The sequence below is a fragment of the Sapajus apella genome, unplaced genomic scaffold (genome assembly GCF_009761245.1).
Source record: "Sapajus apella isolate SASKATOON/1434 unplaced genomic scaffold, GSC_monkey_1.0 scaffold75, whole genome shotgun sequence".
Taxonomy (NCBI): domain Eukaryota; kingdom Metazoa; phylum Chordata; class Mammalia; order Primates; family Cebidae; genus Sapajus; species Sapajus apella.
This window is the reverse complement of record NW_022437015.1, coordinates 4,160,326-4,232,414: the sequence shown is the minus strand read 5'-3', so window position 1 is coordinate 4,232,414 and position 72,089 is coordinate 4,160,326. Positions and strand designations below refer to the sequence as shown.

The 72,089-nt window shown below is 42.0% G+C and overlaps 1 protein-coding gene and 1 pseudogene across 1 annotated transcript in view; both read right to left on the bottom strand.

The window, feature by feature from the left end:
- Positions 1-2,148, bottom strand: part of FGF16 (fibroblast growth factor 16) — a 10,192-nt gene extending 8,044 nt beyond the window's left edge. Inside the window, exon 1 of the mRNA XM_032251334.1 lies at positions 1,386-2,148. Within this exon, the coding sequence (XP_032107225.1) occupies positions 1,386-1,659 (274 nt within the window). The 5' untranslated portion in view covers positions 1,660-2,148. The remainder of the gene's footprint in view (positions 1-1,385) is intronic.
- Positions 2,149-39,575: 37,427 nt separating this feature from the next.
- LOC116532320 lies at positions 39,576-40,167 on the bottom strand (annotated as a pseudogene).
- Between the last annotated feature and the right edge of the window lie 31,922 nt (positions 40,168-72,089).

Genomic DNA, 72,089 nt, shown 5'->3' with positions numbered 1-72,089 from the left:
GCAAGTTTATACAGACACATGCGCCCCTCCATTACCCCTCCCAACCTATGCTACTCTAGCTCTGTTTGAGTGCATTTTTCCAAGATGCCATAGACCTCATTAGGGTTCCTGCCTGTTCCCAGCAGGGAAGACCAATTCTGCCCCTAAGCTGTTTGCTAGGCTTGGCCTTACCCAGCAACTGGCCCCTATGTCCCCCTTTTTGCTGTGCACTCCAGATGCAGCTCTAGCGAGGCATGGAGAATGGGAGGATGAAGAGGTTTGAGGGGGTAGCAGGGGTATGTTGGCAAGAAGGAGAGTGGGAGAACGAAGGGAAGGGTGTCATGTTTGAGTGTAGGCAGAATATCTTACTGGCTTGGGGGAAAAGGTGTCCTTCTTGGATTATAGGGTCCTTGGGAGGAAGCAGAGGACATTGGAAGATGGGGAGGGGCAAAGATAGCTGTCACAGAACTCTCATGATGACTCAGTAGAGAATTGGAAATTGAAAATAAAAATGGCAAATTATTGAGGAGTGAACACATCTACTTAGAAACCTAATGATCTTCGTCATAGATCAAGGCTTATATTAATTGTGTAATTAGTTTTATATGTGAGACAGACAGCTGTGTTGAACAGTCTGTATAGAGGCAGGCAGGCAGAGACAATCCTGGGTGGAGGTTGAACGTTTACTGTTTTGGGCCCAAAAGACAACTGTTTCTGGGACTGGGAGTGGGCCCAGGACGGTTTCCTCACTGAGGCAAGGAGTCCAGAGGTAGTTTCCGGCAAAAGCTACCCCAGGACTTGTGCCCTTACACGGTGGACACCACGAGGTTTTCCCAGATTCCCAATTCGTGCCAGGCTGCCTGGATTGGCTCCTACCCTGGACAGAGCGACCCCGAGGCAGGCAGATGCCACAGCTGGCCGGTACCCATGGGCCAAAAGCGATTTGAGTGCGGGCCGACCGTCTCATATACCCATGGCCCATGCAGGATCCGGTTCCAGGAAATCAGCTGCCACAGCCCTGCTGCCCTCGAGGCTCGGCCTGCGCAGCAGCCACGGTCCCGGCCTCCAAGGCGAGAGCTCCCACCCCTCTCTCAGCTCCACCTGCTTTCGTCCAAGGCTTAAAGTCCAACTCCCAAAACAAGCCCCTTGCTCCCCGGGGAGTGATGGTGGAGCAGCGAAACGAGAGGCCTCACCGCAAGGCGCCCCTGCCCCCTCCAGAGTGTCCGAGGGTGCAGGGCCCCCTGATGTCGAGCGGCCCACGCCCGCGCCGTCGTGTCTTGCCTCGACTGGCCCGGACAACACCAAGCCGGTGGGCGGTCCGCGGGCCCTACGCTGGAGCCCGGAGCTGTCGGCTCCCTAGCGCGCCGCCGTCCGCCCGCCTCCCGTCCCCCCGACCGCGTCCTCACCAAAGCGGCTGTGGTCGAGGCGGGTGCCGTGCACAGTGCCGTTGGGGAAGATCTCCAGGTGGAAGCCGGTGCGGCAGTAGAGCTGGCGGCGCCGCAGGATCCCCTTCAGGTGGGCGAAGTCTGTGGGTGAGCCACGCTGCAGCTTCCCCTCGATCTGGCCCAGGCGCTCATTCAGGAAACCTGGGGAGTCAGCTAAGGGCACGTTCCCCAGAGACGAGGAGAAGCCGTGTAGATCCCAGTCCAAGGAGGCCAAGACGCCCCCCACCTCTGCCATGGCTGGGCCGATTGCGGCGCGGGTTGTGCTGGGCGCTCGGGGTCCGAGCCGGGGCCACGGGGCGCGAACTGCCTCTCCCCGCGGCAGGCGCGGGCGGTTCAGCGGCGGTCCCTCGCTAGCTCGCTCTCTCCGCGCTCTGCTGAGCTGCAGTCGACGTCTGTTCGCGTCCAAGGAACTTCTCAGCGGCGGGGAGCGTCAGGCAGCGCGCTTCTGACCTTGCTCTCAGTCAAAGTGCCTTTTCCCCTCCGCATCCATCTCCTCCGGCCTCTCATCGCTGGCTTCCTCGAGCTATCAGATGCAAACGGCACTTTATATACATACCCACTCCCCTTACATTGACATATTGGATATTTAAATACAAGCCACACCTCATTGGCATCCCCTCGGAGATTGGTGTGTGGGTTTTTTTTTTCCCTTCTTGCATCCATTTGGCTCTTTTTGGGAGAGGGGGGTGGAGGGAGAGAGCGAGCGAGCTTCACTCCCTCTTTTATTATGAAAAAATGGCAGGAAAAAGCTACACATTGCAGTGAGGCATAACTGCTTTTGGCAGGTTCTTCTGAAACTGCTGATGAAATAACAGAGCCCAGTGCGTGGAGGCCGCTGGCGCGCACGGCCACTCAAGGCCTGTTCCGTGGGGGTCTGTCTGTCTGCTGCCCGGGGGCTGTCCCCACCTCCCACGCGTCCTCGGGTTGCTATGCCAGCCTTTGGAAAGTGCTGTGAGACCGGAGTTGGGGGGTTCACATGCTCCTGATCTCCTCTTGTTCCCCAGTTGGTCGGAGGCTGCGGAAGGGGCGTCTGACCCGGGACAGGGAATCTCTGGTTTCTTTGTTCCACGGCCCCCAAGTCCTAATTCCCACCTGTATAGGTTAGCGGGATACTGAGGAAATGCAAAACCCGGAAGCCAATGCAGTTGCAAAATTTGGGGTTGGGGGTGGTGGTCCTTGTAGACACCAAGACGAGGGTCTGAGAGGAGCGGGAAACCCCTCGGAGGAAAGACGACTTTTTTTGTTTTGTTTTGTTTTTAAAGAAAGAGACGTTACAGCTTAGGCTTAGGAAAAGGAGGAGGGAGTAAGAAATAGAAAGCGATCTTTTTGAAAAATGATCTCCGCTGGCTTTCTGGGCGCGCTTTTACAAGGCTCTCGAGAGCAAGCTCAATGAGAGGCCATTGGAAGCCTGGTGGGGGCTTCCCCCCTACCTCGTTTCTTGTTGGAAACAGGTGTTTCCTCGTTCTGTCCAGTGCCTTGCTCCGAGATATATTCTATCAGGAAGAGCGGCAGTTGGGACAGGAACCTGTGGCAACCAGGTCAACGCGCAGCGTCCAGAAGTCCTGGGGAGCAGGTGCCAGACCTGCCCTGCACCCCTGCACCTCTGCATGGAACCTGAATCCGGGGGCTCCTCTTAGGCCCTGACACTCGGCGTCCCGCTCACCTATTAAACGGAGTTGCTACTTGGTTTGCACCCGCAGCCGGCGATGGCCGCCTTTCCAGGCTCCCTCAGGAGAAGCTGAACCCGGGGGGCCCCACGCCACCCTGTCTCTTTGCAGCGCCTCCTGCTGGAGACCCCTAGTCTCGTGGTGACTTCGAACTCAGGGTCACCATGAGATGAGAAAACCCGATTCCGCTCAATTAGTGCAATTAAGGGCCCTGCTCCTGGGCTCCCATGTGCACCCGGAGCTCATTCCCTGGAACCATAGCAATTATTGGTTGGGAATATTTTGGCTTGGTACTGGTGTGCCTCTGCAGCTCAGACAGAACCTCTGAAGCCAAGCACAAAATATGGTACATAATAGGCACACTCAGAAATAATCTGAGGTGCGCCCAGTAGCAGGGAACATAAATGCAAGTCATCTTCCAATTGTAGGGGACATAGAAGTGCAACAAATGTCGTTCACATTGAAGTATTTATGGATGAAATCATACGCTGTCTGGCATTTGCTATTACATTATTCAAAGTAAGAAGGCAGAATGAGTGGAGGTATAGATGTGATTATTGTCCTTATGTCAATAACTGTTAAGCTGGGTGAGGGGTATATTGGTGTTTATATATATATGAAATTATATATTAAAATTTCCATAATTAAAAGCTTTATAAAATGAGACTGACATAAAACAACTATTAGGTTGGTGAAATACAAAGGAATCAGTCTTTCTTTCTTCCTTATTCCCTTCAAAGAGTTTGTGAATTGAATGGGAAGGTGGGGAAGGAAGGGCAGAGGTTGAGACAAGTATATAAATGACTGCAGTACAAGACAGTATCAGGTGCACAGTGCTGTGTGGATTCAGAAAGACTGACCTGGAGGTTTAGGGCCTGGTTCTGGACTAAGGTGTGCTTTGTAATGGATGGGCCTAGAAGGGAAGATGGGAAGGATTTTGCAAATACAGATGGAGCACTTGTGGGAAAGGGAAAGTAGAAACAAAGGAAGTGAAACAGTTTTAATTTAATCTCAAATGTGTTGTTTCCGTGGTGGACACAATGCTGGGCGCTTTCCAACAGTGCCCAATACCTCAAATAAGTATTCAGTGCCACATGAAAAGTGTAGATGATACTGCTTTCAGAAGAATGTTATATAAAGGATTCAGATATCTCCATGATGATATAGATTACACAATGATTATGGCAAACATCATTTCCTCAACAGTCACTTCAGGGTATTCCTGCATTCTCTGTCCCCCAACATTCCCAAAGTCATAGTTGGCAGATCTGGTGTCCTACTTGATAGAAAGTCAGAGATACAGGCATTCCATTGCCCTTCTGGGGCTCCTTTGAGATTAAGCTATCTGACGGTTCTGTTTTAAATAATGTTTCTATGTCAAGCATCTCCAGTTGACAGAGCACTTTGAAGAAAGTTATTTTATTTTCACAACCTCATGGAGTAGAAGGTGTCATCATGCCCATATTAGAAATGAGGAAATAGAGGGAGAGATTAAGTGACGAGTACAGAATCCTATAGCGAGTAAGTAGCAGAGTCATAAGTTGATCTCAGCTCCACTGGTGGCAAATTACTCTCAACTCATGGGATTTGGGATTATGCAAAGACTGGTGTGTTGAGGACGGTGAAATGTTAGAATACTGTAGTTCAGTTTACAGAAAATCCTCAGCAGGATGCGACCTCAGGCCAGAGTAGTACTGAATAGATGGGATGAGAGAAAAATGTACATTAAAGAAGACAGCTTCCTTCCCTGGATTCAGGGCATCATTTATAAAGCGAGGAGAAGTGCACCCCTTCCTTCCCAGTAATATTGTGAGATATTGGGCAGTGATGGAAAGTGGTAGCATTGTGTCCACCACATGGAAGACACTTAACACACTTGAAATTACTTCTTTGTTTCCCAGTACTTCACAGAGTTGATGTGAAAAGGACATGGAAAAACAAAACTGAAGGAAGAAAAAAAAAAAGAGTTCTGACTCAGGCTATAAGTAACCAAAGGCTGAGGTATAATCTGGCAGGCTCTGTTCCTTGAGAAAGGAGGTGATGGTAATAATGCTGGTGCTCACTAACCACCCCCCACCCCATGCCCACATATACTCCTGAGAGGCGGGAAAGGATGTCTAGAGCTGTTACTCTGCTCAGTTCTTCATTTTATTTTATTTTATTTTTTATTTTTTTATTTTTTAAATTTATTTTTAATTTATTTTAATACTTTTTCTTTATTTTATTTTTATTTTTATTTTTATTTTTTTTTTCCCATTTATTTATTTTATTGCATTTTAGGTTTTGGGGTACATGTGAAGAACATGCGAAACTGTTGCATAGGAACACACGTGGCAGTGTGATTTGCTGCCTTCCTCCCCATCACCTACATCTGGCATTTCTCCCTTTGCTATCTCTCCCCAGCTTCCCACCCCCCACTGTCCCTCCCCTATTTCCCCCCAACTGACCCCAGTGTGTAGTGCTCCCCTCCCTGTGTCCATGTGTTCTCATTGTTCAACACCCGCCTATGAGTGAGAACATGCGGTGTTTGATCTTCTGCTCTTCTGTCAGTTTGCTGAGAATGATGGTTTCCAGGTTCATCCATGTCCCTACAAAGGACCCAAACTCATCTTTTTTGATGGCTGCATAATATTCCATGGTGTATATGTGCCAAATTTTCCCTATCCAGTCTATCGGCGATGGGCATTTCTTTCTTTTTTATTTTTTTTTTTAATGACAGGGTTTCACTATGTTGGCCAGGCTGGTCTTGAACTCCTGACCTCAGGTGATCCTCCTGCCTCGGCCTCCCAAAGTGCTGAGATTACAGGTGTGTGCCACCACACCCAGCCTTCAGTTCTTCATTTTCTGGACAATTTACAAACTTCTTTTTCCTTCCTAAATGCTTTTCCCTGGGAAGGGGCGGGGGAGCTGTATAGCTAGGCAAATCCTGAAGGTGGCACAGCCAATGACATTAATTGCTCTTACTGAGTACTTACGTAGGTGTGTTAAGCACTGCCTTTGGCATGTTATGTGCATTGTCTTCTGTAAACCTTATCACAACTCTAAGAAATGCTAGTTAGTTTTCAATTTTATTTTTATTTATTTACTTTTTTAGAGACAGGATCTTACTCTGACAATCAGGCTAGAGTGCTGTTGCACAATCATGGCACCCTGTATAGCCTTGAACTCCTGGTCTCCAGCGATCCTCTCACCTCATCCTCCTGAGTAGCTAGGACTACAAACATGTACCAACACTTCCGGCTAATTAAGAAAAAATTTTTTTTTTTTTTTTTTTTTTTTGTAGAGATGAGGTCTCACTGTGTTGCCCAGGCTGGTCTCAAACTCCTGGCCTCAAACAATCCTCCTGCCTTGGCCTCCCAAAGTGCTGGGATTACAGATGTGAACTATGACACCTGGCCTATGAAATACTTGTTAGTTTTATTCCCATTTTACAGACGAGGAAGCTAAGGCCCAAAGAAAATCAATAACTAGTAGCAGAGGTAAGCCTTAAACCCAGCTAGTTTTTAACCCTTGGTCTTAAATTGCTGCTTAGCCAAAACACTAGATTGCCTCAATCAATTTACTTCAAAAAGAACTTGTATCGCTCCATTGTCCTTTGTTCCTGCCTCATCTATCCTTCTGCTTTCTTTGCTTTATGTGGACAGCAGTGTAGTGTAGTGGTTGAACACTCCATCTCTGGTGTCAGACTGCCTGGGTTCATAATCCCAGCTTTAAGCCATTCTAGGTGTTGGAGCCTGTTTTCTCTTCGGTATGATGCAGGTGATAATGGTAGTCATCAAATCATAAGGTTGCTGTGAGGTTTGAATAAAACACACAGAATGTACTTAAAGCTGTGCCTGGCACATATTAAGTTGTTATTGTTCTTAATATTATTTACATCCTGCCTGGCCCCAGCCATATTTCCTCCCAAGGTTTCCTCCAGCTATGCTCATTTTTTCCTAAGGAGGAGATGAAGTAGATAAGAACACTGGCTACTGGCCTGCTGAGTCAACCCAAAGCAATCAATTCCAATCCTATTAATCTTTCTGTGTGATATTGGGCCAGTCTTGTTCTCTCTGGGCTCTAGAAGGCATGACTCAGAAACAGGGTGACCACATTGTCAGCTGTGGGTGGGCAAGCAGGTAGTGAGGGCGTAAAGGCCCGGGAAAAACAGGAAATTACTCCTTTGTATAATTCCATTTATTGAGCTTCTTAAGGGCCAGGCCACATACTTTTCTAAGAGCTTTAAATTTAAATCACATCATACCACCACGAGAAAGATGCTATTATTATCCCAACTTTTAACAGACTGTGAAACTGAAAGCTAAAGAGGTTAAATAACTTGCTCAAGGTCATACAACTAGTATGTGATGGGGCTGAAATTCAGACCGGGTGTCTGGCTCCAGAGACCATGCTGTTGATCACTACACTTTTCTTTAGGAGTTGGGGCCTTATTCAAAAGAAAAAGTAGTATAACATGACCCAATCATCTTCTGGAAAAAAAAATTCATGTTAAAAGAGGAGTCTTTCCAGGGTCTACTTGAGGGTGGAGGGTGGGAGGAGGGTGAGGACTGAAAAACTACTCATGGGGTACTATGCTTATTACCTGGGTGATGAAATAATCTGTACCCCAAACCCCCATGACATGCAATTTGCCTGTGTAACAAACCTGCATGTGTACCCTCTGAAACTAAAATAAAAATTGGAAAGAAATAATAAAAAGGTTAAAAAAAAAGGGAGGCAGTCTTTTTCTTTTCTAATTTTTTCAACCTAGGTGATCTGTATCTAGAGTTTGAGAAGTCTGCAAAAAGTCAGACAACTTTCCCACTCCCAGTTCTAGGGCCCAGAGAGGAAAGGAAATCTCTCTGGCTGGGACAAGCCCCCCATCTTACCTGTCTGGTCAGTCTCCTGCAGTGACACTGAGCCACAAATCTCTTTTGTCTCTGATGTCATTCTCCTGTAAGCCTACCTGTAATGGGGGTGGGTAATGTGCCATGTATTCTGGCTGTAACTTGACATTAGTTGTCAGGTGATGATATCTTTGTGAAATGATCTGTTAGTTCTTTGAGAGGAATGGAATACTATGGAATGTGACTCTAACCCTGGCAACTGGGATCACTGCTCAACCTGATGTATGTGATATAATGTGGGTCTCAGTGGTATATATCTGGGGCTGGGTGTTGGGGGAGGAGAAGTGTGGGTAGAGACAGACTATGATAATTTTGGTTTTCCAAACACAAATGTGTAGTTATGTTTGTATTTGTGACAGTGTGCAGAAGAATTTCCATATGTCTGTGTAACAGTGAGAGTTATGGGTGGGTTTAAGGTGTGAATAAGTATATGTAAGTATGCAAATCTATAGGCAGCCTCTGCTAATTTGCCTGAAGAATATACGTGACAGTGAAGCTGGGTTCTTTTGAATTTAAAGTCACTTCCTGTTCTTACCTGAGGTGGTTATTTTATTCCCTTACCCTGAAGAAGACGGAGAAGCCAGGCAGGGACACCTCCAAAAAAACTGAGGCTCCAGATTCCTTGGAGCCTTGCTGAGGTGGTCTTACACAAACAAAGGGAAAAAGGAAGATCTTGAAATCAGCTCTTTGCTTTCTGGATATGGCCTCTGATTAGCGGGACCTCGTCCCCTTTTTGCCACTCTCACACTGAAATTATTGACCTTCATCCTGTTTCTGGGAGGGGTATGAATCTCATCAGTTACATGCATTTCATGCATCTTTATTCACTGTATTTGAAGCTGTAGAGAGGGAAGTGTCTGGCCTGCCCTCAGTGCTTCTGGTGCTACACGTTTCCCTAAGGATAGGTTGTATAGCCCTTGGCAAGGAAAAAAATCCTGAAAGGTACAAGATGTGGCTCAGAGTTAGCAAGGAAGTATAGTTAGTAGTCAGTAGTCACCTGAGCAAGTTGCTGGGAAGAAATGTACATTCTGACGGAGGTGGATTGTGGTCCTAGCTCTCGCTGAACTCAATGTATATGGCTTTGGCCAAATTATTTCTCACTTGTGGGCCTCAGTTTTCCTAATTGTGAAAAAAGGGGTTGGACTACATCGGTCTGTCTCAAACTTTTATTTATTTATTTTTCATTAAAATAACCTTAATGACAGAGGAAAGTGAAAATGAAATCCTGGTATGGGTAAGGGAGAGGGATGGATGGGGTGGCCCAAAGTAGCCTACTGCAAGTTCCAAGTGTCTTTGAGATCTTGTGTTTTACCCTAAAAATGAGAGCAGTGTTTGTGTTCTCCTCCATGATATAGCTGTATTTGTTTTAATATTGACATTTTAAAAATTTCTTATACTCAAGTAAAATTGACACTCCAGAAAAGCATGCCATGTTTATCCTGTGGCTTTGTGGACCCCTTTGGCACACTGCCATGGACCCCAAGGGGTATTCATGTACCCGTTTAAAAGTTTGGGAGTAGATGATTGAGATTCCTTTCCGCTCTAACACTCTCTGGTTCAATGACTTGGCAATACCTGTGGTGTCTTTGGTAGTTGCTCCCCAGGATGCTGATGTGTTTGTTTGTTTGTTTGTTTGTTTTCTGGCTGTGTTTGAACACTCCATTTTCTAACCATTTATATTAAAAGAATGGAAACCTCTGATTTTGTTTCTACAACAAGTATCTTCGGTATGTCTTTGCTGAGCCCTAACTTCAGGCTCAGATTTTGCTAAGTGTCCCTGAAAGAGATCAAGAAGGATGCCTATGGGATTAATTGTGGAGTCTAAACTAGTTTACATTAAACATTAGGAGTTAAGAGTTGACTGAATTAAGTGCAAAATTGTGTGGGATAGATTTTAACAGCAGCAGGTGGTTGAGAAGTAGGAGAATAATGTACTTCCCGGAGAAGGTAATACTAGATTGGAGTTTTGAAGAATAAGTATGGTTCAGATAAATGGAGTGAAGGGGGAGTGGCATTCCACCTGGTAGGAGCACATGAGTAAGGTCTGGAGGTTGTAAGGATTGTGACATGCTTAAAGCCTTGCTCAATGGCAAAAGGCATGGAGAGCTGAAATGGGGTCTTTTTCCCCTTGGGCATGAACTATTAGCTACTTCTCAGTCCACTGCCATTTTAAAAGAAATTGTATTATTATTTTTTATTTACTGTCTTTTTAAAAATTTCATTTAAATAGAAATGGGGTCTCACTATGTTGCCCAGGCTGGCCTCAAACTCCTGGGCTCAAGCAATCCTCCCACCTTAGCTTCCCAAAGTGGTGAGATTAAAGGTATGAATGAGCTACCATGCTTGGCCTCTTTTTTTAAAATTAGGAGGTTGTGACAGTGCTGAATCCCTCATTCCCTGAAACAAAACAAAATAACCCTTATAAAGGGATTTGGGGGCTGGGTGTGGTGGCTAACACTTGTAATCCCAGCATTTCGGGAGGCTGAGGCAGGAGGATCACTTGGGCTCAGGAGTATGAGACCAGTCTGAGCAACATAACAAGACTTAGTCTCTACAATTTTTTTTTTTAATTAGCTGGGTGTGATGGTGCATGCCTGTAGTCTCAGATACTTGAGAGGCTGAGGTGGGAGGATTGCTTGAGCCCACGAGGTCAAGGCTGCAGTAAGCCATGATCACACCACTGCACTCCAGTCTGGGTAACAGAGCGAGACTCTGTCTCTAAAAATAAATAAATAAAATGGGGTTGGGAGAAATAGTAGAGGAAAAAAAAAAATCTAAATGGCCTCATACACCATCATCCAATCTAATCTGTGATTACATGCAGATTTATTTTGTAAGCCGTTAAATTTTTGTGTTTTGGGTGCAGGTTATTTCCCCTAGTCTAATTTATTGGTAAAAGTGCATTTCAAAAAAATCTAATTTTGGCTGGGCACGGTGGCTCACACCTATAATCCCAGCACTTTGGGAGGCCAAAGCGGGCAGATCACTTGAGGTCAAGAGTTTAAGATCAGCCCAGCCAACATGGTGAAACCCCTCTCTACTAAAAATACAAAAATTAGCCGGGCATGGTGGCACGCACCTGTAGTCCCAGCTACTTGGGAGGCTGAGGCAGGAGAATTGCTTGAACCCGGGAGTAGGAGGTTGCAGTGAGCCAAGATTGTGCCCTGCATTCCAGGCTGGGCAACCAAGCAAGACTGTCTCCAAACAAAATGCAAAAAACAAAAAACTCTAATGTTGTCTCAGTTAAAATTGAAAAAAAAAAAAGGAATTTTCTCCATATTATTTAAATATAGGAACAGGGTTGGCTAAGGGTGCCATTGTGTCTCTTGGCAGCTGGGGATGGTCGTTCCAGAGCCTCCTTAGAGCAGAATCTACGGAGAAAGGCACACCTAAGGGGAACAGAGTCGGTGGCAAGAGAATGTTTAAGCAACAGGCCCAGGGAAGAGTAGTTTTTAGGCCCAACAGTCAGGACCAAGGAGGCCTGGCAGCAAGCAAGAGATAGGTGCCCCTACAGGGAGACAGAGCCATCATCCAGGGAGTTTGGCAGCAGGCTGGATACAAGCGTCTAGATAGGGATCTGTCATCAAGAAGGACCAGCTGCAAGTAGCAGGGGTACATTACCAATTTGTTAAAAATCCAGATAAAGTAAAAATATTAATATGACTAACAAAAATAAGGAAGAGACAGGAGAGAAAATAGGCAGAAGTGGATGAATGCTTATTTGTTCATCTTTCCTACCAGGGAGCTAACTGATAACATTTCAAATTTAAATATGTGAATTTAATGGAAGGAATCCAATTGCTAGAAAGGATCCAGGTTGGGTAGGGATTGAAAGGATTGGCCAGGAAGCCCCCTTCTCCCCACACACCCTTTCCCATGCTGGAATAATTTGGGTACCTAGGAACTACAGGGCCTCAGATACTGAGGGAATAAAACAGAAGCCTAGTCATAGGAATTGAGTACAAGGCAGGTACCTGTACGTAAGGGAAGGGACAAGAGCCCAGTTACTGGACTGCAATTTTGAGATCAGAGCAGAGCCAGAAGCCGCTTGCTTGAGCCTTTGCTGGTGAGGTATGGATAGAGATATATTTTTCATTGATTCAGGGCAGGATGAATCCCAGAATCTGGGTTTAGTAAAGATGGGGGAGCAAACCTTTAAGTGGGGGTTAGATGGACCTAGACAGGGCATGGAACTGGAAAATCATCACAGTGCTGAAACCACTTTTGCAAAAATTGTATTAGTGAGAAAATAATGGTAGAGGGGGGATCTGATCTAGTCAATGCCCCTCTTTCCTTTAACCTTCAAGTTGCCAAACTAACTTTGAGAGATATTTAGCTTCTAGTTTAAATTATAATAGCCCTCTCCCAAAACTCAACCATCTTTGTAAAACTAATCCAAGATCACCAGGCTAGGAGGAGAATAGAAGCCTGACTTCTGCTAAGGTGTAGATATAAACAATTGCCAGCCATTATTCTGAAGGTCACAAGATAAGTAACTTCCCCAATTACTCCTGCAAATGACATCACTATTATAGAACCTAATATTGGCATTTTGACATATCTCTTTAGGTTTTTTTGCATGTTTGACACCAGGCTTCATCTGGGTCCTCTGCCAGCTGTTCCCGTGGCCCCACCAATAATCTATTCAGCACATAGGAGGATCATTTTCCACACTCTCAGCTAAATCAGCAGCAAGCATCCATTGCTTAGCCACCCCCACCCTTTCCCCATAAGTACCTTTGAAAAATACCTTTAACCTGTGAGCTTTCAATGAGATTGATTTGAGTAATAATTCTGTCTCCCACAGGGTGTGGCTGGCCTCATGTCAATTAAACTCTTTTTCTATTGCAATGCTGTAGAATGCTTTTGTTTGTGCAGTGAGCAGAAAGAACCTGCTGGGTGGTTATAATCCACCCAGACAAGCTTGCATAGCCATACTACCACTCAAAATCTCTGCAGCAGAGTCCAGCAGTATATGCTTCCACAGTTCCCTCAGTTCCTTCTTCCTCCCCATCACCCCAGGAAGGAAGGACAAAACTGTGCTTTCCGGATGTTGGCATCACTGACTCTTGACTGTCTGGACCTCCCCAAGCCTAGGCCTTTCTTGATTAGCATCTCAGGCCCACAGTGGAGAATGAGGTCACCATGATGTGCGATGAAATGGCAGTATCATGACTTGGCTGGCCATAAAGTAACTACTTTTAAAGTTAAATTTTGTAGTCTTATAGTTTACCCAAGGGATTGTGGTAATTCAAAGCAATGACCATGAAGCTATTTGTAAAACCATGGCTTTCTCCTGAACCAAGTGTGAATTTAGGGGATGATTGAGGGAGCAGGGGAGGAACAGCTGAGAGCTAGAAGAGGTAAGCAAGACCCAGATGGCTGAGGGGTGGGAACAGCACTCATGGTTTCTCTTAATGTGATAGGGATCTCCTTTCCTGCGGATATAAAAAGCTTTGTCTTTTCAAGTATCTTACAGATTTCCAAAGCAGAGGGTGTCTAACCTACTGACCTCAACATGGAAAAAAAATAGAGGGAAAGAAAATCCAAGCAAGAGTGGCTCAGCCTTCTAAACCATAACTGAGGCCAGCTGGCTGTTTGATGGGGCAGGACGACTTGCCCTCCAGCAAGGGTTTGGGGCTTGGCCATCTAAGAGCCTGACAGTCTTGAAATTAGATGCACACCATAACTAGTGGATCTTAGGCTCTCTTTGAGTCCAAGAGTGAATTCATAGAAGGTATGAAATATCAGGTAAAGAGGTGATAAGTACTAGATGTGGAATCACACAGATCTGGGTTTCACTCCTGTTTATAATGACATAAATTGTCAATGTGACATCAGGCAAGTCATTTAATCCTCTCCAATTCTGTCTCTTTGGCTGTAAAACTTAAAAAAATAACGAAGCTACCTCTTATGTGACTGTGACACTAAAATATGATAATATGTGAAATACATGTTTCTCCCTTATCCCTGGTTTTATTTTCCATGGTTTTAGTTACTTGTGGTCAACCATGGTCCACAATGTTAAATGAAAAATTCCAGAAACAAATAATTCATAAGTTGGAAATAATTCATAAGTTGCATGCCTTTTGGGGGAGGGGGATGAAATCTCACGCTGTTCCACTGCATCCTGCCTGAGATGTGAATCTTCTCCTTGTCCAATGTATTCACCTTGTCTATGCACTTAGTAGCCATCTTGGTTATCAGATTGACGATTATAATATTGCAGTGCTCATGTTCAGGTCACTCTTTTTCATAAAATTTTCTATTTTAATTTTTGTGGGTACACAGTAGGTATATATATTTATGAGGTACATGAGATGTTTGGATACAGGCACGCAACGCAAAATTATCACATAATGGAAAATGGGGTATCCATCCCCACAAGCATTTAGCCTTTGTGTTACAAAACAATTTATACTTTTTAAGTGATTTAAAAATATACAGTTAAATTATTATCAACTATAGTCACCCTGTGGTGTTATTAAATGCTGTCTTATTCATTCTATTTTATTTTGTTCCCATTAAACATCACACCTTCCCACCCACAAGAAGTTACTCTTATTTTAATTAATAATGACTCCAAAGCACAAGAGTAGTGATGCTGGCAGTTCGGATATGTCAAAGAGAACCTGTAAACTGCTTCCTTTAAGTAAAAAGGTGAAAGCTCTCAACTTAATAAGGAAAGAAAAAAATCATATGCTAGGGTTGCTAAGATCTACAGTAAGAATGAATCTTCTATCCATGAAATTGTGAAGAATGAAAAAGAAATTTGTGCTAGTTTTGCTATCATGCCTCAAACTGCAAAAGTTACAGCTACAGTGTGTGATAAGTGCTTAGGAAGGAAAAAGCATTAAATTTGTGGAAGACATAGAAACGTGCTCCTATTGATAGCATTCAGGTCCAGTACTATCTGAGGTTTCAGGCATACCCTGGGGATTTTGGAACACATCCTCGCAGATAAGAGAGGTACTACTGTATATGATATGTAAGCTATATGGCCTACATATGTAGTCTGAAGGTTTCACAGTGAGTTAGTAACACACAGTGTTATATATGCCAGGGACCCTGTGGTTTGACATTATTGGGTCTTTTGATTCCTTTTCATTCCCATAGTTGCTCATAATAGCAAAGTTTTTGAGGAGTGGGAAGAGGTAGGTTAGAGATACTTTGCAACAGAGGAATGTTTTGTGAATGCTGCTCTGCTCCTTTGTCATGTAGGTAAACAAGGTATCTGGATGTCAGATGAGGAGATCTACAACTTGTGGTTCTTGATCTTCGTTGGGAAGGATTTTATTTCCCCTTCTATCTACCCATTATCTTTTCAAAGGATGAGAAGCAGCTTGGTATGGAGCAGAAAAAGTCAGAAAAATGGAGGCTATGGTCTATGTTCCTTAGAAGTCGTATGTTGAAACGTATTCACCAATGTGGTAGTATTGAGAGGTGAGATATTTAGGAGGTGATCAAGTCATGAAGGCAGAGCCCTCATGAATGAGACTAGTGACCTGATAAAAGAATTTGAAAGAAGCACCCTAGGACTCTCTTGCTCTTCACCATATGAGAGTGCAGCATTCAAGGCATCATCTTGGAAGCAGACGCTGGGCCCTCCTAGACACTGAACCTGGTGGTGCCTTGATCTTGGAATTCTCAGCTTCCACGACTGAGAAATAAGTTTTATAACTTATAAATTACATAGTTTGTGGTATTTTTTGATAGCAGCAGGAATGGACTAAGACATAGAGCTTGAACCCCAGCTGTGTCACTTATAGGCCATGGAACCCTAGATGAGTCAGGTAACTTCTCTGAGCTTTACTTTCCTCCAAGGGACTTTTTTCTTTAATAATTGAAAGAGATGTGTATAACATGCCTGGCTCTTAAATATACAGAGAGGATTTTTTCCTATCAATCGTTGTCCAGAGATTTTTTTTTTTTTTGAGACAGAGTCTCACCCTATCACCCAGGCTGGAGTGCAGTGGTGTGATTTTGGCTCACTGCAACCTCCGCCCCCCCCCACCCCCGGGTTCAAGTGATTCTCCTGCCTCAGCCTTCCGAGTAGCTAGGATTACAGGCACCTCTCACCACACCCGGCTAATTTTTGTATTTTTAGTAGAGACAGGGTTTTGCCATCTTGGCCAGGCTGGTCTTGAACTCCTGACCTTGTGACCCTCCGGCCTCAGCCTCCCAAAGTGCTAGGATTACAGGCGTGAGTCACTGCACCCAGCCCTTTATCCAGAGATTTTAGATTTTTAAAGATGTGTGGGTTAGCTAAGACAGTGAAAGGCTTATCAATACTCCATGATTTCAAGGATTTGAAATGTAAGTTTTTTCAAGATCCACCTTGAGAGATTATGCCATAGAAAAGTCCTTCCCAATGAAGACCAAGAACCACAAGTTGTAGATCTCGTTGTCTGACATCCAGATACTTTGTTTGCCTACATGACAAAGACTGCTGTTTGCTACTGAATTGAGTATTTTCCCTTCAGAATTTTTGTGGCTCTTGGGATTTTTCAGAGATTTATGAAGATTCTAACATTAGAGCTCCTTCTTTGCATTCTGAAGGTCCTGTGGTGAACTGACCTAAACTGATTTGGTTATATACAACTATTAAGTTTTATGGGTAGGCCTCTAATAACTGGAGGTAGTCACTAATAACTGGAGGAAAGCAAGAGAGTTAGCTACCTTCCCATAACCTTGATGCCAGTTTTGAATAAAAGCAAATGTCAGACCAAAATCTGCCATACATATAAACATTTATTAGCAAGAAGGCACAAAACAGTTTATTAAACCTGTTCTGAAAGCTCAATGATGTTTCAGATCTCTTTTTTTTTTTTTTTTCTTGCGTGAAAGGATCACCTGAAGGAAATGTGATAATATTACAGCCACAGATTCAGTTAACTACTTATTGAGGTCAAGGGACTGAAAATTATCTGGATACAGCAGTAGGACTCAGAACCTTTTAGGGAGTAGGTGGAGAGTACCATCCCTAAAGGTAGGAACTATTAGATTTTTATACCCTGTTCAAGCTGAAATATTCTAGTCTGTCTACATAGTTTGAATACCATTAACTTCACCAATAAGAACCCATTTTAACAACCACTGTGTAAATTAACAAGCCACAGTTCTCACCAATGAAAACTTATTTCTAACATTTATTATGCTAATTTTTATGGCCTCCGGCATTAATAGCAAATAGTCAGCTAGCCATCTCTGGAGAGTGACTTTGGAGTGAGAAGTCTTTTTTTTTTTTTTTTTTTTTTTTAAGAGATAGGGTCTTATTCTGTGCGTGCAGTGATGTGATCATAGTTCACTACAGACTTGAACTCATGGGCTCAACGGGTCCTCCTGCCTCATTCTATCTACTAGCTAGGACTACAGGTGCATGCCCCCACACCCGACTTAGAAGTCTTGATCAAGGTAACTGACTACTCATAGAGTGTACATTTAAACTAATCATGTGGAATGTTATGCTGTCTCTGCTTCAGTATTTTAAAGTAAATTATAGGCATCATAACAGGTACCTCATTCTGATGATTGGGAGATCAATAGAAACTGAAGAAGCAGAAAATCTTTAGGTTTTCAATATGAATGAGAAAAGAGAAATATGAAATCAGTACCACCAAGACTCCTAGAGTATAGCCTCCTCAAGATAACTCTACTCTAAAAATCAAGCAAGAATTCTGGCTTTCCTAAGGCTCCTTGGCTTCTGCCATGGTTTTTCTTTCCCCAAAGGCAATCGTTGCTGTCTGTGGACAGTTTCTGGAATGCTAAACACTCAATGGTTGGGCTCTGCTAGGATTAATGATTTCTCACCTCTGAGGCTTCTCCTCTAGAGAGTGGGGTTTGATATGGGTGGAGCCCCCAAATGCCAGATGTCCTGTGGTGACAACTGCTGGCAGCTGATTGCTCAAGAACTAAGCTCTGCGCTTTTCAACTAAAAGAAGGAGCCACTTGCTTCAGTGCAATTCAAGACTCCAGGCCTGTCTTTAAGGCTGGAAGAGCTCTACTGAGGCTTGCACCCTCTACTTCTGCAGTTCCTTCTTTGTGCTGCAATGCCTCCTACAGGCCCTCTCAATCAATATATTAAGTCACTGGCAAATTTCCCTAAATTAAAAGTGGGTGCAAGATAAAAAGGAGCAAGCTAATGAAACATGTAACAACTTAGATGACCCTCAAGGGAATCATGCTGAGGGAAAATAGCCAATCCCCAAAGGTTGTTGTGATGTATTATTCCACTTCTATGACATTCTTGAAATGACAAAATTACAAAGATGGAGAACAGATTCGTGGTTGCCAGGGATTAGGGAAGAGAAGAGAAGTGAGGCAGGTGTGATTATATTATAATAGGGCAACATAAGGGATCCTTATGACAAAACTTTTCAGCATCTTGACTGTGGTGGTAAATACATAAACCTACCCAGGTGATAAAATAGCATAGAATAAAACACATGAAACACACACAAGCACACATATGCACACAAATAAGTACAAATAATACTGGATAATTTGTAACAAGATGGGTGGGTTATATCAATATCCTGATTGTGATAATGTACTATAGTTTTGCAAGATGTTACCATTGGGAGAAACTAAAGTATATAAGAGATCTCTCTGCATTATTTCTCACAGGTTATCAAATAAGATCTCAAAATAAACATTTTAGGCAGGGCACGGTGGCTCACACCTGTAATCCCAGCACTTTGGGAGGCTCAGGTGTGTGGATCACTTGAAGTCAGGAGTTTGAGACCAGCCTGACCAACATGGTGAAACCCTGTCTCTACTAAAAATACAAAAATTAGCTGGGCATGGTGGTGCACACCTGTAGTCCCAGCTACTTGGGAGGCTGAGGCAGGAGAATCTCTTGAACCCAGGAGGCAGAGGTTGCAGTGAGACAAGATCGTGCCACTGCACTCCACTCTGGGCAATAGAGTGAGACTCTGTCTCAAAGAAATTTTTTTTTAAATTAAAAATTGGTGATTGTGATGAGTACACAACCCTGTACGTATACTAAAACATATTGAATTCTACACTTTAAATGGGTGAATTGTGTAGTATGTAAAGTATATCTCAATAAAGCTGTTTATAAAAAGTTAGTGCAAATATCTTTAGAGAGGCTAAGGAATCAGGGTGAATTCCTGGCTCATAAAGGATAACCCTGGGGGTAGAAGTGATTTTTTGTTCAAGAGGACTGCAATCTCCTGCCTTACTCAACCTTTCCCTTTTCCCATTCTGAGCCAATCCTAAATGGGGTATGAGACAACTCAGCTGCTTCAGTCCGCTGGTGACAGGGGTGAGCCACAAGAAAGACCCAGGTACCTTGCAGACCTCAAGTCACAGCCCTTTTCTCTTCCCCACTGCATGACCCAGTTCCCCTGCCTGAGTGTCTTCTTTCTGCTTAGACTGAGGTCTATTTGATCAGGGCCCTGCTTTCCAGCCTAGCTCTTGCTAAGTTCCTCCTCTGGAGGCCGAATGCTTTTCCCTGTCCTCCCCTGCCAGTGGCTGAGGTCCAGCTGTGAATGGACTAACATGATCATTCGGTCTAATTTGGGGGATTGCTGCCCACCACCTAAATTCTCTAGCTTCACAGCTAGGTAGGTGGTTGCTGCTGGGCCTGTCTACCTTCTGAGGTCCTGCCTCTCTGTACCTAATCAACAGGAGATCCACACATCCTTTAGCCAAGGTGCATTGTTTTGTTTCACTGTTTCTTCCCTCAGGTCCCAGTCAAAGTGATCGGGGTGGTGATGCCCGGTTCCTATGCCAGCTGGAACTAATTTCTTTCTCCTTCCCACTCGCCCATACTGCATGCCTCACACTCAAACCCACTCAAGTGATAGTAAAGGTAGCAATTCTATCATCTTGGGTGTACTACAAAGAGCACATTCAGAAACTATTGACACTAGCTGAGCTTGGTGGCCCTAGATGGAATTCTGATGCTAAAAGCAACACGGACAGAGGATTGTAAAGCAGGTGGGGCTGCTTGGCTCAGCCTTCCAAAGGCACTTACCTTTCCAGGGGTGCTTTTCTCAAAGACTCGGTCAAATTTCCACGATGACTTGGCAGGACCAGTCCAGGGAAGAGACTCTTGTATCTGGTAGTCCCTTCTCTATAGGAAGCCTGGTGCTCTGAAGCCCATCCTAAATATCTATTACTGTAGTCCCACCTCTGGGTTTAGTTATGATGCTCAGGTGGGCACACTTAGCCATTTCTGACAAGAGGGCTGGGTTTACCTCACCTGGGCTTAAGGGGGTTTTTTGTTTTTAGGAAGGAGGTTTAGCTCACCTGTTACCATCTCATCACTCTCAAGCAAATGGTCAGGCAACTAACAATGTGCTAAAGCAGACAGGTAGACAAGATTGGCCAATAATGCTTATCAACTTTCTCATCACTCGGCAAGTTGCTCCATGGTTGACACCAGCAGTCAGTCTTGCTGTATTATTATTATTGAGACAGAGTCTCACTCTGTCACCCAGGTTGGAGTGCAGTAGCATGATCTTGGCTCACTGCAACCTCCCGGGCTTAAGTGATCTTCCCACCTCAGCCTCCTGAGTAGCTGGGACTACAGGCACATGCGTCTATGCCTGGCAAATTTAATGTATTATTAAGAAGACAAAATCTCAGGACTTTGATTCACTGTCTACGTCTATGCTTAACTGTCACTTCTGCTGTTATCAGTATTTCTGCCTCCTCATAATTTGCTGTTTCTCATTTGCTGTGGCTACAGAAACAATAAACACACTTGTAAGGTTTCAGTCTGAAATAAAGAAATTGGCTCTGAGAAAGAGTCTCTTATGAGTAAAGCTGGCAGACTTTACTGTATGTATGCTGACATCTTTTTTTTTTTTTAATAGAGATAGGATATCACCATGTTGGCCAGGCTGGTGTCGAACTCCTGACCTCGTGATCCACCAGCCTCAGCCTATCAAAGTGCTGAGATTACAGGCATGAGTCACTGCACCTAGCCTGCTGACATCTTTTTGACTTCCTGGAGGTCCACTCCCTCTTTTTTTTCCCCGTTCGTACTTCTTTATTCTCAGCTTTGTTCCTGATATGTGAGATTGCCAGAGAAGTGACCTCTGGATGATGAGGTGTTAGTTGGGTTCTGGAGAGTGGCTCTACTTTGTGTCAACAGTTTTCTTGTTGGCTCAGGCCTCCTTCTCCTTTGGGGCCAGCAAAGCCCACTGCTCTAGTAGGTTAAAGACAGGAGTGGGGTGGTGGGGGGTAGGGTGGAAGTTGAGTAGCAGAGGTATAGACATAGTCCTAGCCCAGTCTAAGAGACATTGAGAAGAGGCCCATGGTGGATGGTCGGAGCAGGAAATGTGACATTTTCCTCTTTCAATATAATGAGACCATTTGGAATAGATATTTTTCTGCCAAACTATCTGCTTAGGCCCCCTGGGGAATGGCAAAGGGAACTAACATCTGCAGAATATACAGGTCAAACAGCATATAGACTGGGCTGGCCCAGCAATTCCTTCAAAACAGTTGAAGCCCAGAGGCTCCAGAGCCTGGGCCAGGTATCTGGGAAGAAAAGAAGGGTAGGCCCAAGGGAGACTAATGAGACAGAAAGAGACTGTGTGTGTGTGTGTGTGTGTGTGTGTGTGTGTGTTTGAGACAGGGCAGAAGGTGGGGGGAGGGAGAAGAGTGGGAACAAACTTGTGCTGTAACTTACGGACACAAAGCATCCAAGGATGGCATGTTGTTCTTTTTTCAAACATTCATTCAGCCGTCTTTTTTTTTTCCTTCCAAATGTTTTCCTTACTTTTTCGCTTCCACTTCTTCCTCTCCTTCCCTTCCCTCCTCCTGGATAGTGGAGAACATCTGGGAAGATGGAGTGGCTCAATGCTGGAGCAGTATCTTTGAAAACAGAAGGTACTATCATCTTGCTGCTCTTCTGTTTTGCAATTCAGGAAATTCTAACACCCATTTAGGACCTGTTTGTGTCTCTCCTTCCTGTTCATTTTAGGAGGCTGAATAAAAGCACATGAACTGCAACTCTCTCCTCTGATAACCCTGTTTCTCTGTGTTTTTCCCTGACTCACTGGGGAGAATCACACATCTTTTTGGATGGAGCACTTGGCTGGAGGTGGAGGACCTGGCTTATGTTCCTAAGCTCTACTCTATACTTTTGATGTGACCTTGGGCAATTTCCTGTCCTCTTTGGGGCCTTAGCTTCTTTTTCAATAAGCATGATAAAAGAAAGGGAAAACTTTTGGAGCTGGCACTCAAAAGTGATGTTAATTAGAATACTTGGGCTTCTGAGACCTTCCTAGCCCTTGCCACTCCCGCTTCTTATCTCTGTTCGTCGCAGGCATCAGTTAGTTAACTGAAAAGCCACACCCAAGAATATGGTCCCAGTAGAGGAACTGAGTTATTTTTTCACTTCTTAGTGTAAAAGATATAATCACAAAAAGTCCTCAAGCAAGAAGAGGGCAGGAATAGGGTTCTGGAAGTATAGGAATTTTGTGGATAAAGGCAAATACTTATCCCTCTGAACTTTCCTGAGCCCTTCCATTCAAAGGTTCAGGATGAAGTGTTTGGATTGCTGTTAAACAGGGAATTTGGCCCAGAAGCAGCTCATTTCCCAAGTGGTAGTTGGGGGTGGGGAAACTGTTGGTCTGAATAGGATGTGCAGTTGGCTATATTGGGTGGGGGTTTGTGGGCCCAATCCTTTTTCCCTTACCACTGGGCATCTAGTAGCAGGGTTGTGGGTCTGCTTTGTCTTGTCCAACTGTGAAAGTAGCAAGAATGGGAGCCTCTGCAAAAGCCTGCAGCTGACTTCCAAGGAATTTCAGTGATATCTGGGAGTGCAGAGGCTGAGTCATATTTTGGGAGAGGATTGTGTTTTTATACCCGCAATGCAGGGTGTTGCCATAATATTAATCATTATTATGGTTAAAAACAAATAAACTCATCCCGCAGTTATGACAAATCTGTGTCTTGGCTCTTTCTTGCCCTTACATTGTCTTTCTTTTAGCTTCTGCCTTAAGGAACCAGAGTTTAACCTCATATAGCCAGAATAAGCAACTGTCTTTCTAACATCATTTCAGAAATACATGTTAAGTATCTAATTTTAAAAAATATTCCATATGTATGTATGAAGACCTACAATACCATCCTGTCAAAATGTAAATTTTGCTTAAGCCTTATTAGTTACTTTGATCTTAATATTAATGGACCGTTAATATTGTTTCCTGAGAGAAGGAGATTGGGTGAAAGGAGAGACCACGAGGGTCCTGGACATCTGATCAGGGAGAGAGAGTGCCCTCACAGAAGAAAAGGCCACAGAAAGGATATAGGGGCACCAAAGACAAATCACCAACCTGTCAATTTTTCCATGGACCAGTTGCAGGCATAGGTCATGGCTATAGCAGCAGGGGGTCTGGGACTATGGAGAAAGGTAAGGAGGGAGAAGTAAAAGGAAGATTCACTGAAGTTTGAGGAGCCATTTCCTCAGCATGGGCCTCAGCTTCTGGCTCTAGAGCAACAGACTCTGACCTTACAAAAGGAGAAAGATGCCTGTTTGTGTGTGTGTGCCATTTCCAGTGGAGCCCATGGGCCTTGGACAGTTTCTGAGTCAGGCCTTGGCTTCAGGGCCTTGGGTTCCCAAGAAATTGACAGAGGCTGAACCAGCTGGGGAACTGCTAGGTGTCTGGCAGAAGCAGGAAGAACCCATTAGGACTAGGACTGAGTGAGAGACTTGAATATTGGGGCAAAGTGTGCCTTCAGAATGTAGCCTACTCTGTCAGCCTAGGCCCCCAACCTAATCTTACCTAGTGACCAAGAATGCACTTTGTTCTTTTCTGAGTCCCATTCTGTCTTGGCCAAATCAGAAAACAGGCTCATTGCTGCCCTATACATCTTTCACCTGGGTTTCGATGAAAGCAGAAAAGCTAGGGTGGATAGTCACCAGTTATGGTCTCAGCAAACACCTTCCTGCCATTTTTTCCACTGCTTTTCTACATGTACCATCATTTGGGTTGTGGCAAAAATGGCATCTCCTCAGAGGCTGTCTCTCACTCTCTGAGCTAGATAGCTTTTCCTATCTCCAGCCATATCACTCTAGTTATTGTCTTCATAGCACTTACCACTGTTTCAAATTGTCATTTGGTTTGTTTGGTTATTCATTATCTTTCTCTCTGTCCCATGCTGTGTGTGATTCAGGAAGCAGGGGCCGACTGCATTTTGGTCCTCCACTTTATCTCCTAAATCTGACAGAATTGGGTTGGCCTCTTCTCTGCTCTGTCCCCTGACTACAACCTACACGTCCTCACTTTGTACATTTGCTCAAAGTATTTTCCCTCTCCAGAATGTGTTCGTCCCTGTCCACCAAATCCTTCTTGTCCTGCAATGCTGGGTTTACATCCCACCCCCTACTGAAAGGCCTCCCTGATTACCTCAGCTGACAGAGCTTTTCCTTCTCTGACTGCTACGGCCTTGACTGTCTTTGCTACATATTTTGATACTTCCATTTTCACTATCTTTAAGTCCTTTAAAATTTTTTTCCCTAGCATTGTTCTTATTTCTCCAGACTGATTTGTGTCCACAATAGTTTTGTATTTCTGATGAAGTCTAGCTCTTTTGTCTCACCTCAAGATAAGCATGGGTTTGTGGCCAGGTGCAGTGGCTCACACCTGTAATCCCAGCAATTTGGGTGGCTGAGGTGGGCAGATAACTTGAGGTCAGGAGTTCGAGACCAGCCTGGCCAACATGGTGAAACCTTGTCTCTACCAAAAAATACAAAAATTAGCCGGGTGTGGTGATGTGAGCCTTTAGTCCCAGCTACTGGGGAGATTGAGGTGAGAGAATAGCTTGAACCCAGGGGGCGGAAGTTGCAGTGAGCTGAAATGGCGCCACTGGACTCTGGACTGGGTGTCTCAAAAAAAAAATGAGTTGGGTTGTGTCCATTTAGTGGTACAGATGACATAGCAGGACACAGGAAACAGTTTCTCCTTGTGTGATCTAAGGATCATGAAGCGGCTCTCATTTAAATACAGACTTCCAGGCACCACCTCTACAACTTCAGAATGTGTTATCTAGGATGGGGCTCTGAGATCTTCATTTTCTTTAAAATACACAAAGTTTGAGAACCAGAAATTTAGGGAGAGCCGGTTTTATCCTGGGTCAACCACTAACCAGGTACGTAACTTTGGGTGGCTCCCTTGTCTTCTCTGGACTTCTGTTTTTTCATGTGTTGGATGAGGGCGTTGGAAAGTGTGATCCCTGAATTCTAAAATTCAGCAAGTTTATGTTCTGTAAACTTCTGGATGGTAAATTCCTTGGCCTACATGTCTTAGAATCTCAACTACAGAATATTCAAGTATAGTACCTCAAATATAGTAGGTGCTTAACAAACACTGGATGAGTGAATTGATGGAATGAGTAGCTGGGAGGCAGGGGAAGGGGTGCTTACAGCAATTCAGAGATGATACTGCAGTGGAGCACAGTACAAAGGTCTAGATTAGAATCCCAGTCTTTGCCAAATTGTGTGGTTTCTCGAACTCTTCATTTCCCCATCTGTAAATTGGAGGTGTTTCCTATTGCATCAGGCTGTTGCAGGATGAAATGAGATAATGTCTACAAAAAGCTGAGCACAATGTCTGACACACAGTAAATACTTAATACCTTTATTTTTAACTAGGTCACCCCAATGAGGAACAAATAATTGGCTTTCAGTGAGGGAGAACTTGAACTTCAACCATACAGACTTCTTATGTCTTCTCCCTTTCCCACTGGCCCATAGAGACCTTGACTATAAGGATGGGTCTTGGAAGACTGGCTGATCTGACAGTCAGAGCTGTAAGGACCTGACTTAGAATTTGGGAGCGATGTTCTGTTATCTTACAGCATAGTATAACTTATCGATGAACTGAGAGAAATAAACAAATTGTCAAGGAATAATGAAGTTTATCATCAGGGTATGGAAAGAGTACGAGGTTTGACATGAGAATATCTGGGTTCAAGTGTTAGTTCTTGCAGAAAAACTTCCATGACTTCACTGTACCTCCACCTCCTGATTTGAGTCAGGTGTCCCTTCTCTATGTTCTCACAATGTTGACTATTTCCTTTATCATTATATTTGCCGCTTGTTCTCACTACCTGTGACTGTCACCTATAGTAAACTAAGCTTTTTGAGAGTGGGGACAATGTCTTGACCATCTCTGTATCGTGGATAAAGAACATATTGCTCGAGTGGAGCAGATGTTCAGGAAATGTTTGTAGAGCTCAGTTCAAATGATAAACTGATAAACTATTGAGCTCAGCAATTAACCTCTTTAACACTGTAAGAGGGAGACAAGAAACCCTTCTCTGACAACTAGCCAGAGTTATTGTGAGGCTGGAGCACTTTGTAACCAGTAAAAGAATCACTGTTACTGCCTTTCAGGCTTCTTCCCCTCCAACCCGGACCTCCCCCTCTCCCCCATCAGCCTTGCTGACCTTTACCTAAACCTGTTTACCATCCCTTTAGGACTCTACTTTCTGTTCTGTAGGCTATTTTATCAGCCAATCTGGAAAAGGAATCCATGCTAATGTGTTAATGGGTGTTAATTGGATGATATGTTTACATTTCAACAGGGACTTTTTCAGCTTTAGGAGGAATGAGTAATGGTGGATTCCAGGTGCTTGGGCAGGGGAGGGCTGGGTTTTTGTTTTTGTTGTTGTTAGGGAATCTCTTAAGCCATTTCTCAAACTGCCCTAGTAGGGGGCCACCTACTTTTTGTCCACGTTAGGCTGGCCACACAGCACACACAATGCATTTGCATGCAGGAAATGAGGCCTCTCGGACCACATTAGAAGGTTCTGTCTTGCAGGGCATCCAATAGCACACGGAAGTAGTCTGTAGCAATTTACCTGCTTCCTTCCTCAGTTTTGAGTCTGGGCCTGATGAGCTCTGTTCCAGGCTTGGAGATCAGACCTAGGGCCCAGAAAAGCCATTAGCCTGGAAAGATTATTTCTGTTAATCCTCCTAAGCAGCTCCTGAGGCTTTTCACATGCTCACAGAATAGCCTGGGGCCTTTACTGGGGTCCAGTGTTAAACTCCTTTGGAAAGAGTTGTAATTCCTGGTTAAAAGTTCCTCTGGTGCTATTAATGTTGAACAGAAATAAGTTTTGTGCCTGAAATATCAATGCCAACGATTTTGCATGTGTTGAGAATGAGGAGGGGAAGGTGAAGGGTTTACTGGCTGAGGCTGGTTTAAGTTTGCAGGTGTGGGCAGAGGTGGGGGTGGGAGATGAGGGGAGTGCTTGCGTGGTCTGTGGGCATGAGTGTGTATTTTGAGCATGTGTGCCCTGTATGCGTGCTCTGTGACTTTGTCCCTTGGTTCTTTTTGAATTCTTTAGTGTAGGAGTTGGTTATGAAAATAAGCTGCTCTTCCTTTTTGCCTTATGTATAAGTAAAGCCACCGCCTAAGCTTTTCAGAACATTGTTCATGATTGTGTTGAGGCCTGAAAAGCCCAGGGCATGATAGAATGCCATTATGGTCTCAGTGTCCTCCATTCAGAATGTGGTGGCCTTGGATAAATTTTGGGAGAGTGACCTAAGAGAGGTTGGACCAGAGGATCTGAACTTGCCAGAGGCTGGTTGTCTTGTGGTTGGTAGATTACCATGGGGCTTGCCTGTCATTTCTACTGCTCTGCCTCTTGCCCACATCTCCAGAAGGGTAAAAGAGGGAAATAATTGAAACTCACCTCCCTTCAGTTAGAAAATGTCTTGTTCCCAACGTTTGTGCTGTCAGTGACAGCCTCTGCCACCAGGTTCCCCTGTATTCCAGTCCCTGACAGGAAGCTGATGAAGCCTCCACACATGTGTATTAGAATTGTACTCTTTCTCTGTAATACACTCAGATGGGCCTATTCTCTGAATGAGGCTGGTTTTCTCATTCAGAGAATTTTGCAGAGAATTTTTCAGAGAATTCAGAGAACATTGTAGGTACCAGTGTTGCTCATGGGGCAAGAGGTGATTGATAAATGACTTGCTGAGCACTGCTGGCAGCTGGGGTGGGGTGGAGAGCAGGCTGAGAGGTCCAGGATCTCTTTAGGGTGAAAGTAGAAGTTGCCAAATGAGAGAATCTGTAGGCTAAATTCAGCACTTGCACCCTGTGTGACCTAAACAATATTTTAAAACATTTTGACTTGATTGCTCACATTTAAAAATTCAGAAAGTTGAAAATGGTAGGATGAGATAACACTGGTAAGTTGCCTGCTTGGCAACAATTAGTTATACTGAGTAGCGGCTGCCACATTGGGGCAGAATCTGAACCCTCTGGCTTGCCACAGTCACTCACCCTTGCCTGTTGCATTATACCGTGGATGCTTTCCTTGTTTAGACTATCTGTCTGCCTCCTGTAGGCCACTTTGTGATCCCTGGGCTTTCAACACTCATCATGACGGAGTAGGCCCTAGGGGGAGATTTTGCTGTATGGGATGCAGGCCAGCTGAGTAGCAGGGTCTGAAAAAAGCAGGAAGCCTGAGAGAGGAAGTCCGGGGTCCCCACTGGGCATCCTGTCAGGCAGAGACATCACAGCAATAAGGGAGCCTGAAATTCAGCAGCCTGTGAAGACCCAGGCAGGAAGCACTGAAGGCAGTGTGCTAAGTAAGTAGGAGGATACAGCCAGGCTATCTGAGGTCAAGTGACCATGCCATAGTCCCCTTTAAACCCTCAATGACTTCCCATTGTTCTTAGGATAAAGAGCAAACAGCCTTACCATGGTCAATAAGGTGCTGCATGATTTGGCCTGACAAGATTGAGCTCTATTTTGAGCTCTGTGCTCTTGGAAAAGTAGCAGCAGTCAAGAAAACCCCCTACAGTTTTGTGATGTTTTTGTGTTCCAAGAAGCTAACTGCAAAGGACCATCCTGCCCTCATAAATGGCAAGGCAAGAACCACCGCTACCCTTTTTCAATGACTCAGATAAGCTCCACTCCAAGTTTTCTTCTTCTTAATGAACATTCTCCCTATTACAATAGCTCAAATAAAATAATCTATCTCCTTGATTGTTGCATTTTATTCTTCACAGTTTTGATGCCATGACTCAGATGGAATTGGACCTTACCTTCAGATCACATCACCCAGGTAACAAGATCCGTCAGAGCCCTTTATGCTCCTCTGCTGATCCTTAGTGATCTGGGGACCCAATGGTAAGTCCAGTTCCTGATTCTGTAGTTTGGACTCTTGTTTATTGGTAGATCCATAAAGATTTGATTTTGATTCTTTTTGAATACTTGTTTGATTCCTGATGCTGTCTTGTTTTGGTTTCATGATCTCACCATTCAGTTATCTCTGTCTCTCCTAACAGAGACAAGGTTTATAGAGACTTTGTCTCTGCTGGGTGAAAGATTACAGCATCTGGTTTGTTAGTCTGTCTCTTTTGAGCTTAAATCAATTAAGAATTCCATGATTTGCTGGGCGCAGTGGCTTACACCTGTAATCCTAGCACTTTGGGAGGCTGCGGCAGGAGGATCACCTGAGGTCAGGAGTTTGAGATTAGCCTGGCCAACATGGTGAAACTCTGTCTCTATTAAAAATGCAAAAATTAGCTGGATGTGGTGGCACGTGCCTGTAGTTTCAGCTACATGGCAGGTTGAGGCAGGAGAATCAGTTGAACCCAGGAGGTGGAGGCTGCAGTGAGCTGAGATCGTGCTACTGCACTCTAGCCTGGGTGACAGAGCAAGACTTCATCTAAAAAGGAAAAAAAAAAACAAAAAAAGAATTCCATGACCACCAGGAAGAGAACAGCTCTTTCATATGGATAAGTGAGCTTTATAATTCTATGATTACATTTGACCTATGGCTGAAATTTTAGAATTAAAGCTATAAGTTGCCTATCTGTATGTTTATACACAATTCAGAAAGAACTTTACCTTTTATTGTGTGAGTATGGGGTATTTACCTACCTTTGGATGGTATTACCAAATTAGATTTTAAAATCTCTTTAAAGGAGCTTTATTCAGATTAGCTTAGAGATAAATAATTGCTGCATAAATGGAATGTTTCTATAATTCCCAGAAATTAAGGAAATGATACTGTATTGAATATGTTAAATGTTCTAAAAAAAGTATTCTTATAGAAATTAACTCAAATCTTTAGAAAATTCAAGTTCATATAAATTAGGTAAATCTGGGAAATGAGAGTGGTTCAATATTTTTGTTTCAATGAAAATAGCCATATTTTTCTTATTTATCAGTGTTAAATATGAGTGTACATTTTTATTCTACTTAGATATGTTCTTCCCAAATTTATAAAAATCTACAGATTAAATAAGCTGGTATTACCTCTACTAGATATTTAAGATTATGACACCAGAGCAGTGAAAATTTTGAATTGTCTGAGACATATGTCCCAGCTGAAGCTGAACGAGATGATATTCTGCCTTGTTTCAGTTCTCATACTCTAAACAAGAGTCCTGTTTGTTGTCTATTTAGTGCCATGTCTTTTGCATTTTTTGTGCTTTTTATTGGTGATTTCCTTGTTTTAAATCACTCTCAAGCATGCTGCTGAAGTGCTGTCTATGGTTCCTAAGCACAAGAAGGCTGTGATGTGCCTTATGGAGAAACTACATATGTTAGACAAGCAGCTTCATTCATGCATGAGTTATAGTGCTGCTGGCTGTGAGTTCAATGCTAATGAAACAACAATATATGTTCAAGTGTCTTTAAACAGAAACACACACTAAATAAGGTTATGTATTGGTCGGTTGGTGAAAATGTTGTGACTACGGGCTTGCAGACACTTAACCCTGTATTTCCCCAGGAACAATGATTCAGGATTCACTAATTTAGTGTTTGTGAAAACTTTATGGTGTGTAGCTGCTGCAAATAATGAGAATCAACTGTACTTTGATCTTTTCTTTCACAGCACTGATCACAGGTTATACGTATATGTGTATTTGTGCAATTAAAAATATTTGTCTCCTCCACTAGAATGTAAGCCTCAGGAGGACAGGGAGTAGGATTATTTCATTTGATTGTATTTCTAGTACCTTCCACCCAGTGCCTGGTTCATAGCTGGTGCTTAGTAAAGAATTGTTGAATGAATAATTGAATGAATGATTGAATGAACAAAGTGACTATTAGCTGTGTGGCATAGAAGAATACCTAAGAATGGAGCCAGACAGGTCATTATCGAGAGAGGTTGCAGTCTATGGTAGGAGAGACCATTGGTCTACTCCTGTTTTCCATGACAGTATCTCTTGTCCTACAGTGTGGGTTATATTTAATGTATAATGGAAGGATTTTCCATTGAGAGTAAGATATGTTTCAGATACCAAATACTACCTTCCTTTAAGTAGTTAATGTCCTTTCATTGTTGTTCCAGTGAAAATAATCAAAACCAGTTCCTGCAACCTGGTGGCTGCAAATATCAGACAGATTTAGAAGGGGCATTGGGTTTTCTTCTCCCCTCCTATTGGTGGCCTCAAGGTAGCTCTCAGATATGGCTACAATTCTTTTTGGGGTTCCTATCTGTCAACATATCTCAGGCAGAAGGCCTGGAACACATCTTTACATGATATTTAATGAAATTAAATCACTCAGGCCTTTCTAGGTATCCTGACATACATGGCTAGATGGATACTTCTTCATTTAGTAACCCCAGATGGTAGGTGATGGAACATAATCTACCCATCAGAAAGTTATCTTGAGGAGCCAGCCAGTTGGACCATTGTGGAAAGGATGTCAAAGTCAATCCAGGGCCAAGCCAGAGCATAGGAAAGGGTTTCATTGAACTTAGTAAAGAAGTATTTGAAAGCTGACCTTATGTATAGACAGAAATAGTTAGTAACCTATTTTCTGATCACCCATGTGGAATGATCTGAGGGGCATCAAGAAGGGTCCTTACACTCTTATTCCTTAATGAGATCTTTTTACATGCAAACTATGCTCTTGATTGTTCTCTTCTCCTGGACAGAACTTCTTTTTTTGTTTCAGCCTTGTTGAATTTCACTTATACTTCAAAGTCCAGTATCTCTTAAGAAGTATCTTTGGATATTAGGTCTCAATGACCTTTCTGAAGCCTGTTGGCTGTCTGGGCACCCTTGGTCTTCTTTGCACACTGCCTTTATCAGTGATCCAACGAACATTGTATGTCTCTGTTGATATGTTTCTTGAAGTACATTATATGATATTAGAGCACAGGGACAATGTCCAGTATTTTCTTTGTATTGCCAATGTTTCCTCTCACAATCTACACACTTTGGGTCTTGGTAAATCTTTGTTCAAAAAATGAAGTCAGCCAATTAACTTTTATGAAGCCTTTTCTGCCCACCTTACCTGAAAAGGACCTCAGAGCAGTACATTACCCTGAGAGCTGACTATATCCCAGAGACAACTCTGGGTAAAGAAAGTTTGGGTGGTGAGGTCTGACACAAATATTGTCATTACCTGGGTCTTACCCTCTCCACCGACCAAGCAAGAGTACCTTTTGGCACTCAGGACCAGCCCAAACACATTTGAAATGCAGGTGGAGATAGTCTTCAATATCCTAGATTCCTTTTTTAATTCTTTGTACCCCTGATAATTCAGTACCCTCTTGCCCATGATCCCTGTGTCCCCAGCCCTACCCAGCGAGCTCAATTCTCTATAGCTATGTCTACACAGTCAAAATAGGTGCAGGCTGCTACCATTTCCCTCCTCAGGTTTTCTCCAGTCAAATCTAGCTTCTTTTGTCTGTCTTTAGACAATCTGTCTTCATCAATCACTGGCTGATTCTCCAGGATCATATTTCTTTTTTATTTTTTCGAGATGGAGTTTCACTCTTGTTGTCCAAGCTGGTGTGCAATGGCACAATCTTGACTCACTGCAACCTCCCCCTTCCAGGTTCAAGCGAATCTCCTGCTTCGGCCTCCCAAGTAGCTGGAATTACAGGTGTGTACCACCACGCCCAGCTAATTTTGTATTTTTATTAGAGATGGGCTTTCTCCATGTTGGTCAGGCTGTTCTCAAACTCCCAGCCTCAGGTGACCGGCCTGCCTTGTAAGTGTTGGGATTACAGGCGTGAGCCACTGCACCTGGCCCAGGATCATATTTCAAGATCTTCTGTAGGCTTCCCAATCTACCCAGCTCTGACTATTTTTTCCTAATGACTAGGATCTTGGATAGAGGGCCAGATCTCTGTTGTGCCCCAGTTAGACCTTGGGACTATCTAGGCAGCCCCAAAATAAATTCTGCAATTCTGCAACTGACCACAGATTAAGGCCAACTCTTGGCTCATTGGTCAAGTATCTCTTGGCCCTGATGCTCTTCAGCTTCCTCTTACCTCGGAAACATTTGTCTTTTAGATTAATTTTTCCCAATTACATTATTTTGTGACTATCCAAGTGGAATCTCTTTGGCTATATCCTGTGCATATTCTGATGCTTGAGCACTTTGCAAGTGGCCTATGTCTCTGTTTCTCTGCTTTTCTTTTCATGTCCCTCTTTGCTGAGTCTTCTTTCTTTGTGAGAGCAAGTTGTTCCTACTCAGACTATTCTGGACAGTGTTTCTAGAACTGTGATGGGAACCGTGGTTCAAAGTTCCCTTTTAAAGGTTCCGGGCAAGAGGAGAAATGGAGCATTGTTTTTAGGGCTATTAAGCAAAAAACTTCATGATTTATCTGAGACCTCTTTGGGCAGGGCCTGGACATTGTGGTGCGTGGCCTCTGACATTCCTCCCTTGCTCTATTTTTTACCTTATTCTCGCTTTATAGCTAAAAGAAATCTTTTTCCTCATTTTCAGTCAATCTCCAACACTGTAGGTTAAACTTTCTCAATTTCAGCACTCTTGACATTTTGGGCGAGAAAGTATTTTCGGGTGTATGTGTTGGGGGTATGGTGGTAATGGTAGGGCTGTTTTGTGCACTCTGGGATGTTTACTAGCATCTCTGACCTTTATCCACTAGATGCCAGTAGCATCCCCTCATCCAGTTGTAGCTTCTCACCCAGTTTTGACAACTTAAATGTTTCCAGGTGTTGCCAAATGTTCCCTGGGGGGCAAAATTATCCAAGGTTGAGAACCACTTCTCTAGGTTCATTCTGCCTTAGACCCCAGTCCCTGACCTTTCCCCAGACTCACTGGAAGTCTCCACCAACTTGGCTAACAAAATTGTTATGAAAGGAAGGGAACTCTGGACTTAAGATACTTGATTTTCATTGCTGGCTCCTCCTGTTACTAGCTATGTGATCCTGGACAAGTTCCTTAACTCTCAGTTTCCTCATTTATAAAATGGAGATAATAATACTGCTACAGCACAGAGATTTTGTGAGGGTTGAATGTCTCTCTTTCTAACATTATTATTGCTAGCCATTGCTGTTACTATTTGTGGTTTTATAAAGTAATATGACAGTGAATGGAGCAAAGGGTAGAGCTGGTAGATTTCAAGAGTGCTGCAACCCACAGTAGCATAGAAGAATTAAAATCCTTGGAAGGAGGAAAAATAGAAGTATTGGCTTCCAAACTTACTTGAGCATCATATCATCCGGGGCATTTTTTTGGAAGGACAGAGTCCTGAGGCATACACTAGGTGTCCTGAGTACCAGTATTTGGATGTGGGACACAGGACCTGTACCAAACTGTCTAGTAGATTCTGTTGACAAACCATGATAGTCAGTGATTGTATGATGTGTCTATTTATACCATAGCAGTATTATATCTTCTGAGAATAGTCTTAGGACGTTTGCAGGGTTTTTTTTTTTTTTTGAGATTGGAGTGGAAGAATGTCCCATCTATTTAAGGGAATAAAGCAGCTTCTATAAGCACATTTGCTCTTAAAAGGAGGGAAGGAGGCAACTCCATGAAGCCTTGATCAGCAGTTGTTTCATTTTACTAATTTAAGAGCATGAAACTCTATGGTTTCAGGCCAGGGTGACAGAATGCATAGGGGTATAAAGGGTGGAAGAATTCCTTTCTTTTGGGTGCAAGGATAAAGTCTCGTTGGTTTAGGAACTCTTAGAGATGATTCATGGATTTATGTGTATGTGGGGCTGAGAGAGGAAGGCAGAGATACAATTCTGGCTAGCTGGCTGGCCTGGTTCTCTCAGGAGCAATTGCAGGGGAGGGTGGGATTTGCTAGAGTAATAACAATGATAACTAATATTGTTTTGAGTGTTTTCTATATGCAGGTGCCATTCTAAGTGTTTACATATATTAATCCTCCCCTAAACCTTTTGAGGATGTTACTATTGTTATCCCTGTTTTATGGATGAGAAAACTGAGGTCCAGAGAAACTCTAGTTAATGATATGTCTGCTAAAGTAGTTAGGGGTAAGTGTACTGATGTCTACAACTTACTGTGCAATACAACGCAAAAAGAATGGTTTGATGAATGGATAGATGGAGATATATATTTTTATATATATGATAAAACAAATATAGTAAAATGTTAATGGTAGAATCTAGTGGTGGGTATATGAGTGTTCTCTGTAAAATTGTTTAAACTTTTGTATATGTTTGAAAAATTTCATAATAAAATATTGGGAAATAAATGAATTGGCCAAGATCACTGAGCCAGTAGTGGGTGGAGCCAGCATTCTAATCCAGGTAGTCTGGCTCCAAAGTATGTGTTTTTAATCACTATGCTATATTGTTTCTCAGAAGCTTTGGTTTTCCAAGTATTTAAAGTGAATTCAGTTTTTGACTCAAGTTGCTCTCTTAATTGCTTTCTATAAGCTTTGCTGTAGAAGCTATGAGGCAGTGTAACACAGTAACTGCCACAAGGAGCGCAGGGCTTTGTTGGAGAGAAAAGATATATTCTGAGTCATTAAGGGGGCAGAGCTCTGGAGTCAGGCTGGTGGGAACTTAATTGAAGGCATGGGTTGGGGCACTGGCATTATACTCAAAGGTTGGAAGAAAGGAGTAGAATGAGAGCAAGGGTGTAGAGTTTAAGATATTTGAGGTAAGTTAGAGAGAGATTGGGCCCCATAAGACTATCTTGCAGGTATAGCAGGAGGTGAGACCATCCTCCAAGAAAGAATGGGAGGAAGCCAGGGTATTAAGGAAGGTAGACAAGAATTGAAACCGTTGCTTTGGAGAGTGATTATGAGATAATTAGAAATTATGTTGGTCAGTAAGCAGTTCCCAGTTGGGGTGAGCAGACAAGTGTTTACAATGGTTAGATTTTCTTTAATCAAGTTCTTTGTAGCCTATACAAAGCAGGTTAGGATAAGGCAGGAATCAGGATAGGCTTAGAAGAAGACAGAAAAAAGACCAAGGAGCCTCAGGTGACTTTCACAAGAGAGTGATAGTGAGGACAGAAAGCTCAGCTCTCTCTGCCCTTGAAAGTCCTGGGTTAACTTTTCTGTTCACATAAGAATTTGACTATCCTCTGGCTACCTTATCTCTCAGGTCTTAGTTCTCTGGTGTCTAGATTTTACCCTAAAGGCTTGATTGAAACCACCCTCTCAAAGGTCACCAAATCAAATGGCCTTTATTCTGTTCTTATTTCCTTGACTACTTTTCTCTGTACTCACCCTCTTTCTTTTAACTCTTCTCCCCTCCCCCAATTTTCATGAAAATATTCCCTTTGTTCTCCTTCTACTTTCTGTCTGCTCTTCCTCAGTTTCTTGGTTGAACCATTCTACTTCTTCCATTTCTCAAAAGTAATTGAGTCCAAGAGCCCATCCTTGGCCCTCTTCCAATCTTGTTTTATAAGGTATCCCTCAGATCTCTGAGGGATCTATTTACTTCTGCGGCTTTAATAATGATCTCTTGAGGTGGCTGGCAAGATGATGGCTAGATACGAACAGCTCCAATCTGCAGCTCCCAGCGAGATCAACACAGAAGGCGGGTGATTTCTGCACCTGCCAACTAAGGTACCTGGCTTATCTCATAAAGGTGACGGCCCACCCATAAAGCCCAAGGAGTCAGAGAACTCCCTCCACTAGCCAAGGGAAGCGGTGAGGGACTGTGCGATGAGGAACAGTGCATTCTGGCCCAGATACTAGGCTTTTCCTAAGATCTTTGCAACTTGCAGACAAGGAGATTCCCTCAGGTGCCTATGCCACCAGGGCCCTGGGTTTCTCTTTTTTTAAATTGCATTTTAGGTATTGGGGTACATGTGAAAAACATGCAAGATTGTTGCATAGGTACACACATGGCAGCGTGATTTGCTGCCTTCCTCCCCTTCACCTATATCTGGCATTTCTCCCCATGCTATCTCTCCCCAACTCCCCACACCCACTGTCCCTCCCCTATTTTCCCCCAAACAGACCCCAGTGTGTGATGCTCCCCTCCCTGTGTCCATGTGTTCTCATTGTTCAACACCCACCTATGAGTGAGAACATGTGGTGTTTGATTTTCTGTTCTTGTGTCAGTTTGTTGAGAATGATGGTTTCCAGGTTCATCCATGTCCCTACAAGGAACACGAATTCATCATTTTTTTATGGCTGCATAGTATTCCATGGTGTATATGTGCCACATTTTCCTTGTCCAGTCTATCATCAATGGGCATTTGGGTTGGTTCCAGGTCTTTGCTATTGTAAACAGTGCTGCAATGAACATTCGTGTGCATGTGTCCTTATAGTAGAATGATTTATAATTCTTTGGACATATACTCAGTAATGGGATTGCTGGGTCAAATGGAATTTCTATTTCTAGGTCCTTGAAGAATCGCCACACTATCTTCCACAATGGTTGAACTAATTTACGCTACCACCAACAGTGTAAAAGTGTTCCTATTTCTTCACATCCTCTCCAGCATCTGTTGTCTCTGGGCCCTGGGTTTCAAGCACAAAACTGGGTGGCCATTTGGGCAGACATTGAGCTAGCTGAAGAAGTTATTTTTCATACTCCAGTGGCTCTTGGAATGCCAATGAGACAGAACTATTCACTCCCCAGGAAAGAGGGCTGAAGCCAGGGAGCCAAGACCTCTAGCTCAGCAGATCCCACCCCCATGGAGCCCAACAAGCTAAGATCTACTGGCTTGAAATTCTCGCTGCCAGCACAGCAGTCTGAAATTGACCTGGGATACTCGAACTTGGTAGGGAGAGGGGTGCCCACCATTACTGAGGCTTGAGTAGTTGGTTTACCCCTCACAGTGTAAACAAAGATGCTGGGAAGTACGAACTGCACGGAGCCCACCTCAGCTCAGCAAAACTACTGTAGCCAGAGTGCCTCTCTAGATTCCTCCTCTCTGGCAGGGCATCTCAGGAAGAAAGGCAGCAGCCCCAGTCAGGGGCTTATAGATAAAACTCCCATCTCCCTGGGACAGAGCACCTGGGGGAAGGGGCAGCTGTGGGCACAGCTTTGACAGACATAAATGTTCCTGCCTACCAGGTCTGAGGAGAGCAGTGAATTTCCCAGCACAGTGCTTGAGCTCTGCTAAGGGACAGACTGCCACCTCAAGTGGGTCCCTGAGTCCTGTGCCTCTTGATTGGGAGATACCTCCCAGCAGGGGTTGACAGACACAACATAGAGCCCTGGCTGCCACCTGACAGGTGCCTCTCTGGGATGAAGCTTCCAGAGGAAGTAACAGGCAGCAATCTTTGCTGCTCTGAGGCCTCTGCTGGTGATACCTAGGCACACAGGATCTTGAGTAGACCTCCAGCAAACTCCAGCAGACCTGCAGCAGAGGGTCTTGAGTGTTAGAAGGAAAACTAACAAACAGAAAGGAATAGCATCAACATCAACATAAAGGATATCCACACAGAAACCCCATCCAAAGGTCACCAACATCAAAAACCAAAGGCAGATAAATCTATGAAGATGAGGAAAAACCAGTGCAAAAGGATGAAAATTGCAAATCAGAGTGCCTCTTCTCCTCCAGTGGATCACAACTCCTCACCAGCAAGGGAATAAAACTGAACAGAGAATGAATTTGATGAATTGATGGAAGTATGCTTCAGAAGGTGGTAATAACAAACTCCTCCGAGCTAGAGGAGCATGTTCTAACCCAATGCAAGGAAGCTGAGAACCTTGAAAAAAGGTTAGAGGAGTTGCTAACTAGAATCACCAGTTTAGAGAAAAACATAAATGACTTTATGGAACTGAAAAACACAGCATGACAACTTCGTAAAGCATACACAAGTATACCTAGCTGAATTGATCAAATGGAAGGAAGGACATCAGAGATTGAAGATTAAGTTAATTAAATAAAGCATGAAGGCAAGATTAGAGAAAAAAGAATGAAAAGAAACAAACAAAGCCTCCAAGAAATATGGGACTATGTGAAAACACCAAACCTACATTTGATTGGTGTACCTGAAAGTGATGGGGAGAATGGAACCAAGTTGAAAAACATTCTTCAGGATATTATCCAGGAGAATGTTCCCAACCTAGCAAGACAGGCCAATATTCAAATTCAGAAAATACAGAGAACATCACTAAGATACTCCTCAAGAAGAGCAATCCCAAGACATAATAGTCAGATTCACTACAATTGAAATGTAGGAGAAAATGTTAAGGGCAGCCAGAGAGAAAGGTCAGGTTACCAACAAAGGAAAGCCCATCAGACTAACAGCAGATCTCTCTGCAGAAACCCTACAAATCAGAAGAGTGGGGGCCAATATTCAACATCCTTAAATAAAAGAATTTTCTTTTTTCTTTTTTTTTTTTCCAGGAACATGTGCACTTTATTGAACACCATTGTAGAAAATTGTGTGAGGATAAAGGGCTGATATGAGAATTGGCTTGGGGGCAGGGCCAGGAATGGAAGGTGGAGTACATGGGAAACAGGTCACGAGCAGGGCCCCTGGCCTGGATGATTCCTCTTGATCTATTGATAGAGTTGCAAGATCAATATTGGGATGATGATCAGCAGAATGGGCATGATGATGCCCCAAATCAAGGTCCAGATGTTCAGGCACTTGGTGGTGGAGGCATAGGCCTGGGCCCCAGTCAGGTTGCCAACCATCTTCCTGTCCCTAGACTTCACAGTGTAGGTGAATGCTATGAAGCCCAGGCAGCAGGAGTTCATGAAGTCAGTGTTGAACAAGGACCAGATGACATGGCTGGGTACGAAGGTCTCACTGGGGATGTGGATCACAGTGGATGTTGGGGGAGCAGGATTATGAGGCACCCCCAGCGCAGCCACCTCATGTTCCTCCTTGATCATCTCATAGTTGGGGGGATGATGAGTGTTGGTGGGAGTGAAGAATGTTTGGACAGTGTGGTTCATGGTGTCCAGGGAAGACCAGCTGTGGTCAGGTGGCTGGAATGGTTGTCAGTGGGCCCTCCCTTTCCCCACTAGTTTTGATTTCTCAGCCATTTTCTTTTCCTGGCATTTGTCAAATCCAAGAAAAGAATTTTCAACCCAGAATTTTATATCCAGCCAAACTAAGCTTCATAGGTAAAGGAGAAATAAAATCCTTTACAGACAAGCAAATGCTGAGAGATTTTGTCACCACCAGGCCTACCTTAGAAGAGCTACTGAAGAAAGCACTAAATATGGAAAGGAAAAACTGGTACCAGCCACTACAAAAACATACCAAATTGTAAGGACCAGAGACACTATGACCAACTGCATCAACTGACAAAAAAACCAGCTAGCATTATAATAACAGGCTCAGATTTACACATAACAATATTAACCTTAAATGTAAACAGGCTAAGTGCCCCAATTAGAAGACACAGACTGGCAAATTGGATTCAGAGTTAAGACCCATTAGGGTGCTGTATTCAGGAGACCCACCTCATGTGCAAAGACACACATAAGCTCAAAATAAAAGGATGAAGGAATATTTACCAAGCAAATGGAAAGAAAAAAAGAAAAGCAGGGGTTGCAATCCTAGTCTCTGATAAAACAGACTTTAAACCAACAAAGATTAAAAAAGACAAAGAAGGGCATTACATAATGGTAAAGAGATCAATGCAACAAAAAGAGCTAACTATCCTAAATATATATGCACCCAATACAGGAGCACCAGATTCATAAAGAAAGTTCTTAGAGACCTACAAAGAGACTTAGACTTCCACACAATAATAGTGGGAGACTTTAACACCACACTGTCAATATTAGACAGATCAACGAGACAGAAAATTAATTCAGGACTTGAACTCAGCTCTCGACTAAGTGGACCTAATAGCCATCTACAGGACTCCCCCCACCCTCCGCCTGCAAATCAACAGAATATACATTCTTTTCAGCACCACATCACCCTTATTCTAAAATCAACCACATAATTGAAAGTAAAACACTCCTCAGCAAATGCAAAAGAATGGAAATCATAATAGTCTCTCAGATCATAGAGCAATCAAATTAGAGCTCATGATTAAAAAACTCACTAAAAACTGCACAACCACATGGAAACTGAACAACCCTCTCCTGAATGACTACTAGATAAATAATGAAATGAAGGCAGAAATAAAGATGTTCTTTGAAACCAATGAGAACAAAGACACAACGTACCAGAATGTCTGATAGACAGCTAAAGCAGTGTTTAGAGGGAAATTTATAGCACTAAATGCCCACAGGGGAAAGCAAGAAATATCTAAAATTGACTCCCTAACATCACAATTAAAAGAACTAGAGAAGCAACAGCAAGCAAATTCAAAAGCTAGTAGAAGACAAGAAATAACTAAGATCAGAGCAGAACTGAAGGAGACAGAAACATAAAAAAACCTTTCAAAAAAATCAGTGACTCCAGCAGCTAGTTTTTTGAAAAGGTTAACAACATAGATAGACCGCTAGCCAGAGTAATAGAAAATAAAAGAGAGAAGAATCAAATAGACACAATACAAAATGATAAAGGGGAGATAACCACTGATCCCACAGAGATACAAACTGCCATAAAAGAAGACTATAAACACCTCTATGCAAATAAACTAGAAAATCTAGAAGAAATGGATAAATTCCCAGACACATACAGCATCCCAAGACTAAACCAGGAAGAAGTCAAATCCCTGAATAGACCAATAACAAGTTCTGAAATTGAGGCAGTAAATAATAGCCTATCAACCAAAAAAAGTCCAGGACCAGGTGGTTTCACAGCTGAATTCTACCAGACGTACAAAGAGGAGTTGGTACCATTCCTTCTGAAACTATTCTAAGCAATAGAAAAAGAGAGACTCCTCTCTAACTCATTTTTTGAGGCCAGCATCATCCTGATACCAAAATCTGGCAGAGACACAACAAGAAAAGAAAATTTCAGGCTAATATCCCTGATGAACATTGAAGCAAAAATCCTCAATAAAATACTGGAAACCAAATCAAGCAGCATATCCAAAAGCTTATTCCTCATGATTAAGTTGGCTTCATCCCTGGGATGCAAGGCTGGTTCAACATACACAAATCAGTAAACATAAGCCATCACATAAACAGAACCAATGACAAAATCCGCATGATTATATCAATAGATGCAGAAAAGGCCTTTGATGAAATTCAACACCACTTCATGCTAAAAACTCCCAATAAACTAGGTATTGATGGAATATATATCAAATAGTAAGAGCTATTTATGACAAACCCACAGCAAGTATCATACCGAATGTGAAAACGCTGGAAGCATTCCCCTTGAAAAACAGCACAAGACAAGGATGCTGTCTCTCACCACTCCTATTCAATATGGTATTGAAAGTTCTGGCCAGGGCAATCAGGCAAGAGAAAGAAATAAAGGATATTCAAAGAGGAAGAAAGGAAGACAAATTGTCTCTGCTTGCAGATGACATGATTGTGTATTTAGAAAACCCCATAATCTCAGCCCAAAATCTCCTTAAGCTGATAAGCAACTTCAACAAAGTTTCAGGATACAAAATCAATGTGCAAAAATCACAGGCATTCCTATACATCAATAACAGACAAACAGTGTGCGAAATCATGAGTGAACTCCCATTCAGAATTGTTACAGAGAATAAAATACCTAGGAATACAATGCACAAGGGATGCGAAGGACCTCTTCAAGGAGAACTACAAAACACTGCTCAAGGAAATAAGAGAGGACGCAAACAAATGGAAAAACATTCCATGCTCATTGTTAGGAAGAATCAATATCGTGAAAAAGGCCATACTACCCAAAGTAATTTATAGATTCAATGCTATCCCCATCAAGCTACCTATGACTTTCTTCACAGAATTAGAAAAAACTACTTTAAATTTCATATGGTACCAAAAAAGAGCCTGTATAACCAAGACAATCCAACACAAAAAGAACAATGCTGGAGACATCATGCTACCTGACTTCAAACTATACTGCAAGGCTACAGTAACCAAAACAGCATGGTACTGGTACCAAAACAGATATATAGATCAAAGGAACAGAACAGAGGCCTCAGAAATAATGCCACATGTCTACAACCATCTGATCTTTGACAAACCAGATGAAAACAAGCAATTGGGAAAGGATTCCCTATTTAATAAACAGTGTTGGGAAAACAGGCTAGCCATATGACAAAACTGAAACTGGACCCTTTCCTTACACCTTATACAAAAATTAACTCAAGATGGATTAAAGACTTAAATGTAAGATCTAAAACCATAAAAACCTAGAAGGAAACCTAGGCAGTACTATTCAGGACATAGACATAGGCAAAGCCTTCATGACTAAAACACCAAAAGTAATGGCAACAAAAGCCAAAATTGGCAAATGGGATCTAAATAAATTAAAGAGCTTCTGCACAGCAAAAGAAACTATCATCATAATGAACAGGCAACCTACAAAATGGAAGAAAATTTTTGCAATCTATCCATCTGACAAAGGTCTAATATCCAGAATCTACAAGGAACTTAAACAAATTCACAAGAATAAAACAACCCCATCAAAAACTGGGCAAAGTATATGAATGGACACTTCTCAAAAGAAGATATTTATGTGGCCAATGCACATATGAAAAAAAGCTCATTATCACTAGTCATTAGAGAAATTCAAACCAAAACCACAATGAGATATCATCTCACACCAGTTAGAATGGCAATCATTAAAAAGTCAGGAAACAACAGATGCTGGAGAAAATGTGGAGAAATAGGAGCACATTTACACTGTTGGTGGGGAGTGTAAATTAGTTTATGTGGAAGACAGTGCGGAGATTCCTTAAGGATATAGAATTAGAAATACCACTGGACCCAGCAATCCCATTACTGGGTATATACCCAAAGGATTGTAAATCATTCTACTATAAAGACACTTACACACGTATGTTTATTGCAGCACTGTTTGCAATAGCAAAGACTTGGAACCAACCCAAATGCCCATCAATGATAGATTGGATAAAGAAAATGCGGCACATATACACCATGGAATACTATGTGGCCATAAAAAATGATAAGTTCATGTCCTTTGCAAGGATATGGATGAAGCTGGAAACCATCATTCTCAGCAAACTAACACAAGAGCAGAAAACCAGACACCACGTGTTCTCACTTGTAAGTGGGAGTTGAACAATGAGAACACATGGACACAGGGAGGGGAATATCACTGGGCCTGTCAGGGGTTGGGGAACAATGGGAGGGATAGCATTAGGAGAAATACCTAATGTAGATGATGAGTTGATGGGTGCTGCAAATCACCATGGCACGTGTCTACCTATGTAACAAGCCTTCACATCCTGCACATATATCCCAGAACTTATAAAAAAACAAAACAGAAAACAAACCCTATAATGATCTCTTCTAAGATGACTCTCAAATCTCTATCTTCAGACCTGACCATTTTCTTGAGCCTCAGATCCACGTGTGTTATTGGCAGGTGAAACATACAACTAGAGGTCCCTTAGACATCTCGAATTAAACCTGTCTTAAATTGAGAGTCACTTCTTCAAGTCCATGGGTATGTTTTCCTCCTGTTACTGGTATGAGCTCCTGGAGGCCAGAGCTTATCTGCTGGCTCTTTGGCTATCTTCAGACACTGGAGCTAAGCCAGGATTACAATGAAAAGAAGCAATCTTTTCCTTGCAGACACTTCAGCAAAGACTGGTCTTATTGGAGGAGTGAATTAATAACATATATAAAAGAGGGTTAGGTGAAGTTGGGTACTGCTGTGGTTTTTACATGAATGTGATTGATGTGCATTGGGCACATTAATCCTTATGCTCTTGGCATCCCTAGTCCCGTTACTCTAGTACTTGCTCATACACATACTCATGCCCAGACCTTTCTCCTGTCTGCTGGGGAAGCACCCGCCACAGACATTCTTCACATGTCATGACCTATCAGTCTCAATTTATATAATCTTCAGACACAGGGAATAGAGTGGAGGATGGGGTCTGGGAAGAAAATGCATGTTTTAAACAACTCCATCTTACTTTCTTATAGCACCCTAATCCTTTAACCAGGGACTGACTGTGCCCTGGGGCTGGGATTGGGGGACTGTGGGCTAAACAAATTTATTCCACACATCTTGTCAGTTGTTTTAGGATAGGATTTTTCATTTTCTATGCAAAACTCTATGAAGGCAGGCTAGGATGTCATTATCTTTTCTAGGTGAGAAAACTCAGGCCTAAAAGTAAGTGATTTGAGGTAGAAATGGACCTAGAGTCTTGGGCTGCTCATTTCCAGCCTGGGGCATTAGCCACCGCCCAACATAGCTAAGCCAAGAATCACTTCCTGGGAAGTCCTGGTTCCTAAGTCAGGTAAGCGGTCAGCACTTTTAAGGGAGACACTGCTGGGGCCAAGCTGAGTTGAGAATCTGTTTCCTTTGCTTAGGAGATAGTGGAGCAATTGGAGAGCAGTGCCTGTAAGCTGCTGTGAGAAGGGAAGGAGGGGCTTGGGATTTGGGCCCAGGAATTTTCATCAGAAATCAAACACTTTCCACCTGCTGCTGCCTGAAGTGCCTAACTCCATGATGGAATTTGCGTGCAGACAGTTAGGTTGGACTTTGGAAACAGAGGATGAAAAATGAGTTTCTTTCTTTCTGTTCACAGAGGCCAGCCAAGAGCCAGAGCTCGAGCCAGGCCTCTGGTCATAAACTAAACAACAGAACCAGTTATTGGTTTCAAGTCTGACTGCCTCCTTTTGTAACAACTTTGGAACTTAGGGAGGCTCCCTGACCCTCTATAAACCAGCAGAAAGTTAGAAGTATGGTTGTCAAGACACCAGATGGAATGAAATGCATACCCAAAGGTGGAGTGGGAGGCTAAATTGCTGCTTAGAATGTATTTAGTAATTTTATTACTTTAGTTCTCCCATTATGTCTATGAAAAACCTGTTGGGAAAGGTCTCATTTGGGGTATAGAAGAGGTGATTAGGTAGGCAATATCAAGACACTGGGTGTCTTAGAACTGGGGACTGGGAGCTTAAAGAGATAAAACTTCATGCCTGGGAATACCTATAGCTAAAACGTAAGAGTATCTGCCATGGTTTGAATGTTTATCTTCTCCAGAACTAATGTTAGGATTTAATTGTCACTGTTAAGGTGTTAGAAAGTGGGACCTTTGGAAGTGTTTGGGACATGAGGGCTCTACCTTTATGAGTGAACTGGTGCCGTTATTGAGGGAGTGGGTTTGTTATCACTAGAGTGGGTTTGGCCCTTCTTACTTTTGCTCTCTCTTGCCTTCTCTTTGGCCTTCCACCATGGGATGATGAAGTAAGAAGGTCCTCACTTGATGCTGCCCTCTTTGACCTTGGATTTCCAAGCCTTCAGAACCATGAGCCAGTAAATTTCTGTTTATTCAAATTACCCAGCCGGATGCGGTGGCTGATGCCCTTAATCTTAGCACTTTGGGAGGCTGAGGCAGGTGGATCACTTTAGGTCAGGAGTTCTAGACCAGCCTGGCCAACGTAGTGAAAACTAATCTCTACTAAAAATACAAAAATTAGCTGGGTGTGGTGGTGGGCACCTATAATCCCAGCTATTCAGGAGTCTGAGGCAGGAGAATTGCTTGAATCCGGGAGGCATGAGTGGCAGTGAGCCTAGTTCATGCCACTGCACTCTAGCCTGGAGCCTGGCGACAGAGTGAGACTCCGTTTAAAAACAAACAAACAAAAAAAAACAAAAAAAATTACCCAGTCTATGGTATTCAGTTATAGCAGCACAAACAAACAAAGACAGTGTCCCAGGAGACTAGTCCTCTAGTCAATTCTTGACTGATAGGAGCCAAATATATAATGTGTAGTTTCATTAAGCTTCTGTCTTTGACTCTCAGCTCTTCTACCTATTAACTATGGGACAAAAGACATGTCTGATCACCCCTCTGTGTCTCAATTGCCTTTTCTGTTAAATGAAGATAATGCTAGTCTACCTCAAAGGATTGTTGAGAGAATTAAGTAGCCATAATATATGTGAAATATATTTTGGAAATATATATTTCAAATATATATTTATGGAAAGCCTGGTGCAGATGTGAGGGACCAATGTCATTATTACCATGTGGTTTTCTGTCTTCTCCTAGTAGCACCTATAGGAGAGAATAAGGAAATTCCAGGATCAAGGGAAGTCCAAATGAGTTTATTTTAGTCTGGGTGACCTATAAAGAGGATAAGTGCATGGTTGAGGGAGGCTGAAGCTCTTCCAGTGATGTCTGTTGTGGATGTATATTCATCCTGTCTTCAGGGTGGGGATGCTAAGTCGGGCCTTCAGCTTTGGTCACAACTCCCTCTTTGATGCCATCCTGTTGCCCATTTGCCAGTTTGTAATTTGAGCAGGCAAGTAAAACTAAGTTCAGGTGTTAGAGTCGTATCAAAGGCCACTCAGCTTTACATCAGAATGAAGATCAACTCTGTAATAACTGGCTGGGCCAACAATTAACCTAGCTACAGAGTCAGTATATAGTTGGGGAAGAGCACCCCAGCTAAGAGTCACGTCAGAAGTACTGGTCTGGGTCTGTTCCTGACCAGCTGTGAGACTTTGCAGGAGTTAATATGTGTACTATCAAATGAAGTGGAGTATGTGAAAATATCTTCTAAGCTGTAAGGCAGCCTATAAATGGAAGCAGTTATTGTTATTTATATAATGTATTTCAATGTACGGAATTTTTATATTTGTTATTCTATCCTCAAGTGTGATACTTTTAGTTTTAAAGGGGACTAGACATGCTGGATTGGCATATACTATTCCGTTTATTATATAAACAATTGGAAATACAGGATATATTGTTTTTTATCCTTATTATCACTTATGAAGAACAGATAGATTTATTCAGCAGTGGAGGTGGACCTTAAAGACCTCTGCCCAGCTACCAGATTTCTTTTTGAGGTGATGGAAATGTTATAGAATTGAAGAGTAGTGATAAGTACACGAAATTGTGACTATACTATAAACAAAAGTTAAGTCACTAAAACTGACTTAAAATGGAAAATTTTATCTCAATTTTAAAAAACTGCAAGAAAGAAATCTGCCCAGAAGTCATGTGGGTAATGAAAACTGGGTTTGAAGCAGTGAGAACAGGTCCAGGGCACGTAATTCAAATACTACTTCTTATTGTGTAAATTATGTACTTATGAGAGATAGGGAGGTCTCTTGGGGGGTGTGTGTGTGTGTATGTGTGTGTGTGTGTGTGTGTGTGAGAGAGAGAGAGAGAGAGAGAGAAAGAATGTAGACAGAAAAGCAGCACATCCCAGAAATAGTCAAGATGGAGTAGCATCAATAACAGTGTGGAAGTGGTGGTAAAGTGCAGTTTTGGGGAATCTCTGCGAGAGCTTCCACTATTGGTTCCAGGGATGAGTAGCTCATATTTTCTTTTCTGAGGACAGGAGAACCAGTTATTGTTGTAAAGGCAAACTTAGGTTAACCAGCCATTTCAGTTTGCCCAGGACTGAGGGTTTTCCTGGGATAGGGGACTTTCAGTGTTAAAATTGTGAATGTCCTAGGCAAACCACATGCTGCCCTTAAACCTGTACCCCTGCTAGTAGAGATGGTGAAAGGGCCAAGGAAAGCCTCACAACCCTCTGGTTTAGGTGACAGTAAAATGTTATCCCTGGTTGGTGTAGGAGAAAACCATTCAGGAGGAAAGCTAGAAAGAAAGAAAAATATTTCTGAGGGCTGGTCAATGAAAGCCATTGTCAAGAGGTTGGTGAATGGGAAGCTGTGTCAGGAATGAAAAAACAGGTCTTTTGGTGTACCTCTGGGGCCTTGGAAGTGATACAGGGTACCATTCCTTCACAGAGGGTGAAACTTTTGAAAGCAACAACAGCAGTTTTGTTATAAAGCACAGTGAATGTTCTTAATAACTGGGACATAGGAAAGAATTGGGTTCCTGGTTTACTAATTCTAGAGTGAGATTGGTGGCTTGCTCTATCTTGAGAATGAGAGGTTATTACACCTAGATCTAAAATGGCCAACTAAAGTTAGGTTTTCTTGACCTGCATTCAAGACAAGACATTTATTTCAATGTTCACTGAATGTCTATCTTGAACTAGGTTATATTCTAGTGTGTTAGGGATAAAATGGTAAATAAGATTAACATGATCTTTGCCCTCATAGTACTTGCAGGTAGATAATCATTGCGGTGCTACAAGAGAAGTATGGGGCCCATGGAAGAATAGGGGGGACACCTAACATGGCCTTGGGAGCTGGGCATAGCTTTCCAGAGGAAATGAGATATAAGCATAGGCCTAGAAAAGAAATAAGGACAGGTATCCCAAGCACAGGGAACAACATGGGTGAAAAGAAAGGAAATAGCAGATGCATTTGGAGAATTATAATATGGTTCCATGTAGCTGTAGAGTTAGTGGTAATTTTCCAAGTGTGGTCCACAAACCAGTCTGCATCAGAGTTGCACAGGCTGCTTCTTGGGGGCTTGTGGAAGGATAGCAGGGGATGATGGGATTGAGGAGGGATAGCATTAGGAGAAATACCTAATGTAGATGATGGGGTGATAGATGCAGCAAACCACGATGGCATGTGTATACCTATGAAATAAACCTGCACATCGTGCACATGTACCCCAGAACTTAAAATATAATTAAAAAAATAATAAAAAGCAGATTCCCAGACATACTAATTTCTGTAGTAGAGCCTGTGAATTGGCATTTTAATTTGCTCCCTTGGTGATTCTGATGCATTATAATGTTCAAGAATCACTGGGAAGCATCTATACATTCTTGTATTAAGAAAATGAATGTGACCACGTGCAGTGGCTCATGCCTGTAGTCCTAGCTACTTGAGAGGCTGAAATGGGAGGATTGCTTGAGGCCAGAAATTCAAGGTTACAGTGAGCTATGACTGTGCCACTGCACTCCATCCTGGGTGACAGAGTGAAGCTCTGTCTCTAAAAAAATAATATAAATGCACATGCATATGCGTGTGTGTGTGTGTGTGTGTGTGTGTGCGCGTGCTCATGTGTATGGGGTGCATTTAGGAGCTAAGTAGGAGATTAGGGATCGGGGCACCAAATTTGTGAAAGACCTCTTTCCAATGTTATTCATACATTGAAACACTGCTCTTCCTAAGGCAAAAATCTTTGGAGCTCAGCAACCCCAGGCCTCTCCCCCAGGGATGAAGGAATCAATACCTGGGTACACCTGTAATCCATTTAGGGCACATTGGTTGGGAAGCTCTGCTGTAGGCCATACAAAATAGTATGGACTTTATCCAGTAGGAATGGAGGATCCACTGAAAGGTTTTGGTTGAAAAATTATTTAAACTGATTTGTCATTTGGAAAAATTATTCTGTTTTCAGAGGGAGACCTGGTTAGAATGGGGCAAGATAGAAGATGGAGAAATTATTTAGAAGAGGATTTAAATAGCCAAGTTCTGGCCAGGCACAGTGGCTCATGCCTGTAATCCCAGCACTTTAGGAGGCTGAGGCAGGTGTATTACCTGAGGTCAGGAGTTTGAGACCAGCCTGGCCAACATGGCGAAACTACTAAAAATACAAAAAAATAGCCGGGTGTGAAGGCTTGTGCCTGTAGTCCCAGCTACTTGGGAGGCTGAGACACAAGAATTGCTTGGACCCAGGAGGCAGAGGTTGCAGTGAGCCAAGATAGTGCCATTGCACTCCAGCCTGAGTGACAGCGTGAGACTCTGTCTCACACACAAAAAATTTGTTTTGCCAAGTTCTTTAAATCATGTGGCCTCATAAATAAAAATATATTTTTTTATTCATATTATACGCTAATAACACTTTCCCCATCCCCTTGTTTTCCTTTTGCCTGATATAATGAGGCACTATTATGAGTGTCAGGAGCTGTGAGGAGAAGACCTTGTCCTATATTTGAATATAACTGATTGTGAAGGCAAAGATACATTACATCCTCGAATTTGAAGATTCCTAATTTGGAAATCTGGGAAGCTAAAGATAATGGAATTCTTTCCTTCCCTGGTTGACTCTGTGATCTGCTCATGAGACCCTTCTCAGTGAATGGGAGAGATGAGATGAGAATCCCTGAGGTGGAGTGCCAAATCAGAAGCTAGGAGGATGCCAACTGGAGCATTGCCCTGAAGAAATATGAGAAAGCAAGGAATGGCTGACAATGGAGCATAACATGCCCAAGGTAAATGGGGCACATTCTGGCTGACCCATTTTCCAATTCCCTTGGGATCTGTGAACAGTGATTCCTTGCCTTCCATGGATGGCAACTCAGACTAAGGTAATCTCCCCAAGGGCATAAAGGGATCTGCAGAGGGCAGTGGTGTATGAGCCTAGGAATTTGAAAAACTCCTTGTCTGTGAAGCATTTCTTATTTGGGTGAGGGACTGACTCATTTGGGGAGGAACTGGCTCCTTGAGATGTGCTGTGTGATCTGACCTCCTGGGGTCAGTATGGCTTTCTCAGAGTCAATCTTCCCACTCTAATTGAGATGTTTGCTGCAGGTAAAAGAAACAGCTGCTGCTTTCTAGAGTAAATTAGTCACAAAGAAACCTGCTCCTTATTCTGTCTCATGGCGTCCCATAAATGCCTGAAGCCCAGCCTTGGAACTGGTATGTACTTTTAATTATTTCAAGAACTGGCATCGCTTGCCGCATAGTAAAAGTGTCACGAAATTACTGTAAGGTTGCATGAGTTTGGGCCATAAATCTTATTCACTTCGGCTATATCTCATACCTTAATTCACTGGAGTATAAATGCCATTTACACTGGTTCTTAGTTCACTTAATCATAATTAAATGACCTCAGAGGGCAGTAATTCGTTGAGGCCCTGGCTTTGATGTGACACAAATAACAAACTTGCTTTGCCATGTGGATGGGTTCCTCCACACTTTTACACTGGCCACAGACCTTGTGGAGCATATAATGCCGGCTTTTTGGTGTGGGCATGTGCTCTGGTTACATGGAACATCTGGGCCACAGATGTGGTTGAAGGGACCAGCTAAATGGTCCCCTTTGCAATTTCGTTGCACCATCTTCAGGCCCCTCTAGGCCTTTTTTGGATTTCTTTCAGTTCTCTAAAGAATGAGTGTTTGCCCCACATTGAGCCTAGATAAGAGGTGATGAGGGCAATTCCTTCTTCAGCTCTTTTTTTTTTATTATATATATTTTAAGACAGAGTCTCACTCTATCACCCACCCAGGTTGAAGTACAGTGGCACAATCTCAGCTTATTGCAACCTCCACCTCCCAGGTTCAAGACACTCTCGTACCTCAGCCTCCCAAGTAGCTGGGACTACAGGCATGTGCCACCACACCTGGCTGATTTTTGTATTTTTAGTAGAGACAGGGTTTAACCATATTGGCCAGGCTGGTCTTGAATTCCTGACCTCAAGTGATCCGCCCACTTTGGCCTCCCAAAGTGCTGGGATCACAGGTGTGAGCCACTGCATCAGGCAGGCCCCTTCTTCAGCTCTTCATCTTTGTATTATTCTCTTCTTAAATGACTCCCTCTAAAGGATCAAGTAGCTTAAGGGCTTTCAGACTTCAGCTGCAGGTGTAAAGCTCATTAAACTCATGTCTTTTATCATGATGTATCACCTGAGATCCAGACCCTCAATATAGCTCTGGGACCATTACCATTTGGACACTCCACTTACCTTGGCAAAACCTTCTTTTCCTATCCAGATGGATTTCTCTCATTTTCTCCATCATCATCAGTGGCAATACTTGAGCTCCCAAATTCTAACCCTTGAAACTTGTGGTAGACATAATAGTGTCCCTACCCTCAAAGATGTCCACATCCTAATCTCCAAAACCTGTGAATATGTTAGGGTACATGGCAAAGAGGAATTAAAGTTGCAGATGAGATTAAGGTTGCTAATCAACTCACTTAAAATAGGAGGATTATCTTGGATTATCTAGTTTGACCTAATGTAATCACAAGGGTCTTTAAAAGTGGAAAGGTGAAGCAGAGTCTGAGGAGATGTGACTACAGAAGAAAGGCATGGAGAGATGCAAGGTTGCTGACTTTGAAGAAGGAAGGCCATGAGCCAAGGAAGGCAGATGGCCTCTAAAAGCTGGAAAAGCCAAGGAAATGGATTCTCCCCTTGAGCCTCCAGAAATGAATGAAGCCCTGCTAACACTTGATTTTAGCCCAGTAAGACCTTTGTCAGGCTTTTTACCTACAGAACTATAAGAGAACACATTTGTGTTGATTTAAGCCACCAAGTTTGTGGTAATTTTTTATAGCTTCAAGAGGAAACAAAGACAAAATCCATTTGACTTTCTCTTTCACCATATCTAATTAGATGATAAATCTTATAATTTTCCAACTACATCTCTCAGATTCTTGTCATCATTTTCCTTGGCATTCTCCACCTGCTTCACAATTTGGTTTGTTTCACTAATTCTAAGATTCTTTGCTCCAAATGATTCTATTTAGAAATGCTAGAGTGTTTTTCTCAAATATGATTTTTATCATATTATTCTTGCCCAAGAATAAGTTATGGCCTTATATTACATAAACTCCCAAATTCTTATTGTGACCTCCAACGGTTTCACCCTTAGAATATGGGGTTCATAGGAAAGCACCTTGTTATCTGCAAATCTTACATGAATATAAGAAGTTATTATTAAAAATAAGGGACTTCCCATCTCTGTTGCTTGCAAATGAGGCCAATTTCTTGCTTTCTTTCCTGTATAGACAAGCTAGTTTCACACAGAAAATAATCCAAAACATGATTCTATGCTCAGTTTTCACATTATTATTTTGCAAGTGCTATCAAAAGCTTGGTTTTCATTAGGTTTTTTGTTCCTGAAGGAATACTTTCTGTTTCAGTTCTCTACTGCTGCACGGTAACCCAAAACTTATTGGCTGGAACCAGCAATCTGCTATTTCTCATGATAATGTATGTTGGCTGGGTGGTTCTTCTACTTCAGAGATATTTGTTGGGATCACTCTTGTGGCCCTAGTTCAGGTGGTGGCCGAGATGGGTGCCTTGGTTTTCCTCCATGTGTTTTCTGTCTCTACATGGTGTTTTATCTTCCAGGGATTTTCAAAGTGGCTTCTTTCTTTCTCCAGCAGGATATCCCAGACATTTTTTACAGCATGGCACCAGGGATCTAAGAAGGAACATTCCAAGGAGACAAATCTCTATTTGCTTCATCCTTGCTAATATCCCATTGGCCCAAACAAGACACAAGATCAAGCTCAGACTCAATGTGAGAGGGGACTATACAAGGACATAAATACTGAGAGGAATGGTTCATGGGAGCAGCCTATGTAAGTCCACAGCAATTACCTGTCTCTTTTTTACACAGAGCACATGTTTTTGTTTGTTTGTTTGTTTTTAACACAAATCTAGACTATTTTCTATAGCAGTTTTAGGCTTAAAGAAAAATTGATCACATAGTATAGAAAGTTCACATATAATCCTCCCGCCTCCCCATTTTCTCCTAAAAGTAACATCTTGTATTGGTGTGGTACACTTGTTATAATTGCTTAAAATTTTTTTATTTTTCCATAAGTTATTGGGGTACAGGTGGTATTTGGTTATGTGAGTACATTCTTTAGTGGTGATTTTTGAGATTTTGGTGCACCCATCACCTGAGCAGTATACACTGTACCCAATTTGTAGTCTTTTAACCCTCACCCACCTCTAACTCTTTCCCCCAAGTCCCCAAAGTCCATTGTATCATTCTTATGCATTTGTGTCCTCATAGCTTAGCTCCCACATATAAGTGAAAACATACAATGTTTGGTTTTCCATTCCTGAGTTGCTTCACGTAGAATAATAGTGTCCAGTCTCATCCAGGTCACTGCAAATGCTATTAATTCATTCTTTTATATGGCTGCGTAGTATTCCATTATATATATATATATATATATGAGACAGTTTTTTTTTAATCCACTTGGAGATTGATGGGTATATGGGTTGGTCCCATTTTTGCAATTGTGAATTGTACTGCTATAAACATGCGTGTGCAAGTATCTATTACAAATAATGACTTATTTTCCTCTGGGTAGATACCCAGTAGTGGGATTGCTGGATCAATGGTAGTTCTACTTTTAGTTCTTTAAGGAATCTCTACAATGTTTTCCGAAGCAGCTATACTAGTTCACATTCCCACTGGCAATGTAGAAGTGTTTCCTGATCACTGCACCCATGCCAACATCTGTTTTTCGACTTTTTGATTATGGCCATTCTTGTAGGAGTAAGGTGGTATCACATTGTGGTTTTGATTTGCATTTCGCTGATCATTAGTGATGTTGAGCATTTTTTCATATGTTTTTTGGCCATTTGTATATCTTCTTTTGATAATTGCCTACTCATGTCCTTAGCCCACTTTAAAAAATTTATTTCTTTATTGTAATTTAGGTTCTGGGGTACATGTGCAGACCATGAAGGACTGTTGTGTAGGTACATACATGGCAAGGTGGTTTGCTGCCTTCATCCCCCCCATCACCTATATCTGGTATTTCTCCCCGCATTATACCTCCCCATCCTCCCCACCCACAGTGTCCATCCCCTAGCCCCCCCTACTGACCACAGTGTGTGATGCTCCCCTCCCTGTGTCCACGTGTTCTAATTGTTCAACACCCGCCTATGAGTGATAACATACAGTGTTTGGTTTTCTGATCTTGTGTCAGTTTGCTGAGAATGATGGTTTCCAGATTCATCCCTGTCCCTGTGAAGGACACAAACTCATTGTTTTTTATGGCTGTGTAGTATTCCATGGTGTATATATATGTGCCACATTTTCTTTATCCAGTCTATCAATGAATGGACATTTGGGTTGCTTCCAGGTCTTTGCTGTTGTAAACAGTGCTGCAATGAACATACGTGTGCATGTGTCTTTATAATTGAACAATTTATAATTATTTGGGTATATACCTAGTAATGGAATTGCTGGGTCAAATGGTATTTCTATTTCTATGTCCTGGAGGAATCCCCACACAGTCTTCCACAATGGTTGAACTAATTTACACTCCCACCAACAGTGTAAAAGTGTTCCTATTTCTCCACATCCTCTCCAGCATCTGTTGTCTCCAGATTTTTTAATGATTGCCATTCTAACTGGCGTGAGATGGTATCTCAGTGTGGTTTTGATTTGCATTTCTGTAACTACTGGTGATGATGAGCATTTTTTCATATGTTTGTTGGCATCATCGATGTCTTCTTTTGTAAAGTCTCTGTTCATATCCTTTGCCAATTTTCAATGAGTTTGCTTGTATTTTTCTTGTAAATCTGTTTTAGTTCTTTGTAGATTCTGGATATTAGCCCTTTGTCAGATGGATGGATTGCAAAAATGTTTTCCCATTCTGTTGGTTGCTTGTTCACTCTAATGATTGTTTCCTTTGCTGTACAGAAGCTCTGGAGTTTAATTAGATCCCATTTGTCTATTTTGGCTTTTGTTGCCATTGCTTTTGGCGTTTAAGCCATGAAGTCCTTGCCTATGCCTATGTCCTGAATGGTTTTGCCTAGGTATTCTTCTAGGGTTTTTATGGCATTAGGCCTTATGTTTAGATCTTTAGTCCATCTGTAGTTAATTTTAGTGTAAGGTGTCAGGAAGGGATACAGTTTCTTCTTTCTGCACATGGCTAGCCAGTTTTCCCAACACAATTTATTAAACAGGGAATCCTTTCCCCATTGCTTGTTTTTGTCATGTTTGTCAAAGATCAGATGGTTGTAGATGTGTGATGTTGCTTCTGAGGCCTCTGTTCTGTTCCATTGGTCTATGCCTCTGTTTTGGTACCTGTACCATGCTGTTTTGATTACTGTGGCCTTGAAGTATAATTTGAAGTCAGGCAGTGTGATGCTTCCAGATTTGTTCTTTTTGCTTAGGATTGTTTTGGCTATGCGGGCCCTCTTTTGGTTCCATATGAGGTTTGAAGTGGTTTTTTTCCAGTTCTGTGAGGAAGGTCATTGGTAGCTTGATGGGGATAGCACTGAATCTATAAATTACTTTGGACAGCATGGCCATCTTCACGACGTTGATTCTTCCCAACCATGAGCATGGGATGTTTTTCCATCTGTTTGTGTCCTCTGTTATTTCACTGAGCAGTGGTTTGTAGTTCTCCTGGAAGAGGTTCTTTACATCCTTTGTTAGTTGTATTCCTAGGTATTTTATTCTCTTTGTAGCAATTGTGAATGGGAGTTCACTTTTCATTTGGCTATCTGTTTATCTGTTATTTGTGTATAGAAATGCTTGTGATTTCCACACATTGATTTTGTATCCTGAGACTTTGCTGAAGTTGCTTATCAGTTTCAGGGGATTTTAGACTGAGATGATGGGGTCTTCTAAATATACAATCATGTCATCTGTGAATAGAGACAATTTGACTTCCTCTCTTCCTATTTGAATACCCTTTATTTCTTCCTCTTGCCTGATTGCCCTGGCTAGAACTTCCAATACTATATTGAATAGGAGTGGTGAGAGAGGGCATCCTTGTCTAGTGCCAGATTATAAAGGGAATGCTTCCAGTTTTTGACCATTAAGTATGATATTGGCTGTGGGTTCGTCATAAATAACTTTTATTATTTTGTGGCATGTACTATCGATACCGAGTTTATTGAGGGTTTTTAGCATAAAGGCTGTTGAATTTTGTCAAAGGCCTTTTCTGAATCTATTGAGATAATCGTGTGGTTTTTGTCTTTGTTCTGTTTATATGATGGATGACATTTATAGACTTGTGCATGTTGAACCAGCTTTGCATTTTTTTGATGGCATTTTTTTTTCTTACTGATTTGTTTGAGTTCATTGTAGACTCTAGATATTAGTCCTTTGTCAGATGTATGGGTTGTGAAGATTTTCTCCCACTCTATGGGTTGTCTGTTTACTCTGCTGACTGTTCCTTTTGCTGTGTAAAAGTTCTTTAGTTTAATTAGGTCCCAGTTATTTATCTTTGTTATTATTACATTTGCTTTTGGGTTCTTGGTCATGAAATTCTTGCCTAAGCTAATATCTAGAAGGGGTTTTCCAATGTTATCTTCCAGAATTTTTATAGTTTGAGGTCTTAGGTTAAAGTCCTTAATTAATATTGAGTTGATTCTTGTGTAAGGTGAGAGAGGGGGATCCAGTTTCCTTCTTCTACATGTGGCTTGCTAATTATCCCAGAACCATTTGTTGAATAGGGTATCCTTTCCCCACTTTATGTTTTTGTTTGCTTTGTCAAAGATCAGTTGCCTGTAAGTATTTGGGTTTATTGCTGGGTTCTCTCTTCTGTTCCATTGGTCTATGTGCCTATTTTTATGCCAGGACCAAGCTGTTTTGGTGACTATGGCTTTATAGCATAGTTTGAAATCAGGTGGTGTGATGCCTCCAGATTTGTTCTTTTTTCTTAGTTTTGATTTGGCTATGTGGGCTCTTTTTTGGTTCCATATGAATTTTAGGATTTTTTTTTCTAATTCTGTGAAGAATGATGGTGGTATTTTGAGGGATTGCATTGAATTTATAGATTGGCTTTGGCAGTATGATTATTTATACAATATTGATTCTATTCATTCATGACCATGGAATGTATTTCCATTTGTTTGTGTTGTCTGTTATTTCTTTCACTAGTGTTTTGTAGTTTTATTTGTAGAGGTTTTTTGAATCCTTTGTTAGGTATATTCCTAAGTATTTTATTTTATTTTTGCAGCTATTGTAAAATGGTTTGAGTTCTTGATTTGATTCTCAGCTTAGTCGTCTTTGCTGTATAGCAGAGCTACTGATGTGTGTACAGTAATTTTGTATCCTGAAACTTTGCTGAATTCATTTATAAATTCCATCAGCTTTTTGGAGGACTCTTTAGGGTTTTCTGTGTATACAAACATATCACCAGCAAACAGCAGCAAATTGACTTCTTACTTAAAAATTAGGACGCCCTTTTTTTTTTCTTTTTTTTTTTTGTTTTTTTTTAAAATTGCATTTTAGGTTTTGGGGTACATGTGAAGAACATGCAAGATTCTTGCATAGGTATACACATGGCAATGTGATTTGCTGCCTTCCTCCCCATCACCTATATCTGGCATTTCTCCCCATGCTATCTCTCCCCAACTCCCTACCCGCCACTGTCCCTCCCCTATTTCCCACCGACAGACCCCAGTGTGTGATGTTCCCCTCCCTGTGTCCATGTGTTCTCATTGTTCAACACCCACCTATGAGTGAGAACATGCAGTGATTGATTTTCTGTTCTTGTGTCAGTTTGCTGAGAATGATGGTTTCCAGGTTCATCCATGTCCCTACAAGGGACACGAACTCATCGTTTTGAGATGGCTGCATAGTATTCCATGGTGTATATGTGCCACATTTTCCCTGTTCAGTCTATCATCGATGGGCAATTGGGTTGGTTCCAGGTCTTTGCTATTGTAAACAGTGCTGCAATGAACATTTGTGTGCATGTGTCCTTATAGTAGAACGATTTATAATCCTTTGGATATATACCCAGTAATGGAATTGCTGGGTCAAAAGGAATTTCTATTTCTAGGTCCTTGAGGAATTGGCACACTGTCTTCCACAATGGTTGAACTAACTTACACTCCCACCAAAAGTGTAAATGTGTTCCTATTTATCTACATCCTCTCCAGCATCTGTTGTCTCCAGATTTTTTAATGATCGCCATTCTAACTGACGTGAGGTGGTATCTCAATGTAGTTTTGATTTGCATTTCTCTAATGACCAGTGATGATGAGCATTTTTTTCATATGTTTGTTGGCCTCATATATGTCTTCTTTTGTAAAGTGTCTGTTCATATCCTCCGTCCACTTTTGAATGGGCTTGTTTGTTTTTTTCTTGTAAATCTGTTTTAGTTCTTTGTAGATTCTGGATATCAGCCCTTTGTCAGATGGGTAGATTGCAAAAATTTTTTCCCATCTGTTGGTTGCCGATTCACTCTAATGATTGTTTTTTTTTTTTTTTTTCCGTGTGGAAGCTGTGGAGTTTGATTAGGTCCCATTTATCTATTTTGGCTTTTTTGCCAATGCTTTTGGTGTTTTGGTCACGAAGTCCTTGCCTACATCTATGTCCTGAATGGTTTTGCCTATGTTCTCTTCTAGGATTTTGATGGTGTTAGGTCTTATGTTTAAGTCTTTAATCCATCTGGAGTTAATTTTAGTGTAAGGCATCAGGAAAGGGTCCAGTTTCTTTTTTCTGCACATGGCTAGCCAGTTTTCCCAACACCATTTATTAAACAGAGACTCCTTTCCCCATTCTTGTTTTTGTCAGGTTTGTCAAAGATCAGATGGTTGTAGATATGCTGTGTTGCCTCCGAGGCCTCAGTTGTGTTCCATTGGTATATTTCTCTATTTGGTACCAGTACCATGCTGATTTGATTACTGTACCCTTGTAGTATAGTTTGAAGTCCGGTAGTGTGATGCCTCCAGCTTTGTTCTTTTTGCTTAGAATTGACTTGGCTATGTGGGCTCTCTTTGGTTCCATATGAAGTTTAAGGTGGTTTTTTTCCAGTTTTGTGAAGAAGGTCATTGGTAGCTTGATGGGGATAGCGTAGAATCTGTGAATTACTTTGGGCAGTATGACCATTTTCACAATATTGATTCTTCCTAACCATGAACATGGAATGTTTCTCCATGTTTGTGTCCTCTCTTATTTCGTTGAGCAGTGGTTTGTAGTTCTCCTTGAAGAGGTCCTTTATGTTCCTTGTTAGTTGTATTCCTAGGCATTTTATTCTCTTTGTAGCAATTGTGAATGGCAGTTTGTTCTAGATTTGGCTCTCTTTAAGTCTGTTATTGGTGTATAGGAATGCTTGCGATTTTTGCACATTGATTTTGTGTTCTGAGACCTTGCTGAAGTTGCTTGTCAGTTTCAGGAGATTTTGGATTGAGATGATGGAGTCTTCTAAATATACAATCATGTCGTCTGCAAACAGAGACAATTTGACTTCCTCCTTTCCTATTTGAATAACCTTTATTTCTTTTTCTTGCCTGATTGCTCTGGCTAGAACTTCCAGTACTATATTGAATAGGAGTGGTGAGAGAGGGCATCCTTGCCTAGTGCCAGATTTCAAAGGGAATGCTTCTAGTTTTTGCCCATTGAGCATGATAATGGCTGTGGGTTTGTCATAAATAGTTTTTATTGTTTTCAGATATGTTCCATCAATACCTAGTTTATTGAGGGCTTTTAGCATAAAGGGATTTTGAATTTTGTCAAAGGCATCAGTTGAGATAATCACGTGGTTTTTCTCTTTGGTTCTGTTTATTTGGTGAATTACGTTTATAGACTTGCATATGTTGAACCAGCCTTGCATCCCCAGGATGCAAGCCTACTTGATCATGGTGGATAAGGTTTTTTATGTGCTGTTGCAATCAGTTTGCCAGTATTTTATTGAAGATTTTTGCATCTATGTTCATCATGGATATTGGCCTGAAGTTTTCTTTTCTTGCTGAGTCTCTGCCAGGTTTTTGTATCAGGATGACGTTGGTCACATAAAACGATTTGGGAAGGAATCCCTCTTTTTGGATTGTTTGGAATAGTTTCAGAAGGAATAGTACCAGCTCCTCTTTGTATGCCTAGTAGAATTTGGCTGTGAACCCATCTGGACCTGGGCTTTTTTTTGGGTGGTAGACTATTAACTGATGCCTCAACTTCTGCCCTTGTTATTGGTCTATTCAGGGTTTTAACTTCTTCCTAGTTTAGGCTTCGGAGGAGGCAAGTGTCCAGGAATTTATCCACTTCTTCCAGGTTTACTAGTTTGTGTGCATAGGTTGTTTGTAATAATCTCTGATGATGGTTTGTGTTTCTGTGGAATCTGTGGTGATGTCCCCTTTATCATTTTTTTTTGCATCTATTTGATTATTCTCTCTTTTCTTTTTTATTAATCTGACCAGTGGTCTGACTATTTTGTTGATCTTTTCAAAAAACCGGCTCCTGGATTTACTGATTTTTTGAAGGATTTTTTATGTCTCTATCTCCTTCATTTCTGCTCTGATCTTAGTTATTTCTTGTCTTCTGCTAGGTTTTGAGTTTTTTTGATCTTGCTCCTCTAGCTCTTTCAATTTCGATTGTAGGGTGTCGATTACAGATCTTTCTTTGTTACTCATGTGGGCATTTATTGCTATATATTTTCTTATAGACACTGCTTTAAATGTGTCTCAGAGTTTCTGGTACATTGTGTCTTCGTTCTTGTTGGTTTTGAAGAACATTTTCATTTCTGCCTTCATTTCATTGTTTATCCAGTCAACATTCAAGAGCCAGTTGTTCAGTTTCCATGAAGCTGTGTGGTTCTGAGTTAGTTTCTGAATTCTGAATTCTATCTGGATTGCACTGTGGTCTTAGAGACTGTTGGTTATGATTTCCATTCTTTTGCATTTGATGAGGAGTGATTTACTCCCAATTATGTGGTCAATTTTAGAGTAGGTGTGATGTGGCACTGAGAAGAATGTATATTCTGTGGATTTAGGGTGGAGAGTTCTGTAAATGTCTATTAGGTTTTCTTGGTCCAGGCTTGAGTTCAAGCCCTGGATATCCTTGTTAATTTTCTGTCTTGTTGATCTGTCTTATATTGACAATGGGGTGTTAAAGTCTCCCACTTTTATTGTGTGGTAGTCTAAGTCTCTTTGTAAGTCATTAAGAACTTGCTTTATGTATCTGGATGCTCCTGTATTGGGTCCATATATATTTAGGATCATTAGCTCTTCTTGTTGCATTGATCCTTTTACCATTATGTAATGCTGTTCTTTGTCTTTTCTGATCTTGTTGGTTTAAAGTCTATTTTATCAGAGATGGGAATTGCAACTCTTGCTTTTTTTTGATCTCCATTTGCTTGGTAAATCTTCCCCCATCACTTTATTTTGAGCCTTTGTGTATCCTTGCATGTGAGATGGGTTTCCTGGATACAGTACCCTGATGGGTTTTGGCTTTTTATCCAATTTGCCAGTCTCTGTCTTTTGACTGGAGCAGTTAGCCCATTTACATTTAGGGTTAATATTGTTATGTGTGAATTTGATACTGCCGTTTTGATGCTAGTTGGCTGTTTTGCCCATTAGTTGATGCAGTTTCTTCACTGTGTCGATGCTGTTTACCATTTGGTATGTTTTTGGAGTGGGTGTACTGGTTGTTACTTTCTATGTTTTACACTTCTTTCAGGAGCTCTTGTAAAGCATGCCTGGTGGTCATGAAATCTCTGAGTACTTGCTTGTTTGTAAAGGATTTTATTTCTCCTTCACTTATGAAGTTTAGTTTGGCTGGATATGAAATTCTGAGTTGAAAGTTCTTTTCTTTAAGGATGTTGAATATTGGCCCCCACTCTCTTCTGGCTTGTAGGGTTTCTGCTGAGAGATCTTCTGTGAGTCTGATGGGCTTCCGTTTGTGGGTAACCTGACTTTTCTCTCTGGCTGCCCTTAGCATTTCTCCTTCATTTCAACCCTGGTGAATCTGATGATTATGTGCCTTGGGGTTGCTCTTCTTGAGGAATATCTTTGTGGTGTTCTCTGTATTTCCTGGACTTGAATATTGGCCTGCCTTTCTAGGTTGGGGAATTTTTCCTGGAAAACATCCTGAAGAGTATTTTTCTGCTTGGATTCATTCTCTCCGTCACATTCAGGTACACCTATCAAACGTAGATTAGGTCTTTTTCCATTGTCCCATAATTCTTGGAGACTTTGTTCATTCCTTTTTCCCCTTTTTCTCTAATCTTGCCTTCTCATTTTACTTCATTGTGTTGATCTTCACCTCTGATATTCTTTCTTCTGCTTGGTCAATTCCGCTGTTGAAACTTGTGTATGCTTTGTGAAGTTCTTGTGTTGTGTTTTTCAGCTCCATCAATTCACTTATATTCCTCTCTAAGCTGTTTATTCTCGTTAGCATTTCATCAAATCTTTTTTCAAAGTTCTTAGTTTCTTTTCATTGGGTTAGAACAAGTTCTTTTAGCTCAGTGTAGTTTCTTATTACCCACCTTCTGGAGCCTGTTTCTGTGAATTCATTACACTCATTCTCCATCCAGCCTTGTTCACTTGCTGGTGAGGAGTTGTCATCCCTTGTAGGAGGGGAGGCATTCTGGTTTTGGGTGTTTTCTTCCTTTTTGTGCTGTTTTTTTCCCATCTTTGTGTATTTATTCATCTGTCATCTTTGTAGTTGTTGGCTTTCAGATTGGATCTCTGAGTGGACATCCAGTTTGTTGATCATGAAGTTATTTCTTTCTGTTTCATAGTTTCCCTTCTAACATTCAGGCCCCTCTGCTGTGGGACTGCTGAGGTATACTCTGGGCCCTGCTTGCCTGGGGATCACCTGCAGCAGCTGCAGAATAGTAAGGGTTGCTGCCAGTTTCTTCTGCTATCTTTGTCCCAAAAGGGTACCTGCCCGATGTCTGTCTGAGCTGTCCTTTATGAGGTGACTCTTTGGATATACGTGGGTCAGGGAGCTGCTTGAGGAGACAGTCTGTCCTTTATAGGAGATCAAATGCTGAGCTGTGAGCTCCGTTGTTAATTCAGAGCTGCTGGGCACATATGTTTAAGTCTGCTGCAGCAGAACTCATAACTCCCCCCTCCCCCTTTTTTTCCCAGGTACTCTATCCCGGTGAGTTAGGGCATTATTTATAAGTTTCTGTCATGCTGCTGCCTTTTTTCAGGGCTGCCCTGCCCAACAAGGAGGCAGCCTAGTCACTGCCTGCCTGCAGGGGCTTTGCTGAGCTGTTGTGGGCTCTGCCCAGCTGCCGTGTGAACTTTCCTGCAGTCCTGTTCATATGGGTGTTGTTAGAACTGCCTTGGCAATGGTGGCCCACCTCTGTAATGGCGGACTCTCTCTGTAATGACGGGCTGCCTCAGCAGTGGCGGGCTGCCTCAGCAATGATGGACTACTTCTATAGTGGTGGACTGCCTCGGTAATGGCGGATGCAGAGCTTGACTTTCCTGGGTTCAGCTGTGCTTGTTGTGAAACTCTCAATCCAGAGCCTTTCTGGTTGCTGGTTTTTGTGGGAGTGGGACCAGCCAAGCCTGATCACCTGGCTCCCTGAGTCAGACCCCCCCCCTTTTTTTTTTAGTTGAATGGGTGACTCTGTCTCCCAGGTGTTCCAGTCGCCTGTTGAAAAGGCGCTGGGATCTGTGTGATTTTCCGTGTGGAGACCCACTGTGCCAGCTGAAACAGCCTTGCTGTAATTCGTGGCCCTTTTTTTGTCTGGGAATCTCCTGGCCTGAGTCCCTGTTTCAGTCCTCTTTTTAATCAGTTGAATGGGTGACTCTGTCTCCCAGGAGCTCCAATCGCCAGCTAAAACTGTGCCCATACCTGTGTATTTTGTGCAGTGACCTGCTGTGCTGGGGTCTGGCCAAAACAGTTGCTCCGGCCAAAACAGCCATGCTGATGACCCATGGGGCTTCTCTGCCTGGGAATCTCCTGGTCTGTGGGCAATAAAAATCCATCTTTAAATGTGGTGTCCACTCACCCTCTGTGGTTTCACTGGGAGCTGCAATCCTAAGCTGCTTCTAATTGGCCATCTTGTATCTGTCCCCCTGGATGCTCTTTCTTTCTTTTGTCTGATTGCTCTGGCTGGGACTTCCTGTAGTATGTTGAATAGAAGTGGTGAAAGTGAACATCCTTGTCTTGTTTCAGTTCTCAGAGGGAACGCTTTCAACTTTTCCCCTTTCAGTGTGATGTTGGCTCTGGGTTAGTCACAGATGACTTTTATTACATTAAGGCATTTCCCTTCTATGCTGATTTTTCTGAGTGTTTTAATCATAAAACGATGCTGGACTTTCATCAAATGCTTTTTTTGCATCTATTGAGATGATCATGTCAGTTTGAGAAATTCTGTTTATGCGGTGTGTCACGTTTATTCACTTGTATATGTGAAACCATCCCTGCATCCCTGGTATGAAACCCATTTGGTTGTGGTGGATTTTCTTTTTGATTTGCTGTTGGATTCAGTTAGCTATTATTTTGTTAAGGATTTTTTGCATCTATATTTATCAGCAATATTGGTCTATGGTTTTCTTTCTTTCTTTTTTTTTTTTTTTAATTTCCCCTCCTGGTTCTGGTATTAGAGGGATGCTGGCTTCACAGAATAATTTAGGAAGGATTCTTTTTCTATCTTGTGGAATAGTGTCAATAGGATTGGTACCAATTCTTCTTTGAATGTCTAATAGAATTCAGCTGTGAATCCATCTGGTCCTGGGCTTTTCTTATTGCCAGTTTTTAAAAAAATTATCACTTCAATCTCACTGCTTGCTATTGGTCTGTTCAGGGTTTCTAATTATTTCTGGTTTAAGCTTGGAGGTTGGTATATTTCCAGAAATTGATCCATTTCCTCTAGGTTTTATAGTTTATGTGCATAAAGTTGTTCATAGTAGCCTTGCATGGTGTTTTGTATTTCTGTGGTGTCAGTTGTAGTATCTCCTATTTCACTTCTAATTGAGCTTATTTGGTTCTTCTCTCTTCTTTTCTTGGTTAATCTTGCTAATGGTCTATTATTTTTCTTTTCAAAGAACCAGCTTTTTGTTTCATTTATCCTTTGTGTGTGTGTGTTTTTTTTGTTTCAATTTCATTTAGTTCTTCTCTGATCTAGGTTATTTCTTTTCTTCTGTTGGGTTTGGGTTTGGTTTGTTCTTGTTTCTCTAGTTTCCCAAGGTGTGACCTTAGATTGTCTATTTGTGCTCTTTCAGACTTTTTGATGTAGGCCTTTAGGGCTGTGGACTTTCTTCTTAGCACCACCTTTGCTGTATTTCATAGATTTTGATGGGTCGTGTCACTATTATCATTCAGTTAAATAATTTTTTAGTTTCCATATTGATTTCACTGTTGACCCAATAATCATTCAGGAGCAGATTATTTAATTTCCATGTATTTTCATGGTTTTGAGGGTTCCTTTTGGAGTTGATTTCCAATTTTATTCCACTGTGGTCAGAAAGAGTACTTGATATAATTTCAGTTTTCCTAAATTCATTGAGACTTGTTTTGTGGCCTATTTTATGGTCCATCTTGGTGAATATTCCATGCAGCAATGAACAGAATATATATTTTGTGATTTTTTTGGTAGAACGTTCTGTACATATCTGTTAAGTCCATTTATTCTAGGGTGTAGTTCAAATCCATTGTTTCTTTGTTGACTTTCTGTCTTGATGATCTGTCTAGTGCTGTCAGTGGAGTATTGAAATCTCCCGCTGTTATTGTGTTGCTGTCTGTCTCACTTCTTAGGTATAGTAGTAATTGTTTTATAAATTTGGGAGGTCCAGTGTTAGGTACATATATATGTAGAACTGTGATGCTTTCCTTATAATGTCCATCTTTGTCTTTTTTAACTGCTGTTGCTTTAAAGTTTGTTTTGTGTGACATAAGAATAGCTACTCCTGCTCACTTTTGGTGTCCATTTGCATGGAATGTCTTTTTCTACCCCTTTACCTTAAGTTTATGTGATTTCTTATGTGTTAGGTGAGTCTCTTGAAGGCAGCAGATATTGGTTTGTGAATTCTTATCCATTATGCCATCCTGTATCTTTTAACTGGAGCATTTAAGCCATTTATATTCAGTGTTAGTATTGAGATGTGGGGTACTATTTTATTTATCATGTTATTTGTTGTCTAAATATTTTATTTTTTTTAAAGTTTATTGTGTTGTTATTTTATAGGTCCTGTGAGATTTATACCTTAAGGAGGTTCTGTTTTAATGTGTATTTTGAGAATCTGTTTCAAGATTTACAGCTCCTTTTACTGGCTCTTGTAGTGCTGGCTTGGTAGTGACACATTCTCTCACCATTTGTTTGTCTTAAACAGACTGTATCTTTCCTTCATTTATGAATCTTAGTTTTACTGGCTGCAAAATTCTTAGCTGATAATTGTTTTGTCTAAGATGGCTGAAGATAGGTCCCCAATCCCTTCCAGCTTGTAGGGTTTCTGCTGAGAAATCTGCTGTTAATTTTACAGGTTTTCTTTTATAGATTACCTTGTGCTTTTGCCTGACAGCTCTTAATATACTTTCTTCCATCTTGACTTTATATAACCAAAAGACTATGTGCCTAAGTGATGATCTTTTTGTGATGAATTTCCCAGGTGTTCTTTGAGCTTCTTGTATTTTGATGTCTACATCTCTAGCAAGGCTGGGAAAGTTTTCCTCAATTATCCCCCCAAATATGCTTCCCCAACTTTTAGATTTCACTTCTTCCTCAGGATTGCCAATTATTCTTAGGTTTGGTCATTTAACATAATCCCAAACTTCTTGGAAGCTTTGTTCATTGTTTTTTAAATTCCTTTTTCTTTATCTTTGCTGTCTTGGGTTATTAAAAAAAAAAACGAACTTGTCTTTGAGCTCTGAAATTCTTTCTTCTGCTTCTTCTCACTGCTTCCTCCTCTACTCCTGTGTTTTATTCCTGTATTGCTGAGACTTTTCAGTGCATTTTGCGTTTATATAAGTGTGACCTTGCTTTCCAGAAAATGTGATTGTTTTTATTTATGCTATTTCCCTGAAGATTTCTCTCTTCATATCTTGTGTAAGTTTTTTGATTTCATTAAATTGAACTTCACCTTTCTTTGGTGCTTCCTTGATTAGCTTAATAATCAAGCTTCTGAATTCTCTTTCTGGCAAATCAGGGATTTCTTCTTGGTTTGGATCCATTGCTGGTGAGCTAATACAATTTTTTGAGGGTGTTAAAGAACCTTGTTTTGTCATATTACCAGAATTGTTTTTCTTGTTCCCTCTCATTTGGGTAGGCTATATTAGAGGGAAAATCTGGGCTCAAAGGCTGCTGTTCATGTTCTTTTGTCCCATAGGGTGCTCCGTTGATGTTGTACTCTCCCCTTTTTCCTAGTGATGTGGCTTCCTAAGCACTGAACTGTAGTTGTTGATATTTCTCTTCTGCGTCTAGCCACCCAGTGGGGCTACCAGGTTCCAGGCTTGTACTGGGGGTTGTCTGTCACAGCACAGAGCCCTGTGATGTGAACCATCTTCCAGTCTCTCATTCATAGAAGAAGCACTTGCTCTGTTGGAGGTGGCAGAGGAGTGAAATGGACTCTGTGAGGGTCCTTAGTTGTATTATTGTTGTTTATTTTACTAATTTTGTGCTGGTTGGCATCCTGCCAGAAGGTAGCACTTTCAAGAGAGAGGTCAGCTGTGGTAGTAGACAGATAGGCAATAGATGGGGCCCTAGAACTCCCAAGAGAATATGACCTTTATCTTCAGCTACCAGGTTGGGTAGAGAAAGAGCATCAGGTGGGGACAGGGTTAGGCATGCCTGAGCTCAGATTCTCCTTGGGTGGGGTTTGTTGTGGCTGCTGTGGTGGATGGGGTATGGTCCCCAGGTCAATGGAGCTATGTTCCCAGGAGGATTATGGCTGTCTCTGTGGTGTCATGCAGGTCACCAGGGAAGTAGTGGGGGGGAGGGGGAAGCTAGCAGTTACCATCCTCATCCAGCTTTTATGCAACCCAAAGGGCCAGTCTCACTCCTACTGTGCTCCCCCCCTCAACAGCACTGAGTTTGTTTCCAGCTCTGAGCAAGCAGGGCTGAGAACTTGCCCCAGGTTACCAGCCTCCAGGCTTAGAAAGCAGGCAGGTTTTCAGGTTTTGCACCTCCCTACCTGCCCCTCTGCATTCTGGATTCACCCCCTCCCCAATGTTATGTCTAAGAAGCTTCACATTTGGTTAGAATTGTTACAAAGTTCAGCTGGCGGTTTCCTTATCCTTATGGTTTCTTTCCAGTTTCTCTGGCAGCCCTCTTGAAGGACTCCTGTGAGACAAAGTCAGACATGGCTTCTCTGGGGACCAAGAGATCCCACAGGACTCTTCTCACTGTTTCCTCTGCTCTTGTATTTCAATCAGCTCTCTAAATTTCTCAGCTCCAGGTAAGGTCAAATCCTTCTCCTGTGATATGGGCCTTAAGGTTCCTCGGTGAGGGTGTGTGTTTGGGGGTGGATGATCCTTCTTTCCCACATTCACACATTGGGCACTCAGAGTATTTGGGCTGTCTCTTGGGTCCTGCAGGAGCAATTCATTCCCTTCTAGGGATCTGTGGATGCTCTCAGCTTTCCTGGTATGTTCCTGCAGTAGTTCTTGAAGGAAAAGTTCATGATGTGAGTCTCCACATGCTGCTCTGTCCACCTGAATGGGAGCTGCAATTTAGTCCTGCCTCCTATCTGCCATTTTTTTCTCCCCGCTCTCTGATTCAAGTTAACTTTCTGAGCAACACCAGTATCCTAGATTCCTGTGAAGTGGATCTTGAATTTACAGTAGCTTTTGTTTTGATGTAAAAGTGCACTGGCTAAATAGTCTTATGTTCCGTATATTTTTGTGTTATTTTTTACAATGACAACATTTGTTCCCATATGCATGTGTCCAGGTGCATGACTAGCATCACTTCAGAGTGATGTGGCTGGACCTACTGTCTCTGCAGCAGTGCAGGCAGCACAACACTGAGCTGGCCATCACACAGGGACCACTGACTCTGTTGTTACTGGTCTTTTATCTGTCTCTATAGTTTTGCCTTTTCCAGAATGTCATATAGTTGGAACCATACAGTATGTAGCCTTCTCACATTGGCTCCTTAAATTTAGCAATATGCTTTTAAGGGTTCCTTTCCCTTTTGTTGGCATTTGGTGGCAAAAGCAGGCCAAGGATAGACCTGATGAGAGCCTCAGGGTTTTCTCCCTCTTGAAATTTCCTCCAGGCATTGTTTTTGGAAGACATTTGAATAGTTTTCATGAAGAACCCAATCAGGATGGGAAAGTAAGCAGACAATTGTGCCAGCCAGCTGGATGTGTCTGGCTAAATTCTGAAAAACAGCTGTGGTATATTGTTAAAGTAATTGTCCGTAGTGAATCACGCCTCCCAGTATCTGGGTCTTTTTATGGTTTCTATCCACACTGACACTTGGCCAAGTGACTTGGTTTGGCCATTGGAACGTTAGTATATGTGATACAAACAGAAGCTTAAAAAGCCCTTGTGCATAGGGGTTGTCCTCTTTCGCTTTTGGGAACTCTTGTGACACATATGAAAAAGACCAGGCTGGTCACCTTGAGGCTGAGAAACCATGCCAAGAAGGTGTTTCAGCTGACAGAGAACACCAAGTGCCATACACATGAATGAGACCATCTTAGACTACCCAGCCTCAGCTGAGCTACTGAATAAATATAGTCATATGGTTGACCCAGGAGAGTCCAGCAGAAGACGCCCTCAGCTGAGTCCAGCACAAATTCTTCATCTCTAATATTTGTAAGAATGATAAAATGATTATTCTACTAAGTTTTGAAGTGGTTTATTACACAGCAATAAATAATCACTGTAGTAGCCAACTTAATTTGAATTACCTGTTATGGACCATCAGCTAAAACTGGCCTGCCTGTACATGTGTTGACAGGGCCTAACTATAGAGAAATTAAACACATTGAGGGGACAAAAACTTTATATTATTTTGAAATTAGGAAATATTCTTAAAGACATTTCACTTTTTTGAATTCTGAAAACATCTTCCTGTTAATTTCTTTTGCAGCTCCTTAGTCACTTAAATATGTTTCTCCTCCCCACCTTGAAGTAAATTTCTTGTTGAAAACCCTCTTCCTTCGAAGCTGGTGATAGTTCTAACTTTCCTTAGTGTTAAATGGTTTGCCCAGAGGTGGCAGGCAGCATCATGTGAATACTTACCTATATGGTACTGATTTTGTGTCTATGACAAGGTTATTTGTTTGTGCCAACTTTTTTTTAACCTACATCCTTTGCATACTGTCATTTAAAATTCTGATTATAATTATTTATAGATATTGTCTATCTGCTTCCAACTAATGGCAGAAGTGCCACAAAATGACAAAAAGTATGCTCTGGGGTCAGACTTCATAGGTTTTCATTGAAGTTCTCATACTTACTAGGTATATGACCTTGAAAAAATTACTTAACTTTATTGTGCTTTAGTTTCTCACTCTGTAAAATAACCATTTAACTTGCCTCATAAGGCTTAGAAATTTAAAATGATGTAATTCACACAAAGCACTTATATTGGTGCCTAGCATATATTCTCCATCAGTATTAGCTGTTATTGTATAAGGGAACAAGGTCTCAGAGCCTGAAGGCAGCTTGAAGCCAGTCCTCTCTTAGAGAAAACTTTTAGAAATTAGACTGACTTTATTAAG